The 59,237-nt window shown below is 39.8% G+C and overlaps 3 protein-coding genes and 1 pseudogene across 3 annotated transcripts; all 4 read right to left on the bottom strand.

The window, feature by feature from the left end:
* Nucleotides 1-3,056: 3,056 nt before the first annotated feature.
* LOC150016166 (keratin, type II cytoskeletal 8 pseudogene) lies at nt 3,057-4,515 on the bottom strand (annotated as a pseudogene).
* Nucleotides 4,516-26,044: 21,529 nt separating this feature from the next.
* Nucleotides 26,045-28,580, bottom strand: RNASE9 (ribonuclease A family member 9 (inactive)). The gene is made up of 2 exons (XM_090271915.1): nt 28,411-28,580; nt 26,045-27,015 (listed from the first exon to the last, which is right to left on the bottom strand). The coding sequence occupies exon 2, from the start codon at nt 27,007-27,009 to the stop codon at nt 26,440-26,442; it is 570 nt and encodes a 189-aa protein (XP_090128041.1). The 5' UTR covers nt 27,010-27,015; nt 28,411-28,580; the 3' UTR covers nt 26,045-26,439.
* A 13,690-nt stretch (nt 28,581-42,270) lies between these two features.
* Nucleotides 42,271-48,550, bottom strand: RNASE11 (ribonuclease A family member 11 (inactive)). Its single transcript, XM_090271913.1, has 2 exons — nt 48,492-48,550; nt 42,271-43,807 (listed from the first exon to the last, which is right to left on the bottom strand). Exons 1-2 carry the CDS (start codon nt 48,500-48,502, stop codon nt 43,195-43,197), a joined length of 624 nt encoding a protein of 207 aa, XP_090128039.1. The 5' UTR covers nt 48,503-48,550; the 3' UTR covers nt 42,271-43,194.
* Nucleotides 47,883-49,409, bottom strand: RNASE12 (ribonuclease A family member 12 (inactive)). Its single transcript, XM_090271914.1, has 2 exons — nt 49,319-49,409; nt 47,883-48,818 (listed from the first exon to the last, which is right to left on the bottom strand). Exons 1-2 carry the CDS (start codon nt 49,350-49,352, stop codon nt 48,343-48,345), a joined length of 510 nt encoding a protein of 169 aa, XP_090128040.1. The 5' UTR covers nt 49,353-49,409; the 3' UTR covers nt 47,883-48,342.
* Between the last annotated feature and the right edge of the window lie 9,828 nt (nt 49,410-59,237).

The following is a 59,237-nucleotide window of genomic DNA, read 5'->3' as shown; positions in this document are numbered from 1 at the left end:
CTCCTCCTTCTTCTTAATCATTTAACAAAGTTTCTAGAACTACTGGTGTTTCTAGGAAAGCATTGTTACTGGGCTCATTGCCCATAGAGCATAATAAACATCCTTCTGGAAGAACTGTGGTATAAGTGTAATACAGTTAGCATGGGGTTCAGTTTTAGGCACGTTGGGTAGTTTGTGGATATGTGAGGTTTCATAGAATTCCTCAAATTCCACCTGTTGAGGGACCACTAAAAGTATATACTTGAGGTCAGTGCAGTCTTCAGACGTCAGGGAACAGGGCCCCTGCCCTGAGCCTTTCACCTCAGGGGCCCTCTACACTTTGAACTGTTTTTCAAATAGAAACTTGCCCTCTGGAGTCTGGGACTGACTGGGACAAGCAGTGCCATTTGAGTCAGATACCCTGAGCTTGGACTGGCACCTGTGAGCCTGAGTCTCAGTTCTTTCAAACAGCTTCCCCCAGAGTTTTGAGATGTGTGCCTACAGGGTCATCCTAGGGCCTTGAAGCCATGTCCTGGTTATAGCAGGGTGGCCTGGTAAGTGGATGGCTCTTCCTGGCTGGTGTGGTATTTCACTTGTGGGATCACGTGGACAGTAGGTCACCAGAATGATGGTGGCATGTTGATTTTGGGTGACTTAAACATATCCTGTGCACAGGATAATTTAAGACTCAGGGTCCCCAGTGGTCACTGATGATCTCTGAACTTGAGCAAGTATGTTTCTACTGCTACTCCTGGTGTAGAGCACATGTTCCTTTTCCTATGAACCCCCAGTGCTGGCACCCAGGGTTGTTACAACACCCCTTTGCAGGCTCCACACCACATGGAAATGGGTGGTTGCTCCTGTCTCCTGTAAGGACTTGAGAGACCACTGTTCTGCAGTGTCAGTGGGGGGCTTCTGATCAATTTCCTTTCTTGCCTCTCTGAGGGGCAGGTGATAGTATACTCTCTTGGGTTGGTCTTAATCTGTGCAAGATAAAGGATAGTCATTACTTACATAAACAAAACTGCTCTTTCACTCTGCCCTTGGGCCCCTTGCCTGTCTTCCTGTCTGGTGGCAATGTGTGGAACCCAATGTGTGGTGTGGTCAGCTATGAAAGAGGTTACATCCTCGGAATGCAGCAGTTATGGCCTAAAGAGTTCAAGAGAAAATATGATTGGGAGATGTGTCATTTTATGTTGACACTAAAAAATTCCAAACAGAAAATTCCCCATGATCAGAAAATGAAATATTATTTCCATTTTTCTGCATACTCTGGGTGCTAAAATTCATGTAAAAATCCTAATGCCCAATGTGATGGTGTCAGAAAGTGGGGTCTTTGGGAGGGCATTAGGTCACGGAACCTTCATGAACGGGATTGGTGCTTGAATAGAAGAGATCCCCAAGAGCTCCCTCCCTAGCTTTTTCTGCCATCTGAGGATACTATGAGAAGTCTGCAACCCAGAAGAGGCCCTTACCTGACCACACTGACATTCTGCTCTTGGACTTCTAGCTTCCAAAACTGTGAGATATAAATTTCTATTGTTTATAAAATGCTCGGTCCGTCGTATTTTGTTCTAGCAGCCCAACTGGACTATGGTGTTAGGTAAGACTTGCATTTGCCGTCATTTTCAACAATGTATAATAACAAAGTAACCTTTTAAAAAAATTCTAATCAAAGTAACCCTTGAGAAAGTCATTGTACGTTGGTACTCACAGGCAGACACTGGATGATTTAGTGTCGTGAGTCATGAAATATACAGCACTGAATAAATGGCATTAGGAAACTGCAGGGGCAAGAAGATCTATGTTTCAATTCAGCAGGTTTTGGAGAGCCATGACCATGTGCTACCTTTTTCTTGCGGTGAAAGATGAAATTATGCAATAATGATACATGTGATAATAAAGAACATGAGGGGATATGGTTTCTAGATTTAACAGGAAGAGATAGTGCCTGGACATTGCAGAAAAGCTGCAGGTGCAGTGACTGGATAATAAACAAATACGTATCTCTTCTCTAATGATAATTCTAAATCTTCATTGATAAGTAATTATACTTCACTTGGGCCCACAAATTTTACAATATATTTAAAAAGTAAACTCTTTCTATAGATGGGGGCTCTATACCCTGCTTTGCCCCTCCCCAATTTGGCCACTCCCCAATTTGGCCAGGGCCATGCACAGCCCCGAGGCAGCTTTGCTTGTAGCCAAATCCAGGATAATGTCTCTAGTATCACGTCCTTGACAAGGATTCTCTGCAAATCCCTCCAGTGCTCAATCTTGGCAGGCAATGCAGACTGAGCTGGGCCCTCTTCATCCATTCTCCTTCCCAAGGTTGTAAAGCTGCAACACTGGGCAGAGAGTTACTCCTGGAGCAATGAAAAGGGACTCCAAGGGACAGAGTTGTTACTATTTTAAGCAATATTTTGCTTTAGCGTGTAATTTCCTGCTGTTCCTGCCTCTGTATCCTGTATGCTCCTCATAGGGTTGCCCTTTCCCCTTCACATTTGCAAAGTGGGCTTCAGTTAGTCTCCAGAAAGTGATTCAAACCACAGAGATGTTACCTCCTGCAGCAGCTGGGCTAGCTCTTTATTAGAATTGTCATTCAGAAACAGGTAAAAATTGGCTTTAGGGGAAGAATAAAGGGAAAGAGAAAAATGCTGCCTTTAAGGCTGAGCAGAAGGGACTATGAGGGAAATATGAGTACTCACATTGAGGCATAACAGCCTTACCTGTTTACACAGGATTTTAGGAGGCATTGGAATGCTCTTTTGTTTGAAAATGTCAGCTCTCCAAGCATTAGCATTAGGCTGATGTTTGGAATTATATCTTTACAAACTTTCTTTTTTTTCCACAGAGCCACTTGAGATTTTATTTTGGGGAAAAAACACACACACTTGATTTGGCTTCTAGTCAGGGGCATGAGTAAAAGGCGGTCCTCCAGGCAGTAAACTCCCCCATCCCAAGGGTAGGCTGAGGACTGGGTGGGGCTGAGCTTCAGGTGTGCCTCCTGTGCCCTCGCCCCCCCGCGCAGCTTCTAGCCCGTGGGCTCGGAGGATGGGAGGCACCGCAGTAGTCATTCACTTGGGCAGGACATCAGATGACTCAGACACCGGCTTCCCATCGCGGGTCTCAATCTTCTTCACAACGACCGCCTTGGAAGAGCTCGTGCCGGTGCGGTTGAAGGAGCCAGAGCTCCCGCCAGAGCCCAAGCTGGCCTGGAAGCCCATGCCATAGTTGAGGTTGCCCTAAGCTGGGCTCAGCCCACCTGAGTAACCGCTGGTGGTCTTGGTATGGATACTCATGTTCTGCATCCCAGACTCCAGCCGGTTCTCCTTGCCCTCCAGCCACTTGCGGTAGGTGGCGATCTCCCCGTCCAGGGCCAGCTTGAAGTTCACAAGCTCCTGGTATTCACGCAGCTGCCGGGCCATGTCCTGCTTGGCGGTCTTCAGAGCGGCTTCCAGCTCAGCTACCTTGGCCTGAGCATCCTTGACGGCCAGCTCACCACGCTGCTCGGCATCAGTGATGGAGGCTTCCAGGGCAGCCCTCTGGCCTTTGAGGCCATCGATCTCAGCCTGGATGCAACTCATGCTCCGGTTCAACTCAGAAATTTCCATCTTCGTGCAACGCAGGTCATCCCCGTGCTTCCCAGCCAATGTCTGCAGCTCTTCATACTTGATCTGGTACATGATCTTAGCCTCAGCCCAGCTGTGGTTGGTGATCTCCTCGTACTGGGCCTTGACCTCGGCAATGATGCTATGCAGGTCCAGGGAACAGTTGTTGTCCATGGACAGCACCATGGATGTGTTGGAGATCTGGGACTGCAGCTCACGAATCTCCTCTTCATACGGCTGCATGTAGAAGTTGATCTCATTGGTCAGTCCTTCCAGACGGGACTCCAGCTCTACCTTGTTTATGTAAGCTTCATCCACATCCTTCTTGATGAGGACAAATTCATTCTCATCTCTGTGCGCTTGTTGATCTTATCCTCGTACTTATTCTTCAAGTCCTTCACCATCCCCTGCATGTTGCCAAACTCCGCCTCCAGACTCAGTTTCTCCTGGGACAGTGTTTCCAGCTGCCGTGGAAGGTTGTTGATGTAGTTCTTAAAAATATTGTCCATATTACTGCGAGTCATCTTCTGCTGCTGCAGGAGATCCACTCGGTCTCCAGAATCTTATTCTGCTGCTCCAGGCTCTGCACCTTATTGATGAAGGAAGCAAACTTGTTGTCGAGGGTCTTGATCTGCTCCTTCTCCTGGTTGCACACGGCCTGGATGTTGGAGTCCACCTCCAGCTTCAGGGGGCTCAGCAGGCTCTGGTTCACTTGAACAGCTTTGATGGACCCTATACTCCCAGCTCCGGTGAAACCTCCAGCCAGATTCATGTTGGCACTCAGGCCAACCCAGTAGGCACTGCCCACCTGGGAAAAAGCCAAGGAACTGATGCTGGGCCCACTTGAGTATGAGTGGCTGCTGAAGGCCTGGGGGCCAGAGGTGGACAACTTGTAGGTTGTCTTCTGGGTCACCCTTGTGGACATGGTGGAGGCTGGAGTGAAGGCAAGAGGCCAAACCAGACAGGTTCAAGAAGGAGCCAAAAAGCTCATATCTTTACAAACTTATTGTGTATTCCTATACACAGGGAAATAAAATTTTTAACGTCAAAGAGTGAGAGGGATCTTCAGCACCTTCATAGGTGACACAAAAAGCAAAGAGCAAAACAATACTTATTCTGGGAATGCTTCTGCATGAGGCTGGCATTGTGGTGATTATTTGTTATGCATTCATTTAAAAACACACGCACACATACATCAAGAGCAATAACAACAACAACACTAGGCAAAACCTAAAACCAACCATTGTATTTGCCCTTAGAGTACAACTACAAGTGAGACCCATCATAATTACAATAGGAAGAGGGAAGGTGATATTAGATTCAGCATTCATCACTGCTCTGGAAAGCTGGCCTGGCTAAGTTAGGCCAACAAACAGCAAAGCAACTGCGTTAGGAGACTGGGGTTAGGAGAATGTATTTCCAAGGTGAAGGAAAGGATACCCAAAGGGTAAGCTGATAAACATCAATATCCTTTACCTGGGCGTGCTGAGAATTCACAGTGCACTCTTCTCTGGAGAAGCGCCTCCAGCACATGGGGGCTCCCTCATTGGCAATGACCAAGAGGTTATATCCTTCCTTCAAGGGTGGCCCACAGCCAATAACTACTGATACAGAGAAAAGAACCTGGACCTTTTGCCTTAATTTTAACTCAGTCATGTTCTAGAGCTTCCAGTGGGCTCAGGTTTGAAGCTAGAGTTGAAGCTAAAATCACATTAAAAAAAGAAAAGATTTTATTTACTTTCAGAGAGAGGAAGGGAGGGAGAAAAGGGGAGAGAAACATCTACGTGTGAGAGGAACATCTGTCAGTTGCCTCTTGCACACCACAAGTGGTGACCAGGCACACAACCCAGGCACGTGCTCTGAGAGAGAATCAAACCATCAACTTTTCAGTTTGCAGATTGGCAACCAATCCAGTGAGCCACACCAGCCAGGGCTAAAGTGACATCTTTGTTTAGCCTTTTCTTCTACTTTGTCCTGCTTCCCTTATTTCCTTACATGTTCTCCTGAGAGCACTCCCTCAATAAATCAGTAGTTCAAGAATCTCCAATTTAGGCTCTGATTTTAAGCCACCTCACCTAATACCTTTGCTAAAGGCAAGGCCTGATAAAAGCTGGTTCTTTAAGATGTGCGTATTCAAAGGAAGGGATGGAAAATTCATTTTACTTGAATATCTTCAAGGAACTGACAGTCACTTCAGGTAGGCAGGTAGGGTAGACTCTAGAATGCCCGTGTGCCATAATGGTTAAATACATGGAATCTGGAATTCACAGTCTACGTTCAGATCCTAGTTCTAAGATCTACTAGCTGATCTTGGGTGAGTAAACTCTTAGTTCTTGTTTATCAGTAAGTGGGAAATATCCTGAGCAGAACTAATAGGATGTCATGTACATTTTAGATACTTAATGTATATATATTGAATTTAACTTGTGTTTTCCCTGGCTCATTCTCAAACATTGACTAACATGCCCTGATCCTCCTTTTATTATATAGTCAATACCACTCATGAGAAAGAGTTAGATCTCCCGGCCTTTAAGTCAATAGTGTTTTCCTTCTACCACATTTCCACCTTTCTTGATCTGGGGACAGTTATCTCTCATCAATATCAGAAACTTACAAAAGTTGCTTAATAAGAGCTTTATGTTTTTTAGTTGTTGTGGTGGCTTTAATGTCCGCATATTCATTGATACTCTTCACTTCAAAAGGTGAGCTTAATTCCCCTCTCCTTGAGTGTGGGCTCAAATTAGTGATTCACTTCTAATGATTAGAATGTGATCACAGTGATGGCATGCTGCTTCTGAGATAGGTCAAAGCATTTGATTCCTTGCTCTTGCTCTTCCATCACTTGCTCCGGGGTAGGCTAGCCTCCATGTCATGAGGATGCCCAAGCAGCCCAAGGGAGAGTGCCATGTGGTGAGGAACTGAGGTCCTGCTAATACCAATAAGGAACTAAGGTCTCCTCCCAAAAGCCACATGACTGAGCTTTCTTGGAAATGGACCCTCCAGCCCATCACACCTTCAGATGGCTGTTACAGGCTGATATCTTGACTGCCGCTTCCTGAGAAACCCTGAACCAGAACCACCCAGCTAACCTGCTTCCAAACTCCCGACCCCTAGAAACTTTGACATAATAAATATTTGTTGCTTAGTTTAGGGGTAATTTGTTATACAGCAATATAGTTAGTTATGAAATGCAAGTTTTCTACCCTGGCTCTTATTTATTTATTTATTTTTAATTTTTCCATTCATGATAATTATTTTCTTTTCTTTATCTGGGACCCAAAGTTGATTACATTTCCCTCCCACTCCAGCTAATAATTGACCCACAAACTTAGTTAAAAACTATAGACTTATTTCCAGGACATTTATGGACTTTTGAAAATTTTTTTTTTTTTTTTAGATTTTTATAGCCTTTATTCTGTTATAATTACTCAGTTCTTTCTTATACATTTTGAAAATATTTCCTTCCTGGATACTGTCTTTTCATTTATAGTATCTTTTGGTCTTTAGAACTATTTTCATATGAAAGTTTAAACTTTCTATATATATTAATCTAACTTGTTTTTAAAGAAATTAGCCATATAAACATTAATTATTTTCCATTACATTAAATATTCCCTTATATTACCATTTCTTTTTTAAAATATGTTTTATTGATTATGCTGTGATAGTTGTCCCAATTTCTTTTCCCTTTGTTCCCCTCCACCCAGTGACCCCTCTCCCTCCAGTTGTCCCCCCTCTTAGTTAATGCCCATTGGTTGTGCATATAATTCTTCTCAACATCTTCCTGTCTACTCCACTCACTCTTACTATGCTTCTTAATTCTTGTACCATTTTCCTCCCTTTTCCCCCTCCCAGCTAACCTCCCCCCAATATGTTCCCCATACCTATAATTATTTTTCCACCCTTGTTGCCTACTTAGTTTGTCTTTGTTTCAATTCCCTAGCTTCTGTTGTTGGTTGTTGTGATACAGTTTTCATTTTAATGTTCATAGTTTTGATCCTCTTTCTCCTAAACAAGTCCCTTTAACATCTCACATAACAGTGGTTTGGATCTAATGAACTTCGGTTTTACTTTGTCCTGGAAGCACTTTCTCTGCCCTTCTATTCTGAATGACAGCTTCGCTGGATAGAGTAACCATGGTTGTAGGTTTTTGATTTTCATTACTTTGAATATTCCTTGCCAGTTCCTTCTTGTCTGCAGAGTCTCCTTTGAGAAATCAGCTGATAGTCTTATTGGGACCCCTTTGTACGTAATTCTCTTCTCTCTTGCTGCTTTTAAGACTCTCTCTTTACCCTTAATTTTTGACATTTTGATTATAATGTGTCTTGGTGTGGTTCTCCCTGGGTCCAGTTTTTTTGGAACTCTCTGTGCTTCCTGGACCTGTAATTCCATTTCCTTCCCCAAGTTAAGAAAGTTCTGCTTCATTATTTTTTCACATAACTTTTCAATTTCTAGTTCTTCACCTTCTGCCAACCCTATGATTTGGATGTTGGCTCGCTTAGAGCTGTCCCATAGGTTTCTGAGCCTCTTCTCATTTTCTTCACTTTTCGTTTCCTCCTTTTGCACTGGTTGACTGTTTGTTCCTTCCCTATGTTCTGATTTGTTGATTTGATCCCTGGTTTTCCTTCCCTCACCACTTGTCTCATATGTGTTTTCATTCATTTCAGCAGGACTAGCCTTCATTCCTTCCCCCTCTTGTTTAAGATCCGCTGTTAGGTCTGTAAGCTGTCTTATAAATATAGCTCTGAACTGAGCCTCAGAAAGATTATCTATCTGCTGGTCCAATAGATCATATATTTGCTATCTGGTAAACTGAGTGATGGGGATCTCTATCATAATCCCTGCCATGCTGACAGTTTTTGTTTACCTTTGCTTCCTGGGCGGGGCTGTCACACTTCCTACACTATAGGGGGCGGAGCCCTGTGCATTCATCACTACCAGGGACCCTTCTCACCAAACTGTGGTGTTTTGTGTGGGGGCAGGGGTCCAAGATGGATTCCTGCTGTTCACTCTCCACTGAGAGACCCAAGAGCCTCCTCCTCTGTCCCCATACCCTCCAGCCCTCACAGTCTGAGGCAATAGGGGTCTGCCTTCCCCAGCGTTGGAATCGCAAACTGAAGGATTTGGTCTGCAGCCAGGGGTGCTGCCCGGGTGCTTCTCTCCTCCCCTTAAACATGGGTGTCTGTGCTTACCGTAGTCCTGACACCCATTGCTGCAGCTGCCGCTACCAGCACAGCTTGACCTCTCAGCTCCGGCTTCGCCCCGCCTACCTGTCTGGACGAGCACCACTTGTTTATAACTTCATACGTTGGACTTCCTTGTAGCTTTATTTTCTGGCACTTCTGGTTATTTCTGATTTTGCGGTATTTGTAGTCCTTCTTAGTTGTGGAGGGAGATGGAGAGTGTCAGTCTAGGCCTCCATCTTGGCTGGAAGTCTTGAAATGTATTTGTTTGTCAACTTGTGTCCAGACATGTTAGATTACTACTTATTCTGATTATGTAAGATGCTCACAAAGAAAAACGATAATATTCCATGTTATGAGTTAGTATACCAGGATGTTAAGAATATAAACTTGGTTAGAGCATCGTCCTGATATGCCATGGTTGTGGGTTTGATACCCCATCTGGGCACATACAAGAATCAAACAATGAATGCATGAATAAGCAAAACAAAAAATCAGAGTTTATCTGTCTCACTCTCTCTCTCTCTTCTTTCCTCTCTCTAAAAATAATCAATAAATAAAAACTTTTAAAAAGAATATAAGCTGAAAGATAAATACTTCCTAGAGGATAATTTGGCAAAATACAGTAAAAGCTCCTAGTATATGTATTTTTCATATTCTTTGATCCAGGGATTTTACTTTTCACAATTTACCCTAAGAAGTTAGTTTGGCAAGTGCATAAAGCTGTATGAGCAAGAATGTTCACAGTGGCATGGTCTATAATAGTAAAAAGTTGGAAATCTTAAATGTCCAACAATAGGGATTATTTAAATAAATAATAGTAGTCTAACAGTGAAATACTATTCAGCCCTTTAAAGTCATAATAAAAATCTACACTGATTAACATGGAAGAATATAGGTGTGTTCATCTAAGAAAAGTTCATAGTGTGCTTGTTATAATTCCATTTTATGAAAACATACACATATATTGTAAGTAATTTTATTGATTATGTTGTTACAATAGTTCCCACTTTTTTTCTCCTTTGCTCCCCTCTGCCCAGTACCCCACTTCCTCCAGCAATCCCACCCCCCTTTGTGCATGTCCATGGGTTGTGCATATAAGTTCTTTGGCTTCACCCTTTCCTATATTATTCTTTTAAAAAAAAATTTCATTCATTCATTCATTTCTTATAATAATAAAAAATAACAATTCCCCCCTCTTAGACTTAAGACCCTTTATAATCTTATAAAGGACAGTAGGTGAAGGTTTTATGCTCCTTTAGCTACTTCAAGCTGGACATGTGATCGTCCTACCTACCCTTAGGTCCAGAAATCCCTAATAAGAGTGGGGGTGTGGAGGGGAGGGTGGCCTTCCCACATGGGGAAGGATCTTGCAGACTCCAGGTCAGTTGGCTGTCCCCGGACAACAGCATGCTTGGTTTAACAGGCTGGCATCCTTGTTGTATTCTAGGGGCTCCAGATTTGGTAACAGGGTTAAAAGACATCATTCAATCCATAACTACTAGATGACAAAAGACAGGGATTAATTTTTCAATGTCCCATATTAGAGAAAAAAAGGCTTCTTTGGAGGAAGGTGTGCAAGGCACGTAACACCTGCCCAAAACCCTTCTGCCCATTATTCTTAGTTTGGGCTGAGGGGAATATTTTAGGTTTCCCCCCTCTCAGACCTCTGGGCCCTTTCTGTCCAAGCCATTAGGATAGAAAAGAGAAACCAGTTTTAAAGTGAAGCCCACAGACCACCCCATATTTCACCAACCCAGCCACTTGGTTCAGCCAAACCACTGAGTCTCAGGAGGCAGTGATGCAGACAGGATTAAGTGAGGCCTATACGTACAGACAATCCTTCAGGTAATGAGATCATAGGCTTATGCCCTATGATAACAGAACACACATGTTAATTTATACAACATAACCCACAAATCAGTCTCTCAATTTGCAAGACTGTCTTATTGGAAAGACATCCCGTTGCAAGGCACTTGACATTCTTCTTGCCTGTAAATTAAGCATCTTTGATGATGTCATAGACTTAGTTTAAATAAATAATACTAATCTAACAGTGAAATACTATTCAGCCCTTTAAAGTTATAATAAAAATCTACATTGATTAACTTGGAAGAATATAGGTGTGTTCAGTGAAGAAAAGTTTATAGTGTGCTTGTTATAATTCCATTTTATAAAAACATGCACATATTTTTAAAAAATCTATACATGTATACTTTACTTTAAAAAATCTTGGGTGGATATATGCCAAAATGTCATCGGTAGTTAACTTTCAGTGATGAAATTTAATGTAACTGTAATTAATTTTTTACATGTATTCTCTAGTTTTTCTTCTAGTGATTTAATTAAGTAAGAAAAAAAGTAAAATTTGTTTCAGCAAATCAGAAAGATACAGAGGGTCATGGTCAAATACATTTACACTATTCAAAGTTAATCACTCTTGATATTTTGGTGCATATATTTTTAGACTTTTATATGCAAATACATATACAAACATGAATATCTTTAAAAGCAAAATTAGAATAAAATATTATTCGTAGTTTCGTATTACACTTTAAAAATATTTTAATGTCTGAAATAATACCAAAGTCACAGAAAAGTTGCAAGTACTGAACAAAGAACTTCTTTATCCCTGAATACTTTAATGTGTTTTTCTTACAAACAGGGATATTCACATACATAACCACAATGCATTAACATTAACATTATGATACCATTTAATGAAGACCTTATTCAACTTTACCACTTGTCCCAATAATATCCTTTATGGCAAAAGACCCAATTAAGAGTGATATGGTTTTTTTAGTTGTCATATTTCTTTATTCTCCTTGGGTTTGATATAGTTCATCAGGCTTGCTTTGATTCATGACTTTGACTTTTTTGAAGATTATAGGCCAGTTATGTTGTAGAATGTCCCTCAATGTGGGTTTGTCCTGATTAGATTTAGATTCTGCACCTTTGGCAGAGGTGTAACAGAAATGATACATATTCTTACCACTGCATTCTAGAAGTTCCCATTCAATTCCAATTTGATCCATTACCCATAATGTTTATTTTGCTCACGTGATTAAGGTGGACTTTGCCAGGATCCTCTATTGAAGCTACCATTATTTTTCTTTTGTAACCAATAAATAATTACATTACCAACAATGCTATTATTGAGAAGTCCAATGCCATTTTGAGTCTTTGTAAATGGTCTTTTTAAATTTGTGAACAAGCTCTTAGGATCTTTTCATGCCTGTGTTCTTGATTTTCACATTGATGTGCATATGTGTAGATCACTGTATCCTGCACTGGGGGTAGAAGTGGTTGTGGTGATGAGGCAGGATAGTGAGAAGCCAGGGAAATTCCTGGGCAACTAGAATGGGAAAACTGAGACAAAACAATTTAACAAGGCCAAGCAATTTAAACAACACAGAGACAGCTAGTAAATAGCAAGACCTTATCTCCCCTAACTAAGGACACTTGAGAACAAATGTTTTATACCTCTCCTCCCTAACCAGAGAATAAATAGCTTAAATCACCCTGGTCAGGGAGACAGAGAACAAGAACCCAATTAATGCTGTTTGTGCTGCCCAAACCAAGGACAGACAAATAACAAAAACCCAATTAATAGCCAGACAGACTCAATATAAAAGTCAAGCAGTGAAGCTGAATAACCCCAAACTCCCCTATAGACTGATTTTGATACATCAGCATATTAAAAATGCATCTGGAAAGCTGATGAATATTCTGCTAAACTTTCCTCTAGGATTCTTGCTCACAGAACAAAGATAAAAGCCCTCAAAAAACAGGTATCTAAGCTTCTGTTACTACTTTGTTCATTAGTTTAATGTGTCCACTAGACTCCACACGTAAATGAGATCATGCAGCACCTGTCCCTCACTGACTGGCCCAGCTAACCCAGCACAATACTCTCCAGGTCCATCCATGCTGCTGTAAAATGTAAAAGTTTCTTCTTTTATATTGCTGCATTGTATTCCATTGTGTAAATGTACCACAGATTTTTTTATCCACTCATCCAGTGATAGGCACTTTTGCTGTTTCCAGATCTTGGCCATTGTACATAGCGTTGCTATGAACATAGAAGTGCAGAAGCTTAGATACATGAAAGAGACCAACAGCTTCCAGAGGGGTGGGGGAGGGACAGATGAAAGATGGTGAATGGATTAACCAAAGAATATTAAGGAACAACCCATGGACAGGGACAACTATATAGGGATTGACCTAGGGAGTGGAGAGGGGCTAGGTAGAGGTGGGGAAAGTGAGAAAAAGTGGGAACAACTGTTACAGCATAAATAATATAAATAAATAAATATATTTTAAAACCCTCAAAACAGAGACCCAGAATGGGTTTGCTCTGGAGCACACCCATGCCCCTTCTCAGGCATGAACTTTCCACTTTCCTTCTTTTAAACTCTAAGGGTCTCCATGACCTACAACTAGGGGAGCAGTGAGCAGCAGTTGCTCATCCTGGGTTTACCCTTTTAACCTGTCTCTAAGACCCCCTTTTTCCCTGACTTCCCAGTGAGCTAACCGCAAACCTGCTTTGGCTCACTTCTTTCCTACAACATTTCTAGGGAGCCAAAGCAGCATCATCTAGTTTCTCTGTTGTTTCTTCTTTTATCCTAAGGCCTTCCTTTGTCTCACTGCCCCTAACTTCAATTAATGTACTCTCAAAATTACCTGGAACATATTGTGAAATCTTTCCTGTATGAAGCCAAGAACCCACAGACTACAGACCAGCCTTGTAGCAGAACCCATGGGCTGCTCCGATTTGAAACAGAGCCCACAGGCTGTTTAGTTAGGGGCCCGATAGCCCGCTGCCAGAATTATAACTCTCAATACCAGAATTTAGTGAAAAATAAAAGAACTGTTTATTTAACAGTTATATAGATTTAGATTATTTGCGGATTTCTGCCGTTAAGTCTTATGTTCTTTAAAACACCCACAGACACATAGTTCTGCCTCCCCCTACCAAACCAGGCTAGTTTTAGAAAAGTTAGAAATACTGCTTTCCTACTTCCTAGACAGAGTTCAGCTTTACCAGTAGCTGCCAATCATTCAATTCTGATTGGGGAGGTCTTTCTGTGTTGTGGTGCCCGCCAGCTTTCAATCCAAAACTGTGTGGATTCTCAGCCTCCTTCTCAAAACCGCTTGGCGAGAGCCCCTGCTAAAATGTCTGCAGCTGCTTTTTAAATCCCTGACTGCATCCTCTGACACAGTAGGTGTGGCAACCGGTTCTGACCATTCACAAAACCCTATGCAGGCTCTGTCCGCTCTTTCAGTACCATCCCACGGTCCAAACCCCTCCCATCTTCCTGGGCCTTGGAAGTTTCAAAGCCATTTGTGCAACAAAGTTACTAGCCACTAGCCCCAGGCATGCAAAAGCATCATAAAAGCTGCTTCCTTTTCCCCATCCCCCAGCCGCAAGTTCTGGGGTTCTTTGGGGGGCACCCCCATTCTGTAACAGCCTGAGGCAGACATGCTTTGGGTGGTCCTGGTTCCATGGCAGTGACGATAGAATTTCATTTGGACACTCAAATGTTCAGGTCTGGGAAATTTACTTCATTAAATTTTCAGTTTTTCTTTTCCTTTATTTTCTCTTTCTTGAACTCCTTGAGTCAAATATTGGATCTCTTGAATTATTCCTCTTTCTTTCTTCTTTCTTCTGTTTTTCTCATATTTTGGAACTAAATTTTTAGAAATTTCTTTGACTTTATCTTTTGACCCCACTGGTTTTTTTTTTGTTCTCCCTAACATTTATATATTTATTTTCCAAATGTTTATTCTTTTTTATTGTTATTTTTTCTTTTTTGCTAAATTCATCTTATTAGTTCTAACAGAGTTTTTGTATTTGTTCTTTAAAGTCTCTTTTAAGATGAGAAAACAGAGTCCCAGAGTGGTGAAGTGACTGCCACCAATGTGGCATGGTCTCTGATGTCCAGCTAGGTCTTCCAAATTATGACTCAGCATTTTACACAATGACGACTTAGCATATTTGCAAAATCATGACTCAAAAAATGTTTACAAAATCATGACTTAGCATTTTAACAAAATGATGGGTCAGCATTTTTACAAAATTGCATCAGTGTTGTTACATAGCGATGATTCAGCACTTTCCAAGCCGTGGCTCAGCGTTTTACCCAACCATGACAGCCTGTTTTCCAAATTATGAGTCAGCATTTTACACAATGATCCCTCAAGGTTTCTACTTAATATGACTCATCAATTTTACCAAATCATGACTCGGCATTTGTTACAAAATTATGACTCATCGTTTTCACCAAATCATGACTGAATTTTCATGAAATCGTGACTTGGCATTTCACCAAACCACAACACAGCGTTTTTAATAAATCATGACTCAACACATTTATGTGACCATGACTCAGCTTTTAAGGAAATAATGACTCAGCATCTTTACCAAATCATGGCTCGGTGTCTTTATGTAACGACGACTCAGCATTTTATGAAACCATTAGCTGCCATTTTTACAAAAGCATGACTCAGCATTTTAACATATCCTGACTTGGCATTTGTCACAAAAATCATAAGTCGTAATTTTCACCAAATCACAACTCAGAATTTTTACAAAATTATGACTCAGCAATTTAACAAAAGATGGCAGCAATTTAATCAAATCGTGACTCAGCATTTCCCCAAAATTGTGACTTGGCACGTTTTCAAGATCGTGACACGAAATTTTTTCAAAATCGTGACTTGACATTTTTACCAAATCATTATTCAGCTTTATGTAATGATGATTCAGTGTTTTTACTAAATCATGACTTGGCATTTTACGTAACAGTGAGCATGTTCGTGTCACGATGACTCAGCATTTTACCAAATCATGACTCAGCATTTTCCTGCATTGGTGGCTAGTCATCTTACCAAATCATGGCTCAGCATTTTTTTACATAACAGTGACTCAGCATTTTAGCAAGTCATGACTCGGCATTTTTACGTTAACGATTGCTTAATTGCAACCATGCACTGAAGAAACAGGGGTGTGTGTGTGTGTGTGTGTGTGTGTGTGTGTGAGAGAGAGAGAGAGAGAGAATGTAAGCAAGCCAGAGTTCAATCACTGAAAACTTTTTTTCTTCCTATCTTTTTAGATTGGCTGCTAAACCTCATTTTAAATAAATATAAAAAGTTCTTCTATACTGATGAAGACAATTATTCCCAATGCCTTTTAAAATTTGATTATTTCTCTACAAAACAAGGATGTTTTGAGAAAATATCTAGGGCGGATTTCATTTACAAAGGAGGCAGATGACAGCAGTCTAGGCCAATAAACCTGGATCGTTCCCTCTGTAATGCAACCTCCTTCTCTGGTTGTTTATAATCTTAACAATGGGTAGACCCATGATTTTTCTCTTGGAGACCTGTGAGCTGAGCTGGGGCTGAAGGTCCAGCACAAAATGTGAGTCTCCCTTTTCTAGTCCACAGCCTGTGTTGTTTCTAACACAGTCAGTTGATCTCTCAGGTATCTGTGGGGGATATATTCTAAGATCCCCAGTGGATGCCTCAGGGCATAAAATTGCTGCTGGGTGACAACCAGAATAATTTTGAGCACACAGCATTCTTTTTTCCAGATTCTCAAACACATTATTCCAAAGCACAGATTTTCTGAAAAGAGGCAGAAGACTTGACAGTGAGAAGCTAATGGGCCACACTTCATTTTGTTGCAAGGCTCAAAGTGGTACAAGAGGGCTGTGACCCACATCCCCAGGGCAGGCGCTGCCCATGACTGGATAACTTCTGATTAGGGCAATCTCCTCTTAAAAGGGTCCTCGTGCCCTCGTTGCTCATCCCAAATGACCTCTGAGCATTTCAGCCTATCTTGCTAACTGCCTCAAACCTCAGAGAACTGTCAATCGCCTCTGGTTGCCCTGGTAACAGTCAGTGGACCCCAAACACTGTTTCCATAACTCTTCCCTTTATTGTTAGTTTTTTCAGAGCATCTTGGTTTTTGTTTTATGAAAGCAATATCTCCTCAAATAACTGAGAATGTACTAATTTAAAGTCTTAAAAACCTCTAATTATTAAATATTAAGACATTGTCTTCTAGTATCTGCTTTGTGGTGTTTGCTTTCATTTTGTGTTTTGTAAGTGCAATCTTCAAAGTGATATGGAGGCAATTCTGCATGGAAAGAGAATGGACTTTGCATGCAAATAAAACTAATTTTGTAGCCTTGGGCAAATAAATTTCTCTTTGAAATAAAGATTATTCAATATTGTTAAAGTATATATACATGTGTATATACATACATGTGTGTATATAATATTAGGCAAATGGTAGGTGCTGAATTTATGGTAGTTCTGTTGTTTTTTTCCTTTATGTATTTACTTTTCAAAAATAATACTGTGCCCCATCTCCCACAAGCCTCAGCATTTACAATGTGTGTGAGGTGTGCCACCAGATGGAACCAGCGCACTAGTCTCATGATCAGAACTGTAAAATGGGTGCTTCACTTCCTCATGTCTCAAGGTTTCCTGATATAATACATTTGAGTGTTCCAGCACCTATTTTACTGAATAAAAAATAGAAGGTAACCTACTAATACTTTAATCATAATTTCCCTATATGATGGAATAGGATTAGGTTTTGAATAGGACTCTTAGTCTTCAACAATTAATACACATTATTCAAGTGATAAAAATAAAAATGATGTATCTCTGTGAAACAGTTTAATATCAACATCAGATGTTACTATTTGGCTCTTAACATTTGGGAAGAAAATAAGTTAACATATAGGTACAATTAGTGACTCACTAATTACTTTTCTGTCACAATTTAAAATTATTCCAAAGTTAATCTCATAAGCAAATTTATCAGAATGTTTCTTTTCATCTAATTCTCTTTAAAAAATTTAGACACTCCCCACTTCCCCATCTTCCATCTCCACATTTTAGAACTTTATAATTAGGCCTTTTTGATTTCTTTAAAAAAAATAATAATATAAATCAAACATATAGAAAAGAATAAGAATACTAATATAATACACCCAAACATTTCCATCAATATTTTTTCAATGTTAATGTTTTATTCATATCTGGTTAGATTTTTAAATTTATTATTTTTATTTAAAAAGAATAGGATGCAGATGCAGCTAATGTTACTCCCCCATTCTTTTCTCCTCATTCCCCAGAAGTAACTATTAAAAGGATGTTTTGATTATCTCCACTGTGGATGATGTCTTTATACTTTTATTAACTCTGCATATATCATAAACAATATAAGTACATATGGAGTAATATTTTGTGTTTTTAATGTACATAAATGATCTTATGTTATGCATATCTTTTTGCCACTCTCAATTGACAATCAACATTGCTATTGAGGTTATCAAGAGTAATATATGAATATCTTGTTTATTGATTTTTACTGTTGTATTCTATAAGTATAGTGGGTTATTTTTCCCTTTATAAATTGATATTAAGTTTCCAAATACTTGTTATACAAATAAGGTTTTAATGAACTTTCTTGTGCATCTTCCTTTAGCTATATGTGTATTTCTCTAGGGTATATAATTGGAAGAAGAATCCAAATTATAATGCATATGCAATTGTATATTATTGTCATAATAATTTGCATTCCCATATTATCAGTGAGATTGGACATCTTTTCAAGTGCTTAATGACCATTCACATTGTTTTTGCCATTTCTGAGAATTATTAGTTCTTATCAGACTTAGAGAAAATTTGTAAAATGTAGTAAAATACTTCTCTATACATTTAACACGGTTTTCCCAATTGTTAACATTTACCACATTTGTTTTTATAATTCTATCGATCATTTTTTAAGGAACCATTTGAAAACAAGTTTCAAACATAATGCCTATCACTAATTATTTCCATGAAATTCTAAAGACATTCACTTAAATATCTAAAATTATCAAAACCAGGAAATTAACATGCAGTAATAATATTGTCTAACATAAAGACCTTATTCATCATCATTCACCAACTGCCTCAATAATGTTATTTATTTATAATACCTTAAATGTCCTTACTGGCAATTAGTAATGCATTTGATTTTTTAATTGAAGTTCATAAGTTCATATAAAATGCTATTAACATTTAAGAGTTACAATTCAGTGGCATTTAGTACATTTGCAATGTTATGCAACTATCACCTCTATATAGGTCCCAAACATTTCACATCCAAAGAGAAAACCTTGTATCCATTAAGGATTCTGATTCTTCCCTCTCCTCACCCCTTGACAAACACCAATCTGCTTCTTGTCTCTATGGATTTACCTATTCTGGATACCTCACACAAATATTGACATTTTATGTCTGGCTTCTTTCACTTGAGAATGTGGAGAAACTGGAACCTGCCTACATCACAGGGCCCAACTGCTTCTTTCTGCTTTTAAGCCTATGAGTTAATTTTTATTCTGTGGTAGTTTTTAGTTCTTGTATTCCATTTATTATTTTGGCATTGTTTTTATTGCCTGCCAAAAATCTCAGTCTTGTTGTATTAGTTATTTTATTGCTGTATAACAAATCATCACAAGCTTAGTGGCTTAAAACAACACCTATTTCTTATCTCACAGCTCTGTAGGTCTGAATTTTAGCTCAGCTGGGTTTTCTGTCCAGTGTCTCACACTGCAGGAGTCAGCCAGGCTCAACTCTTAGGGGCCTTGGGGAAGAATTTACTTCCAAATTCATCCATGTGGTTGGCTGAACCCAATTTCTTATGGTTGTAGGACTGAGGTCCTTGTCTCCTGTTGGCCAGGAGACTACCTCTCAGCATCCAAAGGCCACCTGCCATGGTTTTCCCTCCATCTAAAAGCCAGCAGTGGAAAATCCCCTCATATCAACTCCCTCAGAAGCTTTGAGTCTCTATTTTTAGTCCACTTAATGAAATCAGGCTCACTGATGATAATCTCTCTTTCTTCAAGTCAACTGCTCCATAAACCATGATATGATAAAGTGACTATCCCATCATACTCAGAAGTCCTGCCACACTCAAGGGGAGGAGATAATGGGGGACATATACAACAAGAGGGGGCATATAATCTTGTAGTGCTAGAACTAGACTACCACACTGAATTTGGGTATGGACATATTTTTATGTATTTGGACATATTAGTAATATAAAATCCATGCCTAATAACTCTATTTTCTTAATTAGGTGCGTATTGTCTATTTTCTCAGTCTCCTTTATTCTTGGGCTTGCTATCATAACTTGCCTTCTTGTATATTGGTTATTTTTCATTGTATATTGAGTATGGTACATAAAAAATTGTAAAGATAATTTGAGGCTTTAGAAGATATTATTTTCCTCCACAAGAAAAAAAACTTTTTTGCAGTAAGTAAGACTTGAACCATTAGCAATCCTAGTTAAATTTATTCACCAGCTTTGAGGCTGGGATTTAGTCCATGTGAGGTTAAGTCTATTTCTGTTTCATTCTGTCTCCTCATTCTGGGGTCTTAAACTTTAATTTTTCTTTACTCAGGCTTGTGATTCTGAGTAAAGCTTATCCCAGCTTCCCATATGGCACTTTTGAAATTGACATTGCCTTAGTGGGGAGGACAGTGACCCCATATGCCAGGCCAGCTATTTCCTTTCCTGAAACTTGGCCCCACAATTAACCACTGACTTGGCACTCTCTGAAACCCTCGAAGAGAACTAAAATGTTTTCATTCAGCTCTTCCAATGATCTTAGCAAGGGGCTGGTGTGTGAAACCACCTACTCTACCATACTGGAGGCTGAGAGAGAGGAATTGCAATCCAGTAGAGACACATTGGACCATCCTTTGAAAGTCAGTGAAGTTGGATTTCTACCTTGCATCATCCACTAAAAAAGATCTCACATGAATTAAATATTTTAAATGTAGGACATTTAAACATCATATTAAAAGCACACAAGCTGAAAGTATAGGAAAATGTAGTTATAATGTTAAAGAATATGCAAACCATCAGTTGTAATTCAGTGCATAAATTTTAAGACCTCTGGGTGACAAAAGATATCATACACAGATTTTTAAAAATACAAATAAAAAACTAATTGCAGCATATACTAAAAGAAGGATTAATATTCATTATATAAAAGTGCTCTTAAATCAGTAAATAAACATAAACAACCCAGTGGAAAAATATGCAGAGGCTATGAATAGAAAATTCAGAAAAGACAAAAAAAATGGCCAGTAAACATTTGAGATGTTTAACCCCATTAATAACCAGACTTCAGAACTTTTTTATTAGACTGGAATATGATGTATTTGATGTTAATGTTAAAAGAATTTAGAGAAACTCTTTGTGTGAGTATGTATAGATATAGCTTTGGGGGGGAGATTTGTCAATGTACCTTGAGTTTTAAAATGAAATTTTGCTTTGATCCAGAAAAAATTTAAATGTATTAAAATTGAAGTATAGCCCCAACTGATGTGGCTCAGTTGGTTGGGCTTCCTCCTGCAGAGGCAAAGGTCATTGGTTTGATTCTGGGTCACAGCATCAGGTCCTCCCACTACAGGTGTGTGTGAGAGACAACCAGTCATGTTTCTCTCTCACATGGATGATTCTCACCCTCTCTTTCTCCTTCTCTTCACCCCCCCTCAAAACAAAACAAAACAAAAACTAAAGGAAATAAAATCTTTTTTAAAAATTGAAGTATAGCATAGTTATAGAAAAGCACACAAAACATAAATGTACATTTCAGTGACAAACACAAATGAAATATTCATATAATCCATGAAGTTTATTGGTAGGACTCTATCTTCTGAAAATATCCTCAAAGGCAAACAAAAAGGCTTACATAAGGATGTTAATCTCTGCATATTTTATTACAGCTTAAAATTATAATTCCAATTATCTTAAAATTTAATTTTAAAGACCTTTCTATCTAATTGTAGCTCTGATCTGGCTAATTAAAGGGAGAACAATGCATCCTGGGATCTAATAAAGGGGAAGCAGTGCTATCTTCCCTTATGCTGAGGCGATGTTGGAAGCAGCGTCAGCAGTGTGGAGATGGGCAGGTGATGTCTGCTAACAGGACAGTCAGTGGACATGACCCCTGAACAGAGAGAACAATGGGAAGGACATGCAGGACATGTGAGACTGTATAAAGCCAGCACTCCAAGTAGATTCAGAAGTTACTTAAGGACATTAAAGGGAGATTATATTCCTTATTGGGGACAAGGACACTTGAAGTCTCTAAAACATTTTTTTTTATTATTTATTTTTAGAGAGAGAGGAAGGGAGGAAGAAATGGAGGGAGAGAAACATCAATCTGTGAGAGAAATATCGATTGGTTGCCTCTCGTACACCCCCAACTGGGGAACTGGCCCGCAACCCAGACATGTGCTCTGACCAAGAATCAAACCAATGACTTTTTGGTTTGCAGGATGATGCTCAGTCCACTAAGCCACACCAGTCAGGGTTAGAATTTGTTTTTAATGTAAGTGTAGCCTTATTTTAGAAGCTACTGAAGCCTGGACATGTAACTTTCATGGTTTTTATCATTACTGTTTGAGATAAGAAGGAAATCAGTACCTGTTTCCATTCAGGGAACACAGTGGACCTTTGATATTTCCTGAATAATGAAGTCAACATGTGCATATACCACTCATATCAGAATGTTCCTTATTTCCTACATTATTTTTTTAATCTGTCAACTCTGTCTTCTGATTATGCCCAAGCACGATCATACCCTGAGGGTCTTGCAGTAAGGTTATCATTTCACTTAGCTCTCAGCCAGAAACAGAAGGCCCAGGGCAGGCTCCAGGCCATACACCGTCAGGATTTTTCTGCACACTAAGCACTGAGAAACGACCAAGAGCATGCTAATGGTATCAGGCTATTGAGAAGCAAAAGGTATGAAGGTTGATTCAGGTTTTTTGGTGCACTCAAAACAGTTTTTTCAGAATACCTATTGAGAAGTTTATCTTGGTTTGAATTATTTTGGTTAAAATAAAAAATACTAAAGCCCATAGCTCTTCCTTTGGCTTTTGAATTTAACTTGCAAACTTGATTATTAAATTCATTAGTTCTGTAGATACTTGAATACACTTTGGGTATCTCACAAAATTGTTTTGTGACCTGTGGTAGTAAATCATAAGGTGGATAGAAGGAGGCAGAACACTGGGGATCTCAGTTTGGGTCTTGGCTTGGGGCTTAGAAAGCCAAAAGATTGACCAAAGAGGCTCACCTCTGCCTGTAGTAGTCTTAAGATTAAAAAGAATCATCTGAGGCTAATGAAGCACAAAAATTTCTGTGGCCCTCTAGGCTTCTAAATAGGTCAGTGATGCATTCCAAACTGTAGAGTAGCCCCTCTCTATAACGCGGTTCACTTATTGCGGCCTCACTGTATCACGAGATTTTAAAAAGTATTATATTTAATTATTTATCGCAGATTTTTTTGCTATACAGTGGGATTTTGCGGTACTGTATACGTATGTTGTTAAAGTTACGTAGGTTTAAGAGTGTAGAATATTTTTAAGAACATAAGTAGTGTTTATAAAAGTGTGGAAAAGGTTAATAAGGGAGTGGGAAAGGTTAATAAGGGACTGGGAATGGTTTATAAGTATGCGGGAAGGGTTTATAAAGCCTTAAAATATATATAAATACTAAAATAAATGTAAGGTTCCTACTTCGCGGATTTTCACCTATCGTGGGGGCGTCTAGAACTTAATACCCATGATAAGTGAGGGAATACTGTAATTCCCAGCTAGGAGTTGTTTCTACTAATCCTGATACTTGACTTTTCTTTTGTTGTTCTCCTTTGCTGAAATATTTGAGGTAAAAAGTGGGGACAGGACAGTAGTTAGAAGAGGTTAGCCATTGGTCTGACAATGTCAGCTGTTGTGCTTCCGTTTTTATAATTATATCACTACATGTAATTCTTAAAATTTACACCAGGTATGCTTGGGCAACCTAAAACTCCTCAGAGATTATCGATCAGCTCATTTTCATAATAACAACCTACACTTCACACAATTTTGCTCCCTCTTCCCAGTTCCTGTATATATTAATTAGAATCAGTTGACAGTGACAGAAACTTCAAATAACAGTGGCTAAAACAAGATAGGTACTTGTTTCTCTCTCACTTTTCTTTCTCTAAAGTCCAGGGGTAGTTCAGGTCTGGTATGGTGCTCATGGGGTTACATATCCAGGCTCTTTCTATTCTGTTGTTCTGCCAAACTTAGCACATGGCTTCCATGTCAGGATCCAAGACAGATGCTCATTTCACTTATCTTCTATAGATATCCCATTGTCTAGAAATTAATCATATGGTCAATTTTAGTTGAAAACAAACAAACAAACAAACAAAACCCTGGGAAATATCTCTTATTTGGGGTGGCTATGTGCTCAGATAAAATTTCAGGTTCTTATTACAACCCCCAGATAGAGAAAGCAATTAGCATCTTCAGGGAAAATGGGTTGTGTCTGCACTACTATAACCCTCTAGATGCTTTAAAATCTCACCCACGTCACCCTAGCCCATGTGGCTCAGTTAGTTGGAGCATAATCCCAGGAGAGGTTGCCAGTTGATTCCCAGTCAGGGCACATACCTAGGTTCAGGTTTCCTCTTCCATCCCAGCACAGACGATTCCCTCTGTTCCATCCTCCTCCACCCAGCCCCCATCCAACTCCCAGTGCGTACGATCACTAACCCCTGGACCTAGCACGTGAGATCCCAGGTCCAGGTGCCTATGATCTACGATCCAGTCCAGTCAGTGCAGGAAGCAACCAATTGATGCTTCTCTCTTACATTGATGTTTCTCTCTCTCCCTTCCTCTTTCTAAAAAGCAACGAAAAAATGTCCTTAAGTGAGAATTAAAAAAAAAAAAAATGGAAATCTCACTCATGTCATATCTATCATATCTAGAATTCTCCAGAGGAAGATCTCAGGTAGTGTCTTTTTTTCTTATACTCCAGTCCTTCTTGGTGGTGTCCTATACCTTTGAAGACATTTGTGGGATCTCGTTGAATGTCATGGCTGCCAGTGCCTCCATGACACTTGGCTTCTGTACCAAGATGTGCTTTCTTCCAACAGTATCAAAGCCATGTTGTTGGAGGATTTATTGGTTTTGTGGTTTTCCTTTGGGATAGGGAGAGATTATGCCTTTATCATTCTGTGTTACTCTTCATCCCCTGAGCACCAAAACAGTATTGTTTGTTCCTCAGTCTTTCATCAAAACAGCTCTAACATAGTCTACTTAAAGCTTTTTTCTCCATGGTGTTCAAGCACTGGTCTAAAAGGCCAGCTGTGCGTTATGTGTATGTGGAGTATGGGATGGGGAGGTAGATGCAAGTGAAATACCAGCCTTGCTTCTCTGCTCCAGTTTTCATTTTCTTTTTTATCATGCAGAACCCCTTTTCTTCAGCAATTCTCCTCATGTAGCTACAATCCTTTCAAATATGGCCTCATCAGTTAACTATGTAGGTCTGATTTTGTTTGAATTCTAGTTTTAGGAACAACTAAACTTATAACCAGATACCCACATTTCACTTTGTGGACCCAAGAGTTGGCCAAGGACTGTCATGCACAGACATTCAATACTTATTGAATGAATGAATGAAACCTAGGCCCCTATTTATATCAATTGATTTATGAATTAGGACCTTTGGTCTGAGTTTGAAGATAAGAATAGGGAATGGTAGAAAGAGGAACAAATTGGATTGCAGAGAAATGTGCAGGAGAAATAGACACTCTCCTTACCATTCCTTATCACTACTCCTTATCCAATTTTCCCTATGTTAGTTATAGGGAATAATTATTAAAAGATATTAAGAAGTTTCACAGACAAAAGGAGAGAAATTATTATCTAAACTGAACAGATAGATTTCTTTTATCATACTGATTCCTCAGCCTTTTCGGAAAGCAGGATGTTCATGGATAAAGCCATACCTATGAAAAGTGAGGAAAGAACTTGTGAATAAATGTGACTATCCGAGTGATGAATTGTATGTAGTCTTGTGAATAAACTAGATCAAAGGTATGAGAATCCACAAAAGAAACATAAGTAAGTGAAAAATACTTTGGGAAGTTTGCTCTCCTGAACATTAGGTATTTATCCTGAGATGTCTCCTATTAGAACCTACACCTTCATTGTCCAATGCATATTGTGTTGTATGGAAAGAATGGAAGAAGCAACGTATCTACAAATACAAATCAGCACTACAGAGATGAATTACAATACACAGTTTCTCAAGGGGCTTCGAGATCTTTTTGTTACAAATTGTGTCACAGAGAAAGGTAATTCCCAACTTAGAAAACCCCATATGACCATACCAGAGACACTCCGCTAGGTCAATGCATTTTATTATTTTTACTGAACTAGAGATTTACATGAATACAACTTTGGAGCACATGTCAGGCAACCATTCTCTGCTCCTCTTGGTGGCGATCATCTTTTCACTACAGGCATTCATCCTCATAATACATTCAGAATATGCTCAGTTACATGACTACATGACCTGTTTGAAATCGCATCTCAGAGCACTGTCTCAGAACCTAGACCACATTGCCTGCACATGGTGTTAGGAGAAGAAGAGAGGGAGGTGGATGATTAGAATGAATGGATCGAAATTACCACTCTCAATTTTGATCTATAAGAATCAGCATGGAGAGGGGTATATCCTCACTAATCTCTCAAAAAGTACTCTTCTAGAATGGTGAAAAGAAGATATCTTCCTAGTGGTTGACAATTTAGTCCTTGTTAGATATTTCCAAAATATCATTTACATGCTCAGGAATAATTTCTCCAATATCATCTTCCCATCGACAAGCGATAAGGGCATATCCCCGCTTGTAAGAAGTTTCATAATCACAGTCTGACATCTTAATTCCATGTCTTAACTCACAGTACAATCCTTCTATTATTTTCTTGGTCTTGTGACATCTCCTAACTCCATTCTTACAGGGCACAAACTTGCTGCTACAGGCCTTTTGCAACTCCTCAAATCCTACTTCAAGGAAGAAATGTTCTTTCCTGCAGTACAACCTGTCATGAACATTTTTTTCCCTTACTCCAAAATTACAGTAGTTTTGATGATATGCTAGAACATCAGGAGGAATTATGACTTGCTTTTGGAAAACTTTTTTGGTAAGTGGTTTAGGAGGCCCTGTGCTATATAATTCACTCAAATAATCTTCAAATTCTTCTGCCAGATCATTTGGAAAGTCAGCATATCTACGTAGCATTAAAACCTGCAATGGAAGTGGCTGCAGCAGCAGGAGGAGCAGAGGCAGGGACTGCGTGGTGAGTAGAGTTTTCATATTTTCCTGTGGGGAATACAAGAGATATGGAGATATATTCTGCTGAGATCGGTGCCCATCCTGTGCATGCTCCATCTCCACCACCTACAGCTTTGTGAGCTCTAAGATTTTGGACAATTTTAAAATTGACAACTCAGAATATATGTACCTCTGAAATACTGACTAAACACTGACCTTGCTCAACTTATGTTCAGTCTAGAAGACTGTGGATAAGAGAGGGAGAGGTGAAGGAAGGAGGAAGAGAAAAGGAGAAAAGGAGAGAGAAAAAAGTAAGAAGGAAGAGAAGGAAACAAGAAAGGAATGAGGGAGAGAGCAAGGGAAAGACAAAGGGTGGCAGGAAGGAGAAAGTGGATGGAGACCACAGTGGGGAGAGAGGAAGAGAGGCAGAAAAGAGGCTCAGTGGTCCCTCCAGCTGGGACAAATCAGTTCCCTTTTTAGGAGTTAAAAACTTGCACTGAAAAGAGCCGTAAGTGATTCACCCTCCCCTCATTAACATGCTACTGTTCTGAGAAAAATTATTCATCCTGGGACTTTCTCCTCTTGCTTACCTCTGACCATAGATGCCCTTGGAGAAGACCAAGCAGGGTCCACAGGGTCAAATGACACTGTATGCTGAACTTCTTTGTGTGTCTGTTTTTACCACTACCTCATTGCCTGGAATGGCTCAGTCTATTTTGCAGCTTCTTCTGTCTCCTCTTAGCACTCAGAATTACTTTCCCACTAGGGTGCATCACTTACCTTGTGTTTCTTTTTTCTTTTAGATAGACTTCATGGTTTTTGCTATGGTCAGGTTTTTACATCACAACACTCTCTCCATTCTTGTGAGCCTGCTTGCAATTACGGTAACCTCACCATCAGAGATTTTGGTCATTACATTACTTTCCTCTCTGTGTTTTCATGTCTTTTCACCCCACAGTAGGCTGCACTAATATTTCCCCCATACTTTAAATATGTATGAGCAAGTGTCTTTGCTACACAAATGTGTAAAACTGGGTAGACAACTTACATTTCCTAAAATAAATTATATTATTTTAAAAAGAAATAAAAATATTTAATTTGGTATACAATGATGACGCACATTATTATTACGCTTCTTGGTAATTCTGTTAAATGTTAACATGAGTTTTAAAAAAACTTTCCTTAAAAGAGCCTGAGCAGAAGTAACATGGGTCCCCGGACTTGTGCCCAATTGCTAGACATCAGGGCACAGTCTACTTCTTAGTGGAAAGTGTCATCTTTCACAGAGGACTCCTGGGCCTAATAATCATTTTCCATTCCTATTCCAAATTTGACTGTTAATCATTAATTCTCCAAGGAGATTTTCTTCCCAGAGAAAGGCAAGTACCTCAGGTATACTGAAAAACAGGGTTCCAGGCCTATCTTTGCCCATGGCCTCCTTACCTCTTTCAGTCCTTGTGTTGTCTGTACTTCAGAGAATAGTAGTTCCAAGGGCTGGGCTGGGCTGGGCAGGGGAGAGCCTGACACTGGGGATATTGACCTTTCCTAAGAGTACAGGAGCTTGAAGTAGGAAGACAAAAGAACAAGTGTGAGCAGCTGAGATAAATGCATTCTTGAGGTCACCCTAAAATAAAAATAATAAACAACGATGGCAAGCATAATGAGCTCTCATCATCAACCAAACAACCTCATGATAAAGATCTTACTTTTAGTAATGTTTTTGTTTTCTAGTATAATTAGCATCTCTTTGTGAAGGGAGGTTGCTTAAAAATCTTAGGTTAGGTGTGGCAGAATCCTGGCTCAAGCCCAGGTCACAAGTCTGTCTGATTTCCACATTTCTGTTCTTAACTGCTATTCTCCATCCACCCAGTTTCCCTTCACGAGCTAGACTATATGTCCTTTTCTAGGCTCTCTTTGTAACTCTATGTGAAGAGACTAACAGAAGTAGAGAGACCACCAAAGCAGCGAGTGTTAGAGCTGTCTTTGAGCTGCTGGAGTGCTGTGATAAACTGGCCCACATTCCACATAGCATAGCTGTGCTGGTGCAGAAGGAGTTTCCTGGGTTTTCTTATTCCACTGTGCACTTGGTATAAGAGAAGTCCTCCCTCAAGGCAATCTGAGTGATTCTCCATTACTGGTAACCTGGAGTCCCCAACCTACATGGATTTGGAGATGGAGATGGAGAGACTCTGATTCCAGGTTAGATCCAAGTCTGTATACAAGTGAGTAGAAAAGCTTGGACAATGGTGAAGTTAAAGAAAAGAGGATGTCAGGAGCATACATCAGAAAGTGGGAAGAACAGGAAAATTGTAGATACAAGATCTGAGCCTGAGGATGGGACAGGAAAGAAAGAAATTGGTAAAAATTGGTAAAAAATGGTGATGTGAGAGTGGATGTTCTTAGTGTCTCCATGTTCCTCCCATCCCTGCCCTCACACTCTCCTTAGTCTCCTCCAGGGAATCTCTCCAGAAGAGTGACCCCATTGTGATAGTCCAGGGAGCTCAGTACACATTTCCAGTAAAGGGAGCCTGGAGCCTCTGTGACGTCTCGGGTTGGAGAGAACAGGACAGCAGGCTTCAGGCTCCTGTGGCCCTTGTAACCTACAGGGACATGCACCAGAGCCAGCCAGGACACCTGTTCATTTTGTATATCGTCAAACTTCTTAACCCTTTATGAGTTCAACTGTGGTTTCATGCTTCTTAGAATCCTTTCTCACCCGAAAAGTATATGCATTTTTACTTATACTCTATTTTATTACTTTTACAGATTTTTAAACTTAAGACTTTTGTCCATTTGATATTTATTTTGAAATATAGTGAGAGGTAGTTTTTTTCACATGGTTTATACATAATCCCAGTACCAATTATTCAGAGGAACACAATCGGTTTTCTCACTCTTAATTTAAAAATTACCTTACACATTAAATAATTCTGTTTTTGAATGACCTGTTGTATTTTGAGTATAGACTTATCTATTCAAGTACTGATAATATGCTTTTATATAAGATCATATTATAAAACATTGTGATATCTAATGAAGAAATTGCATTCATTTCTCTTGTTCAAAAGTTTAGCTGAGACAGAAGACAGAGGCAGAGTGTAGTAATGGGGATTAATTTAATAGATGAGAAAGAGAGAGAGCCAGGAAGAGAGACAGAGAATACAGAATAGATAGTGTTGAAACATGCTCATCCCATGTTTCTTAAGGTTTTGCTTCATAATCTCACACAGCAGAATCACCTGGCCTCCTTATTTTTTCCCACAGGCTTCATTAATCAAAGTCCCTTTAAATGGGCCTTTGAAATGTGCACTTTAAACAAATTCACAAGGTGACTCTTAGCCTTGAGAAGTTTGATAAGCACTTTCTTAGTATGCCAGGGTGTAGCAAAAGTAGGTTTATGGTTGTTCATATGGAAAATAATACAATAATTAATAAATAAGAATAAACTCTGTTTCATAGACTCACAACTATAAACTTACTTTTGCCCCACCCTGTACATAAAAAGTGTGCTTTATGATAAAGAAAACAACCAAAAACAGTGGGGGGAAAAACCTTTTCAGTAAATGATTTTGGAAAAAGATCGAGATGAATTGCTTTTGTGAATAATGCTGCTTTGAATATGAGTGCACAAGTATCTGCTCAAGATCTACTTTTTCTCTCTGCTTTTAAACTTGATTGCAAGGGCTAGAGCAGCTTAGACTTCACAGGCTGGGAAGGGCCTGAGGGAGGTGGTCTGTCCAGGGCCTCTCCTCCCAGGATGCAGGTCCTGAGCTTTCAGTTAGTACACTATATTTAACTGCAATTAAAAAAGAAAAGATTGAAATGAGTCATAGGCCCCTTAGGTAGATGAATATATATGTATTTCTCAGGGATTATTAAATGATATTTTAAAAGTAAATCACTTTTTAAAAAGAGAAAACAGGATTTTTAACAGATCTTAAAATGAGGTGTCAATGATCATATAATTATATAGCTTTAATCACAAAAAGAAAAAAACTAAAATTGTATTTTTCAAATTGACAATAATCAGAATACCTTACAAATCAAGTGCTGGCAATAGTAAAATGAGGTGGGCAATCATGCATTTCCGATTAGAATTAAAAATTTGGCAAAAATAATAAAGAGCTTTTAAAATCTGAAACTTCCATCCCCAGTTTTAATTGCTAGAATTCTAAGCATGCAAATATGGATAGCAAGTTTTATTTAATAGAGACAAAAATTTGAAATTTGAAAATATAAATATCTGAAAATTATGGGAAAGTTTAAATGGAATCTGATATGTTTCTAGAAATGAGAAGAACACTACAATGATAATAACCATTGCAGCCAGAACTAATATTTGAAATAGTATTCTATATTCATATAATTATATAGTCTTAAAATAGCTTATTTTCCAGAATTTACAAATATATTAATGAATTCAATTTTGGAGATATGAAATATTTAAAATATTTTAGCAGTAGGACAGTCTTGTTAAAAGTGACAGAAGGACCAAACAAATTCACTTAAACACAGGAGGAACTATTTGACTCACAGAAAACAGAAGTCCAAGAGGCATAGCAGGATGCAGAAATTAAATCCTTCTCAAGACTCCTGTTTTCTTTCTCTCTTATTCTTCTCTGCTTTCTCTACTAACTCATTCTCATGCAATGGCTCTCCATGTGATGGCAGAGAAAATCACTGTTACCTTTATAACTTATATGTAGGGTCACAGTAGGAAGTGCCATCCTCTCTCATTTTATCCAAGGAAAGTAACTTTTCTGATTGGTCTTGTTTTTTATCACATGGATAAATATAGGCATGTGGGAGCCTCTGATTGGCTGACCTGACTGAAACTCATGTTTTTCTTTGAGAAGTAAAGGCAAAACCAAACAATCAAAACTCAAGCAGAATTCCAGTTGCTGACAGAAAGGTTGTTCCCTACAATACAAAAAGGGAATGGAGACTAAATGCAAAAGGAACAAATATCCATTACTAATGACTACTGAAAAATCAACACTGAACCATATCTACAATATGATCCCAGTTAATGGAAGTATAGAAAACATAGTGGGGGAGGAGGGACCAAAACAAAGTCTTAATGAACTGTTATTTCTGAATGGTTAATTTTTAATTGTCATCTTTAAAGGTGCCTATTTTTCAAGTTTGAAATAAGTAACTCTAAGAAGTATTACGTAAAATGGATTTTTAAGATCTGCTTTGTATATATTCTTAAATATTAAGTGCCAGTTCCTCAGAATGTCACATTTTGATATCAACGAACTTCTACTTTTATTAGCATCAGGAAAAGTCAGTTCCTTAGCTGGAGTGGTCGAAAACAGACAAATTCAAAAGCTCAGTCTTTAGAATTAGGCTTGCCTTGTGTATAAATCTCAGAGTAGCTCTTAGTTAAATTGTAAAAGAAAAAGGTAGGCTTTAACCAGCTTCATGAATAGTTTACACAGATATTTTTAGGCAATATTTATGCTTCAGGTCTTCATACCCATAATCAAACTGAGAACTGTGTCAGGTTGAGAAAAATCTGGAAAAATATAGGATCCTGGCAGGTCATAAGAAGATTAATGAGTTCTCTGAAATTCACATCTTTTGCTCAGTTAAAGACATTTCTTCCCCTTAGGGCCACAGTACATACTTAAGTATCTAAGTTTACAGAGGCACACAGAATAGATATACACAGACTAAGTGTTACTCAATAATTGAAAACAAACCTTCAGAGCATAAATTTAGAGTAATTTTGACATCTTATTTTGCAAAAATGGAGTCAAGCCTGCCCTGGATGACAGAAATCTCTTCACAATTGATTGCAATTTTTTGCAAATTTATATTTATGTATGCCATTTAGCTTTTTTATTATATGATTCTACACAATTTTTAAAGGATTTGTTATATTGGTACCTGATTTTTTCCCGATAATGCCAGTGTGAGTATAGAAAGTATAGACCAAGAAACAGCTACTGGCTTGGTTTGAGTTCAGATTTAGTCTTTCTCAGAGATCAGGAATAGCAAGAAAATAGAAGTATGCAATATATTAGGATTGACTAGATCATAAATTTTGCTTTGGAAGAAGAGAATAAATTCAGTGAGACAATGGGCTTTAAATTAAGAAATACACAGTACAGATTCCAGTGTTCATAACACACACATACACACGCACAGTCCTCAATGTATGATCCACTAGAGATCAAAGTAATATTTTTAAAATATCATTAAGAATATTGATACAAATATATATACTAGAATATTTTTCATAATTTGGGCTTAGTAAGAGATGTTTTTACTAAACAAAACAAGAGCAGAGGCATAAAGAAAATCATTGAAAGACTTGATCACACACACACATAGACTGAATTATATACTCATTACACAAGTACACAGAAAGTGTCACCAAAAACAAATAACATAATGATCTCTAATGGCAAGAGACACCAAATAAATTACAAAAACCAACAACATCTTGAAAAAATACGTTCAAAACACGTGCAGTGTGAAATTGCTTCTCAAGCTCAGGTGCAACAAAAGTGTAAATTTCTTTTCTAAATCCAACATATCTGCCCTCAAATCACAAGGGTGGCAACAAAATTGCTTGTTATTTTAGGTGTCTTTCACCTTTCTGACACAACTAGAAAAATCAAAGTGTCTGAATTTCTCCTAGTAAAACAGGAAGTTCAGTTGTTTGTATATGGGTGCTGCCTGGCATCATCATAGTTTCTCTTTCTGTTATCAACTGTCTTAATATTGAACAGACTGTTGGTTTTTCCTCATATTTTAGATAGCTAAAAATGTTTAGATTTAACATAAAAACCATTAATATCTCTTTGAGATATCAAAACGCAAAGTATGACAACTTTTGTGTTATGGAAATAAAGAATTTTTGTCTTTCTTTTCCAATATTCTACAGCAATAAAAACAAATTTCCAGTTTGTGCTATAACAAAGTATTCTTATTTCCTATGAAATTTCCACTTGACCTCTGCATTCCTTAGCTCTTGTATCATTAACTACAGATGCTCATCATAAGTGTAATTCTACTGTGATATTTCTACTTTTCCACTAGAAAAGTAAGGAGAGGTCATTTAGCTCCAAAAATTTGTAGGAAGCCTGTTTAGATAGAAATCTTTTAGACTTGGTTTTAAAATGAGAAAGAAGGTACTAATATCACCTTCCAGTCAAGAATGAGTAACATGGACCTGATTTACTCTCCCACCTGAAACAATTTTTAAAAATGCCAACAAAATGCTAGAAAAATTATTTCCAAGACACAGAACATCAAGCAACAAAACACACTGATCCTTGAGAGGCAGGAAACAAAGAAGCTGAGCCCTACAATTTGGCCTACTTGCAATCTTGAGGCAGATTTCAGGCAAAAGTGAAGGAAGAGTGAATTTAGGAAAAGCCTGAAAACTACATGAATTGAGGAGATGACATTGAGGAAACAAGGGTGCCAAGGAAACTTGAGTCCATAGGAAAAAGTACCAGAAAGGAGAGAGTTGCCTCAAGACAGAAACTTGGAAAGGTTCCCCAAGTATTCAGCAGAGTACCATTTATCACATGTGCAGGAGAAAACCACCTGAGGCTGAGAAAGAAGCATCTAAAAAGATCAAGAGGAATAGTGCCTACTCCCTCTAGCCAGAATGAAAAAAGTGAAAATTCATGGGGTATTACTCAGGAAGGTCTTGCCTCAGTAGTGGGGAATAATTAGTTCTAGACTGTTTCTGCTCTGAATCTGCCTAAGGATCCATGTGGTTCCAGATAACTTATATCCCAGAAAAAAGTTCAAGAAGGTTTATAGGCATACAAAAAATATACATACAAGGTAAACCAACCAGGTAAGAGTCACAACTTTTGACATCTAATCAAAAATTACTAAACCTGAAAGGAAGTGGAAAAACACAAAGCATAATGAAGAGAATAATCAATTAGTTGAAACAGACCAGAAAAAATTGACCTAGAATAGACATGGAGTAAAGACAGTAATACTATTATTGTAACTATACTCTTTATGTGCAAAGAGTTAAGTAGATTGATGGAAAATAGAAAAAAAAACCAAAAATTAAAAAATAAAAACAATTATACAATGAGTGAGATAAAAAATACACTAGATGGGATTAATTACAAATAAGACATTGCAGAAGAAAGTTAGTGAATAGAAAGCAATAGGAATGAAGCATAGAAAAAGAAAACAAATGTGAAAAGAGCAACAGTAAAACTTTAGAATAAACCCAAATGACCTCAGATGGATAATTTGAGTACCTGAAGAAGAGAAGCAGGGGTATGGAAAGAAAACTGGAAGAAATAATGATCCAAAACTTTCAAAACTTGATGAAAAGTATAAATTCATGAACCCCAAAAAGCTCAACAAACTCTAAACACAAAAACATAAAGAAAACTATACCAAGGCACATCATGATCAAATTGAGAAGGGAAAAAATATAGCAATAAAGAGAAAACCATAGAAGCAGCTGTAACTGTGCAAAAACTTTTATTTTCTTTAACCTGTCCATTTATTTTGATTTTTCCCCCCTTTGATTGAAACTCGCTTCACCCAGTGTCCTGACTCACCCATCTCTCTCTCCCTTGCTTAATTACTAAGCCCTCAGGACAGTGAGGTTCTGGTCAGCATCTAGTAGTCTTAGAAACAAAGCCTTAGGTCTGTTGACCACAGAAACAAAGTTTCAGTCAAACTAGAGATAACATCTAGGCCTCAGTTGTGTTTTAGCTCCAGAACAACCCCATGGCTGACATCAGTACCAGATGCAATAATCAACTATCCCCAAAATTAGTATTGACTTATCAGTAGAGACATGAGCATAACTCTATTTGTTACCATGACTAGTGATATTTTTCCCTATATAACTCATCTCCTGGAAGTCATGTGGCAACCAGTCTTTGAGCATGAAGCTACCTGTGACTCTGGGCATGGTGCCATCACCCTAATAAATCCTTAACTTTCTTGGCTGCAAACTCCTGTTGGTGTCTTACTGAGCTTTGATGCATGTAGGCAAACACACCCCTTTATTCCAGTAGCACAGCCTCAGCAAAAAAGAAATGTTGTGGCCAGAGAAACAAGATATGGGTGACATTAGATTTCTCATCTGAAACAATATAAGTAAGAATAGAGTGGTTTGGAGGATATTAAAAAAAAAAAAAAAGAATAGAGTGGGAAAACTTTATTAAAGTACTCAACGTAAGAAAACTGTCAACATAGAAATTCTAAACCTGGCAAAAATACTTTTAAAACATTAAGGCAAAATAAAAACTTTTTCAGATTGAGACACTTGAAGAATTAATCACGAGTAAACCCACACTACAAGAAATGTTAAAAGAAACTCTAACAGGCAGGGAGAAAATTATACCAGCTGGAAATCTGAATCTACACCAGGGAATGAAGAACACTGTAAATGGTAACTACCTGGGCAAATAAATATTTTATTCTTACTATTTAATGGATTTAAAATATAAAAAGTAATGGCAATGTATAAGGTTCTTAAACAATAAATGAAATAGTACAGTGTCAGTTGATAGTATTCTATAAGTTAAAGGTACATACTAAAAAATCCCGATGCAACCACTGAATTAACAAAACAATGAGATATAAATTAAAATTCAACAAAGGAGATAAAAATAGAATTGTTAAAAATTTTTGTTAAGTCCAAGTGAAGGTCCCAAAAAATCAGAAAAAAGAAACAAAGACTAGAAGAAACAAGCATAAAAGAAAGACATTAGATTCAAACCATATAAATAATTTCATTAAATGTAAATGGTCTAAGTATACCAGTTAAGAATTAGTTAGTCATAGTCAGATTGGATTTACAAAAAAACAAGACTCAACTATACATGGTCTACAAGAAATGCAGTTTACATGAAGACATAAAGAGGTTAATTAACAGCAAAGGATGTGAAATTATACACCATCCTAATGCTACTCAAAAGAAAGCTGGAGAGGTTATAGCAATACCAACTGTATTTTCACTTACCCTTCCTATTCATGAGTTTCTTCCCATTCCTAATCCCCTTTTATTCTTCTATTCAAATTTTAGCTCTTGTAATGGCTCTTCTATCAAATTCAAGATCTTTTGTCCTTCTTTCATAGGTGCCTGCACTGATCACTTCAGGTAACAAAAGTATCTTCCCTCCTAAGATACTACACTATTGTCTTATACCCAATACCTTGTATAGTGAGGGCATATTTTTTAAATTTACACTTTTTCTTAAAAATCATTACAATGAGTATGATTTTTATAAAGATAGCTGAGCAATTCCAGAATTTTATTAAGGAAGACAAAGGGGAATTTAGTAGACTAGGGAGTTCAGCAGCAACCCCCTAACAGGGCTTGATGTGTACACAGGGTGAGTCCACCAAGTCGTGCCGTTCTTGTCCTTTTCCACCTGAGCGGTTCTGTGCCATGTGTTCCATTAGTGCTGGACGAACAGGTTGCCCCAAGGGACTGAAACCATGGTAGGTGGCATACTGGCCTTTGAGTTAAAATCACATGTGTGGCCTGGCTCCAGAAATCAGTCCAACTTGTTACTCTATCCCTGAAATGTGAGTTCGAATGCAAGAAACACAGAGAAGAACACATAAAATCAAGCGGTGCAAAGCCTGGAAGGAAATTAGAAAGCAGAAGCTATGAAAGGTGCAGAAGGGAGATGTGTGTTGAGGGCATGATCTGGTCAAGAGAAGAAATCATGGAAATTGGATGAAGAAGAGATAGCATAGGATAGAAAGGGACAAGTGTCACTTTGTGTGAGTATGCTTCAAGAGCCTATCCTCCCAAACTTGCTCCCCCTGCCAATTCTTCCTCTGACAGGCCCTGCCTCCTGTGCCCAGGAGAGCTCTCAGAAGGGGTATTTCATGTGACAGGTCCAAGAGCTCAGCCCACATTTCCGAAGTGGAGAACATGGAGTTCTCAGAACAGCCTGAGCTGTGGACAGCAAGGTAGGCACAGACAAGAAGCGGAGCCTGCAACTTGCACATGCCCCAGGCTCTGCCAGCTTCCTGATGCCCTACTCTCTGACCCCATGAAAAATAAGCCCCAGGACCTACTCAGGCCTTTCAGTGAGTCAGTCCCTTAACTCAGAGAGTCATCAGGGCTCGAACTGACAGAGTTGATGTTCTTACCTGAAGGATGAATGTATGAGAGGAGGGAAGATTGTCATTAATGCAGTAAAGAAATCAAATGTGCAGGGGTCTGAAAACTATAATGGGACTTAGTTCAAATTGTTCCCCAGAAAGAGGGCAAATTTACCAATTTTTTTTTCCCCAGGAGGAGTGTGTGAGAATGTCTACTTCCCTGTACCTATGCCAGCACTAGGTTATTTTTTAAAATCTTATTTCTGCTGATCAGAGAAGGAAAACTCTGACTCCAAAAAACCTCCGCTGCCTTGCGGCATACCTCTTCAGGGGAAAGGCTAAGGGAGTAAACCCCGACAGAAAATCCGGAGCCGGAGTCCCTAAGGCGGTTTGACGTTGTAGTCAACACCGGCAACTCCTGCGGCGCACCTGAAGCCAAGCTGTATTGACTCCGTCTTTCCCTTGGATCCTTCAGCTGCGAAGAGAGGGGGAGTCTGCTGCATGGGCAACAGCAGACCCTCCATATCACCCTGCCCAGGCTCTGTAGCTTCAGCTTCACTGGAGAGGACACTCCAGCGTCATCACAAGATGTCGATTCAACACGGGAGGAGACAGATACCGTGTCACTCCTGAGTTGGACTGCACAGTCATTCTCGGCGGTGCAGATAGACTCTTAAGAAGCTACACCATCGTCTCTCGAGACGGACGGCTGCCTACGGATTTCTGCTGATAGGGCAAGTGAAAAATGGTATTACATTGTTTTTATTTATATTATCTTTATTTAGGAAGGAAACAATTCCCAATGTTTAATGACTATTTATTGCTTTCTTTTGTTAATTTTCTGTTTGTGTTCCTTGCTTATTTTCCTTAGGTATGTTCATTTTTATTTTATTAAATTGACAGACCTTTCTATATATCAAAGATATAAACCTTTTGTCAGCCATATACAATGCAAATGTTTTTCATCAGTTGTGTGTTTAATATAGAGTGCCCTGATCTAATCATAATAGAAATAATAACAATGGCTATCATTCAATCTTCAAACAATCCTGTGAGACGGGTTTATTCAGGATTGCTCCACCATTACCTTTCTGTATAGTTATGGGCAAGTTTGCTTTTTCCTATCAAATAAAGGTGAATGTGAAAAGCATGGGCTATGGAATCAGAGTGTACTTGTTTCTTCCTGTTGTACCATTTGTGTGACTTCGTACATTACCTAAAGTCTCCATGCTTCAGTTTCATTATTACTAAAGTAGAGATAATAATTATCCACCCCATGAAGGTTGTTCTGAGAATACACATATGTATTTAGACCAGTGTATAGCACATCATAGAAGCTCAATTGTTGTTATTAATTATTGTTATTACCTATTAATCATTCTTGTGGTAATTATATGTGATCTTGACAGAGTTTTACATACTTTAAAAACATGAAGATTTAGGGATGTTAAACAGTTATCCCAAACCTGCCCGTTCCGTAATTGTTGAAGTACAAAGGATGCATTTCATGTGTGTGACACCTCTGCCAACATCTTGGCCACTGTTTTAAAAGGAAACCTTACTCCTGCTCACAGTTGCTCCCAGATGTGTCTATGGCAAGGGAGTTTGGGGCTACCCTGCCTTGCTAGTTCTGGGACACTGTTTAGGGGATGGATGCTCTCTGACTAAATTGACTTGATCTAGTGAGATACTTGAAAGCCCTGAACACATAGGCAGCAACCTTTTTTTCCCTAACTGGGACTAGAATCAGAATGTTCTCTAATTAGAAAGAAAGCTTTCAGTTCATCTAACCAAGTGGTGTTCAAACTTTGGTGCACATCAGCACACCAAACACTCTTCTAAAACATCCTATATGCTACTGTGTTTTCTCTTTTCTATAGAACCAAAGTTTTCTGGATTAAGGCCCAGGAATTTGTATTTAATAACAGCTGCCAAGGTTATTAAATTTGTTAGGGTAAGGCTAAACCTATGGAACTAAATCTCAAAGCATATTGGATTTAAAAACATACATATTTATTTTTCTCTCATATAACAGTCCCAAGATGAGTAGTCCAGGTTGGCAAAGTAACTCTGCTTCACACAGTTATTTAGGCATGTGGTGTTCCTCCCTTCTGCTGTTCAGGTCATTCCTAGGATAGTATCATCATCTACATGATGAAGGTTGAGTCACACTCAAGCCCATTTTGGGGATCTAGCTATTGGGAAGAAAAAAAAAATCACTGGGGAAGCTACTTCAATGTCATAAGACCTGGACCTAGAAGTAGCACATACCACTTCTGCTCAGAGATCCTGGGAAAGGACATCTGGCTGGGCAGCCCTGGGCCTCACAGTCCCTCTTTGTATTGAGAGCGAGGAAGGTGGTTTGGAGTGGGCGCCCCGAGAGCTTCCCCACAGTGACCCTGATGCATAACCAAGTCTGAGAACCCACATCTAATTCAACCTTCACATTGTGTACATATGGAAATTGATACCCAGTGGTATGAAATGACTGGTTTGGGTGGGACATATTGAGTCAATAAAACATGAAGATTTACCTATGGTGTTGCAAAGGCTCTCGCCTTACTTCAGCACCATGCTGGACACTTGAGACCAGGGACTTGTTTCACTTCAGAATTGTTGATTAAAGAATTTGAGTGCACTTTATATTGAGAAAATAGAGAGTAGTTAGAGACAGGAAGGGTACTTCCCTTATGCTAAATAACCCCTCTCAATATCCCTTTCTCAAACCTCTGGAACATTCCATTCCCAACTTTCTTCCTCAACCTGACTCTCCTTTCCATCTTCCTTATGATTAGATCAGTCTCCTTTATCACCTCATTTGTTTTCCTCTAATGTTTCCTTTCAGCTACAGGGATATGACACATATCTACTTCTCGGTTATTTTTCTAACAAGGACAATTGGGCTATTTCTAGTCAAGTGGAGCTTGTGAGATTGAATGGGCTGAGATGATAGAATGAGAAAGGGAAGAAAGAGGGCATCAAGCTCAGCCCATCAAAGGGGTGAAGACGAGGACACAAGTCCTGCGGACTGCGAAGAAGGCAGCCTCAAAGCAACAGAGACCGGAAGGTGCTGGAGACAGGCTGGGTAGGGGGAGAATGGAGCACTAGCGGCCTTGAAAGCCAGCCAGAAAGTTTACCTGTGAAGTTACAAAAAAAAAAAAAAAAAAAAAAAAAAAAAAAGGAGCCCTCTGCAGTGTGCCAACAGGAAAAAAAAGGAAGAGTGTTTTAAAATCAGAAATCCCCTGCCTTTGTCATTATGTGGGATCTTAGGATGCACACTATGTCAAAGGTGTGGTGGGCTTCAACAGTGGAAAGTGCTAGCACCAGGAGCCCTGCCTCTCTATGGCACCTCTGCATTTGACATCTTTCAGACTTCATGGCATGATGATTAGATAGATCCTGGGAGGTCAGGGTACCAAAGGCTTGGAGTAGGTTACCAGAGTTCCTGATTCCTTCAGAGGAGTGGAAAAGTTTGGTCTTTAGAGGATACTCCTGATGTAAAAAGAGATATTTATTCTGGGTCTTTGCTCTTCTCTCCTGGTGAAGGAAGAAATCTGTACTAAGATTTGAACTAAGGCTGGATTTGCTTTTTCTTACATATTACCAAAAACATTCCTAGAACTTGAATAGTTTTTGTCTCTGGGGCTGTCATGCCCATCACCCAGAGCTGGACTGTACAGCAGGATTCGATTATGGGAAAGAAGTTACTCAAATTTGAACCAAGAGGAGACCCGTTGGATTGCTGTTTTGTGGATAAAACCGACCCCATGGCTGACAAATGGGTGGTGGCAGCAGCCTTGCCGCATGGAACTGTCCCTGCAATGGAACCCAATGACTGTATCTTCCTTCCAGGGCCCTGGGTTTTCCTCTTACAGAGAAGAGAACTTTGTGCCCCAGGCATTTCCCTCTATCACTTTCTCCCCTGACTGCCAAGTATAAGTTGAATGCTAATTACATACTTATTTGGCCAAGCCTAGGTAATTGTTTATTTTAACAGCCACCACACTGACAAGGAAAATCCAGCTAAAAGATACAAGAATATCTGCCCTCATGCTACATGTGGGTTGATTGTCAGTTTTGCAGTTTTGATATAATAAGAATTCTGCACCAAATGTGAAAAACATTAGGAAAATTGATATATAAAGAGTGATGTATAACAAATATTTCAATGATGTAACATTCATTCACATGCATTTATTTAAAATTAGAACATTAAAAAAGAGTGGTCTCAGGATGAAGGGAGGATGTAAGATGAGAAAACAAGAGTCATAGGCACCCATTAATGAACCAGATAACTGTCCATATTTTATCAAGAGTGTTGAACCATAAAGACTTACAAATAAATAATTGGTGATAAAAAGAAATTCACTACAACACCAGAAAACAAGATTGAAGATAAATTCTGCCTGACCCTTGACATAGACTTTCTATTTCTCATCTTTTTGCTTCCTCTACTCCTTCATGGCTTGCCATTCTCTGCCCGAGGGAATCAAGAGTATACTCAAGTAAAAATTCCAAGAAGCACATTATTTCTTCCCTCTGTAGCAACCTGTGAAGTATATAAGGATGAGGAAGGAGGAACAAAGATTGTGTAGGGCTGGAGCTGTTGACTGAGGGCAGCAGCTAAGACAAAGGATCTTTTTCCTCTGGCATCTTCTGGAGGACAGGCAGACCTCTGGCTGCACAGACAGATGCTCGCATTTGTGCGCGTGCATTAGTGCACACATTTCTTTGAAGATAAACAGTGATAATGTGTCCCCTAAGCTCATTCACCATTCTTCTGAATAATCTTAGTGGCAGTACAATTAATTTTTAATTATCTATATTGGTTTGGGATCTTCTTTCCTTAATTCTGTCCAGTTGGGTGAACTCTACTTCTTGGCTTTACAGCTGAGTTAGAATGGAATTCAGTTTAGTTGAGAGAAAGTTTTGTGTGTGTGTGTGTGAAAAAGAAAGTATCTGCACTCCAAGATCAGTTACAAAATTTAATCAAGTTATCCACATAACTTTGGATTTTTCATTCCTTCAGTTAGTATAAATAGTCAGGAGTTTATTATAGTGCTAAAAGTGTAGATGCAGATAACAGAAGGCAATAAAAAATAATGATAATATGTATGTTCTTGTTTAGATAGACTATTGTCTCACAACTCTGTCTATTTACAATTTAGAGCCAGTAACTAACCAGCTCATCAGATAATTACCTGTTAGCACTGCCAATATTTTCTTTAATGAGCTAATACTGTGGTATTGGCACCTGGGGGATTTTTTGCCTATAGTGAGCTGGCCCATAGTGGTCTCCAGTTCTGGGCTCTCAAAGCAACTTATGCCAAGATTCTTTCCACACTTGCAGCTGGAGGCCTTGGGGACCCTGCCAGTCACTTCCATGGAGTCAAGAATAATGTTATTGCTCAACTTGCATGACAAATTAGCTTGTGAAACGTTTCTCCAGATCACCATGTCATTGTAATACTCTTTGTCATTACCTGGACTATTTCTCTTGGAGAAGCTATAATGAAATCTTCTGAATGTCAATAATGAAGAAAAAACATCCTTGGATGTGCTAATGCTGGGATTTTTAGATAACAGAGTTGAGTTCATTAATACCTCAATGGTCTGTTTCTCTCGGTCACTTGCCAAATCATATTGCATCTCTTCCTCTGAGAATTCTTCTTTAATTGTCTCCATTTTGTTTCCTGAAGATCCTACAAGAATCAATCCCAGGCTTAGTAGCAGCAGGGAGGTCTCCATCTCAGATCTAGGGTAATCTCTTCTGCAGTAAAAGTAAAAAGCAAAAAATAAAAATAAGGAGGATATTAAAGAGATAGCTTCTTTTTCCTTGTGACAGTTATTCCCAAGATTGACCCCTCCATGTAAGGTAAGAGTTTTACAGCTGTTAATGGAAGCACAAATATGTGAAAAGACAATCAGTGGTGGGGTCTGCACGCAGCTTCAGATCCCCGCTTATTTAGTAACAAACAATTTATCTCATGTAACTAACCTCAGTTTCCCCATATGAAAAAAAGAGAGAGAATGTGAGAAGTGCATAAGATAATATGTTTAAAGTCCTCAGAACCAAGTAGTTATTTCTCTCCCTTTTCTCCATGTCTGTAATCTCATTGGCAGGGTCTGTCATCTTCAAAATGGGTCACAGAATCTCATTCAACACATTCCTCACTATGGCTACATCTCCTACAGCCTCACATGGTACCTGCCATGTGGTAGCCACTTGAAAAAAAACTATAATATTATTTTCCCTCTCTCCCATTTCTTTTCCCACCAATTCTCAGTCACAGGATATCTGTCTTTACCAGTGCCTTTGGCAAAGTTGATCCTCTGGAGAAAGCTTCTAGCTTGTTGCATGGCAAGAAGCAAAATTGTATTTGTTTCTTGGGAACTTCCACTATTGCATCTAACTGAGAGAAGCAGGGGCTAAAAGGCGGTTAGAGCTGTATGAGATCAAAGGAGGGAGCAACATGGAACCAAAGATGCTCAGAAGACTGAACAAACTGTCCATCTGGCTGTCAGAGTCCCAGCGACCTGGGCAGCACCACTGCTTCCTCTTCTGCGACATCTTCCCTGTCCATTTATTTATATTTTAACCCAAAGTATTTTTTTCTCTTCATTGAAACCCTACAGCATAGATTATATTACACTTCATTTTATATGGTCCTTTTTAATTTTCAAGTTGCTTGATACATGTTAGGCTTTTCTCCCTCTTACTCAGGCTAAAAATTCCTTGACCCTGAAACATAATTCCTGCTTCTTTTTATTCTGTACACAACCAAACACTGAACTGTGCGTGCACTAATTTCTCAGCAATGTTTGTTAACAACATAACATGGAAGACTAGTGTGGAACATTCTGTACTTAAGGTCAATGCTGGGAAATTTGTATTGAGAATCCCAGAAAGAGTGATTATTTAGGGTGATAATTCATTCTCTTGCTTTAGAAAGATCTCATTGTTTTCTTTTTTTCTTTCATATTTAGGACCCTCCTTCCCTTACACTTGTAGTCCCTGCATTATCACACTCACTTACATCCTAATTACTCCTTGCCCTTCCAATTCCTTTAATATTCCTCATTGCCTACAGGAGGTGATGGAATCCCCTGAGGCCACTTAGTCAAGGTTCTACTTGATCTCATCCCAACCTGTTTCTCAAGGCTCATCTCCCATTATGTTGGTATGTAAACTGGTTCTCATCAAATCAGTGTGACCCACTCTCTTAAAGTACACTGTATTCCATCTCTCCATTTTTGCTTCTTTTTTGAATGCCTACTTGTAATGCAGGACCTCCAAGTCAGGGAGCCGTTTAAGTGTTCATGATATTCCAAAACAACCACCTGGAGGACCAACAGATGTGGACATGCTGTTTATTAGTCACATTACAGGGGAGTGCATGGATGGCAGTGGATCAGTGGAGAGAAACCACACCCGCCTGCAGTCTTGGTGCTACTTACCATGTTAAGGAAAGGAGCGGTGGCAGCGGGGACAGACCGTGGTAGCATGTGAAAATGCTACAAGGTTGAGATAAACACCAAGGTCTTGAGGCTCGACTGCAGATACAGCCTGTTTTGCTCACTCCTTATGGCTGCTGGCCAGGTAGCCACCTGTTCTCTGAGGTGGAGGGGCCATATCTTGAGCTACCCACACTACTCTTTCCTTGAAATCCTTCAAAGCCCAATTCAGATCCCATTTTTTTTAAACATATTTTCTCAATACTTAAGTTTACCAAATTCATGTCTCACACCTCTGAACTTTACTCACTTCTTATACCACTCAATTGACAATAGTACATGTGGACTTGCATTTTTAATTATATTTAAGTTTAAAATGTCCTGTGTGTAAAACAAGGGCAAAGATCCAGTACTAAAAATATATAAGCCTCAATAATTGGGTTGATTGTGTATTAATAAATTATTAATAATTAAGTGGATGTGTTCGTGCTTGTGCTTTGAGCATAGACTTGGTGCAGGTTGAAGGGAGGAAGGAAGAAGGATTTAGGTTGCTTCCTAAACATCAGCGACCATTGACATCAACAGTGAGGTGATAATAGGAATACAGAATATAATAAGGAGAAAAATAAGAGGAAGAACAGCATAGAGACTCCCAGTTTTCCTGAAACATGTATTTCAAGTGGACAGAATTAGCAGCTATCTGGATTTGATTTGGGCTGCGAGGTGCCCATTAAAACAAACAAACAAACAAACAAAACACCCCAAACTACAAGTGTCTAAAACATCATGATTCATTTGAATTGGGCTTTGATCCCCACTGAATAAAAATACTCTGAGGATAATTTCCAGTGAACAGTCTCAGTTACATTCTGATGTTTCAATGGGGATGCATGGTTTTGTTTTTAATTAGTAGAGGGAGGTTGGTTAGGCAAGGAAAGAAAGAAAAATCATTGGGAAGGAAAGGACAATAATGCCTAGGGAAAGGAATAGAAAAAGGAATCAGAATTCAGAACATAGAAACAGGGTCTTTAGTGGACACATTTTAGTTATTTAAAGCTTTGTCCAGGTAACGGTGCTGCTACCAAGACTCAACAAGTCATGTCCTAGAGACCACCTGTCCCTGATCAACATCTTCAGATGCTGAGCGCTCTGCTCCTCGGGTGGCATCCAAACTTCCATGAAGACAATAGTGACAATGGGGTCCCCACAGAGAAATGGGCCATGAAACTCAACTGTGAAAGGGTCATCCCAGATGGGTGAGCCTTGCCCACTTACAAGGTTGCAAAGTGTCCTTTACTTACCTTAGTCACCCCCTTCCCTCCAAAATCTCATCGATCATTTAGAATTTGGTGCTTACAAAAGAGTCAACAACCAGCATAGTGTGCCTCCTTTTTTGATCTGACCTTGAATTAAGTACAAATAAATAACGCAGTACTTGAAGTCTCTCAACTGAGAAGATCAGATCAGGACAGAATGAACCTGTGAAGCTCATGCATTGCTAGTTCCTGCTCTGAGTTTCTGGCTCTCACATACAGGATTGAAATGTCATAGTTCAGAATTAGTTTTCTCACATCTGGCACTTACTTATCAAATACCCCTTATTTCTTATTACTCCCCAATACTAACACTCCCCTCCAACAAGGCTAGTTTCTATACTCTAAGAAATAGAATTGTGGCCTGATAGGCCTGGGAAGAACCTCAAAGATTATCTACTTGAAGCCCTCTCACTTTACAGATGAGAAAACTAAGGCCCAGAGGGGAATAGGACTTCATTAAATCCCCAGAATTAGAAACCTCTGTTTTTCCTTCCTTCTCTTCCTTGAGCAACTCTAAAGATGCCCTGTCCATAATTGAATGTGAACTGAATAACCAGTTCAGGTTCAAGAGCTAAAAAAAGAAAAGAGTAGTCTGAGTCAAAGTCCTTTCTGTTTCCTCTGGGGATGAGAAGAGGTGATACTCTGAGCTCTGAGAGAGTCAATTTCTCCCTGGGAAATCTTTGCCCATTCCTCTCCAGTCTTCCAGGGAAATGGTTTCTGGCCAGTCAGGCTCCTTCTGATGTCTTTTATGCTTTCTTTCAAGGTACAGAGGAAGCTACTGAACAGGAGCCGATGCAGCTTGAGTTATATATGCCATCTTTACAGAAAATCCTAAGAGATGACCCCAATTGCCTCTACACTTAGGACCATGTCTGGGATTAGGGTGAAATAAATGAGGTGCTTGCTGAAGGTACAAAAGTTAAGAGGGTTAAAAAAATAAGAAGCTCAGTAATCAAGATAATATTTTAATGTAATATTTAAAAATAAATTTAATTCAAAACAATCCCTGATGAACAAATATCAAAAATTTAAATAACAGACTCTGACCCTGCACAGGCACAACCCAGGTAACCTGCCTCACCCTAAATCCATCCCTGTCAGAATGGGTCTTGATTTAAAATTTAAGTATTTTGTTCATCATGGATTTTTGCATTGATTTTGATTTTTAAAAAAAATATTTATCTAAGTTATTTGGGGGAGGGTTCCCCTTAAAATTTGCATGTAAAGTGAGTGCCTCACTCACCTTATCCTAATCCCGGTCCTGAATAGAATTCACTATTGGTTCTCATCAGGTGACCCAGAGAAAAGGGACAAGAAATTGAAACGCATGCATAGTTTGAGTTTAATTCAGTAGAGTTTTATAGTTGAATCAGAATAAGAAGATTTCAGCTCAGCAATACTGGAAGGATTGGCTACCCATTTCATTCAAGGCTTTACCCCACGTCCACAGTTCAGGTGTGCATCAGAGAGAACCAGCCCTAGTGCCCCTGACAGAGGACAGGAGAGGATCTCAGATCCAGGTGCTGGTCTCAAGTTATTCAACATATCTCTGGAAATTAACTAGCCCCATATTATTGCAAGTAACCAAAATAAACGCCTCCGTGGGGGAAATGTGGTACCTGCAGGCAGGGTACCTGATACCTTCAATGAGCTTACAGACTGTCATTTTGAACCTTGACTCACTCTGGAAGCATAAAATTCTGGAATGGTTTTGGCAAGCCATCTTCTTGGGAGAAGTGCAAACACTACTGATTTTTCGAGGCCTCTCATGGATGAAGACATGCTCCTTCTTGCAGGTGCTGTCAGGTTCCTTGATGATTCGTTGTAAGATCATGTGGTTGCAGTATCTTACAGGAATGTTACTCTGGGGATAGTCCACATGCAAGTGCTCTATGGGTGACACCGCTACTTCCTCATACAGCTCATTTTCCCAGAATAGAATCAGCAGGAAAATTATCACCATTAGAATCATCAGGGGTAAGAGTCCTTTTACATCTTTTGCTCTGACTTCTACAGAACAAGAGGAGAAAGAAAGTAGCAGAGGGTAATCAGATTTTTCCGGCCCCATCCCCTGACTTTACTCCCCCACCCTTAGTATATTTGATTTCTTTCGCTCTGCTAATGAAAATCATGCTTACCCTGCAAGACCAAGCTGGAGGCACAGCTCTCCAAGAAAGCCCTTTCTGACCATTTCAGCTCTCAGAGTTTGGCATTGAACCATTCTCTAATTAGAACCATTTGTTTTACTTCTATCAGCTCTTTGATAGCAGGGATCTGATCTTCTACTTCTCCTGAATCCGTCAGGAGTACTTACCACAGAGCTGAACAGACAGAGGTGCTCAGAAGTTCCCATGCCTGATTGTTTTATTCCTACTGCTGAATGACTTCCTTCCCATAATTGTCTCAGCTCTTATTCTGTCCAATTCCACATGCTTTTAATACTGTCTTCTACTCTCTTCTTCCCAGTTCTCCTCCTGTCAACCCCAATTGGCTGTGTTAGCTCTTCTTACCGTTCCTTTTTGCTGTAGGTTTCACAAGTACCATGTCTTCGTGATCATGGATCTGAGAAAGTCCCTTGTGTCTCTCTGTTCTCTGACAACAGTTGAGTGTGGGGAGGGCCAGAGTGAAAAGAGCAGAAAGGGGCGGGGCCTCTAAGGGAGTGTGCTTGCGTGCCATTGGGAAGGAAGAGAAAGAAGCTACCTTCAGAGAGAGAGTTGGGTCAGGCAGGTCCTGAAAGTGTCCTCATTAAACAAATGTAGATTTTCAAAACATTTAGTAAAGTCCTGATGTGTGCCAGACAGAGTACTATCTATTTTCCAAAATTTCAACCAGTCCTTAAACTTATGAAGTAATTACTACCTCCATTCCATTAATGAAGAAATGAATTGAAGAACAGTTCAGGAGGAGATGGGATATGATAAAACTAACAAGGATCCTACCTTCCTGATACTTGAACTTCAGTTTCAGCAAGTTCTAATCCCACATCATGTTCAGAACAGGACAGAACAATCCTCTGATATTAACATTAGTCTTGATAAAGCCCTGGAAAATATGGCCATGGTTCCCAAACTTTGCTGAATATTGGAATCCCCTGGCCACTTTTCAATGTCAACTTGAAACAGTCTGCTTTAATTGGTATTGGGGGGTGATCTGGGTTTTGGATTATTAAAAGCTCTTCCAGTGATTCTAATATGCAGCAAAATTTGAGAACTACTGAACTATGGTATACATTGGAAACTATGTGGAAAGTTAGTGGAGGAGGGCTTGGTGAAAGATCAAGGTATTAAGACAATATAGTTCTTTTTGTTGCCTTCACCTTCTGGTCATTTGATATAGGAATGGGAAAACAGACTTAATTTTATGACTTCTTGCCCTGAAATGATTTATCTTTCAGAGAGACATTTATATAGTCTCCTCTATATGTGAGGTCTGTCCAGAAAAATTTCAACCATTGTTACTATAATGAGAACAGTTTGCACAACGTTAATGTAACAGGGCAGTGAAGGAGAGTGGACTGTAATGCTCATGTGTGAACAATGATGACTTCATTGTACTACTCAGTGGAGGCGGTAAATGCCATTGAGTGAGCATATGTACTATGTGGTCATGGCATTCAAAATGACTGAACAAGGATAGCAACGAATCTACATCAAATTTTGCATTAGGCTTGAAAATTCGTCTGTGGAAACTATTGGGATGATTCAGAAGACTGCAGCTATGGGCAACTGGTGATTGGCAGCTTCATCGCAACTATGCACTTGCTCATGCATCATGTCTCATGTGGAGTTTTTCGGTGAAACATCAAATTACCCAGGTGACTCAGCCTCCCCACACCCCAGATTTGGTGCCCTATGACTTCTGGCTTTTCCCAAAACTAAAATCACCTTTGAAAGGGAGGAGGTTTCAGACTGTGGAGGAGATTTAGGAAAATATGATGGGTCAGCTGATGGTAATTGGGAGAACTGTATGAGGTCCCAAGGTGCCTACTTTGAAGGGAACTGAGGTGTCATTGTCCTATGTATGTTTCTTGTATCTTGTATCTTCTTCAATAAATGTCTCTATTTTTCATATTACATGACTGGATACCATCTGGAAAGACCTCATATACCAATTATTGATAAGAAGAAAAATATTTTTGGTGGAAAATGGTCTAGGAAGGACAGAGAGTCCTGGAAAAGTCTTCAAAAATGTGCCTCTTTCTGTACAAAAACCATAATTGCAAACCATGAACATAAACAACCAAGATGTTGTAACTTACTTTCTACAATTTTTCATTCTGGGTGCCCTTTCAGAATTCCAACCACCCTGATTTGGATACATCTTGCACAGTGCCACAAAGATGTAAGTACACAATTAATTGTTGATGAATTCTCCAATTAATAAATTTCAATTTGCATACCATCTTGCAGAAACATTTTCATTGTATAAAGAGAAATCTATCTAAAGAGATTAGTGTTACACATTTCCCAAATGGCTGCTTGACAACAGAAAACTTAAAGTAACAATAGTCTAAAGAAGAAGGAACTTTTTATTTCTCCTGAAGAAGAAAATCTTGGGTAGCTAGTTCAGATTCAGCTTCAAGGTTCTGACTTCCATCTCAAAGTATAGTTTTCATGTCACAGTCCAGATGACTGCTCTAGCCCCAGCCATCACATCTGCATTCCAGCCAGCTGGGAGAAGACAGGCACAAAAAGGGCATGGCAGTGCCTTCTAAGGACACATCCCAAAGTTTCATACATCATTTCTGCTTACATCTCACTTGCATTTGTTTGGTCACATAGTCACATCTAACTGCAAGGGACACTGGGAAATGTAGGGTTTATTCTGGGGGGTGGGAGGCATGTGCCTAGCTAAAATTCTCGTTTCCAGTTACAAACATAAAAGGGGAGAATAAACACTGGAGGACAAGTAAGAGCATTTTTCCTACTTGTCTTCAGGTGAACAATGTTCTGGAAAACATTAATGAGTGTGATGCAAGAGAAAATTTTCATGATCAAAAGTTTGAGAGACATTGTTAATTATATTTTTTCCCTTGGAGAATCACAAGACCCACAAAGCACAACATTCTGAGAAACCCAGCTTGACTGATTTCACTTAACTAAGGATTTTACAATTGATTTGAGCATGGAACTTTGCTAAATTGGTGCCGCTATGGAACAAGGTCCTCTGGAATATCAGCTTGGGACATGCTGCAAGGGACGAGGAGCTGTAGATGGTAACCAGGCATCCGGGCGAGAGCAAAAAAAACAATAAGCGAAAGGGAATGGAACCTCAATATCCCCAGGATTTTAGATTTGGAGGACTACCCTCCCTTTAAAATCTGTGTGAAAATTCAAGCCCCATCCTTCATTACTACTAGAATTCTAGTTCTTTTCCCAGACTGTTTTAGAAGCTCTCTGTGAAATTCTTTTCTCTCTCATCCACAATGAATCCTCAAGGCTTTCTCTCCATCTGTCCGTCCTGGTGTGGCAGCATCTCTGGCCTGCTTCACGCTCCTCCCAAAGCCTGGATACTCTCCTCCATTCTGAATACAGGCTATGGGGTATAACAGACTTTCTGAATAATTTTTACTACAAAAGAAAAAATATTAATGCTCATTCACATATTTACCACTCCTAGCAACTATCAGCATACCCTTCACAAGGACTGCCTTTCACATTGCCCTTTTCCTTGGCCATTTTCATGTGGGGTGTGCTTATTCTCCTTATCATCTGCTTTATATCTTCTCTTCCTCAAGTCCTGGGCCCCATGAGACAGTGATCATGTTGCAGGAGGGGGTTAGGGGTGCTCTTCCTGAAGGTGCACTTTCTAAGTGCTTTACCCCCAATCCAGGAAACATGAATTGCCCTTATCAAAAAATGGGAATGGCAGGAGGTTGCAGAGCATATTGTGGAAGACTAATCACCTCAGTGCCAGCCCTTAGCTACTCCTTAGTCTGCCACTGCCTGGCTCCCACAGACTATTTATTTTTTAATGTTTTCTAAGTGAAATTCATCAGTCTATGGCTATTAATTTAAAAAATACAGAAACCTGGGCCTTACCCCAGACCTATTGAATCGAAGACTCTGGGCGCGAGGCCCTGGATTCTGCCTCTGTAATCAGTAGCCCACCTCTGCTGATTATAATACACACTGAAGTTTAGGGATCACCACAATAGATGAGCCCTGAATTGGTAAATAGCATGGTAATTTATAAAGAGTTGCACTGACCCCATGATGAAACTGACTTTTGCATTATTATGTGGAATACTCAACACCCCGAGTGAAGTCCTACATGTGAATGACCATCTGGGTTCAGAGCTTCCACAGATGAAGGGTAGGCACTTGCCCCATGTGACTGAAGCAGGTCCTCAGGGTATGCCCCCAACACATGTGAGAAAGACCTTCCTCCCAAACACAGTTCTTAATTACCTGTGTTCTTTCAGCACTTGTAGAAACCAGTTCATAGGGAATCGTGGAGATGAGCAGAGTAATGTGGGTTCCACCAGGGACAGAGTTTCCATGGCCAGGTAGCGGGGAAGGAGAAGTGACTATGTCTGTGGTCTGAGATCAGGGGCCAAGGCCAGGGCGACTGGCAGTTGAGGAAGCTGGGAACACCTTAGATCCAGGAAGGTGCTTTAAAGCAGAATGTGCTCTCCTCCCTCCATTATTCTCTAGCCCTTTCTTCCCACTTCTGTATCACCCAGATGCCAACTTCTAGCACCTGTCTTAAGACCAAAAGGTTGGAAGTACTTCTGAGTTGTGATATGTTTTTTATTTCCTTCCCTATTTATTTTCCCTAAGGAACCCTCCCAAACTATTTTTACCTACTATGCTGGTATGGAGAACAGTCAGATGATTTCGAGTTCTTTCTAACCTTGGAAGTGGGCCTTGTCCATGACGAAATCTCTCCTGGTTCCCACAAATTCTCAGACACCCAATGTAAGCTCAGATGTCAAGAAATACATCTAAGTGTAGGACAAAGAGCATGAGACTTTATCAACTCCTCCGGGAACCTTTCTTTAAATTAACCACCTTCATCTCCTTTAGAAATTCCATAAGAAGACCTCCTCCATGCTCCCTGTACATGACTTAGTCTTAACAGTTACTATGTGGGGCAGCGAAAGATTTGGTCTTCTCTCATGCGTGCTGTGTGCTCTGGAGAGCAAAAACACGTACTTGTTTGCTCTAGCGCACTGCCTGGTACTTCACAGGAGAACAAAAAGTGTGCATGGAGTGGATGAAAGGATAAAAAACCAGATCTTACTCTTGTGCCACTAACTAGTATGATCTTCCAAAACCATGTCGCTTCTGAGTCCCAGTTTCTTCATCTCTAAAATGGAGGTGGCAGAAAAGAGTAAAGGAAGAAGTTCCCTTTCTGCTGTCACACACTAAAGTTATGAGCTAAAAAAAGCAACCCCAATGGATATTTCCTTAAGATGACACTTCTCTGACTACCACTTTTATTCTCCCTCTCAACACACACACACACACTGGAGCTTAGGGCCATGCCCTTGACCTCCCAGCCTGGAGTCACGGTGAGCTGTGGGGAAATGGATCCTGGGCAACCAGGCCAGAAGCAAGAGCTGGAGCCCTGATTCGGGAGTACAGCATGTAGCCCTGTGAAAGAACCCAGGGAATTGGCATTCTGGTCAAAGAGACACCTCCCTAAATCAAGAATACTTACCACTGGGGAAAAAAAGGGCATGAAACACCCCTACTCTGGAAGAATTTGTTGGCTACCTTCACAAGCCTCTGGGCATCCTTCCAACTATCCTCGTATGATGTCACCTGTCTCTCTGTCCAGGTGAGGTGAACATGTGTCCAAGAACAAGATGCTCCTGATTTGGGCAGAATGTGTTCAGAATCAGATCAGAGGTTATCAATCTCAACAGTGCAGTTACAGCCCCAGGCTAAGAAGTCGGGAGGTCCTGTTCTTCTTGGGGGCAAACCAAGCTATTTCCTTTTTTGCGAGGTTACTTGTATCTTTGAAATGACTGCCACCAAGTAATAGCCCAGGGGAGGCCAAGATGATGAGAGGAGGTTGCCCTAAGCATGTCTTTCTGATAGCTACTTAGGAGGCCCCCTCTCTTCAGTTTTCCACTTCTGAGAATGCTTTGATCATAGCATACTTGATTTCTCATGTATGTCCCCAGGCTGGGCCCTCCACTGTTTCCACTCCTCATTTAAAAGTACCATTAACCCAGCCTTCCGTTCCAGCACCTCCAAAGCCCTCCAAGGCTCTGTTCTCCTCTCTGGGCCAGTTCCATCTTCCCTGAAAATCAGATAAGATCTCTTGGAAGAAAGTAATGATTGTTCCCAACCCCGAGTAATCACAGAGGCCCTAAAGGACCCAGATCCATTAAAAACAAAACAAAACCTTGCCTTTTCTCAGAAGCACCCAGCTAGAGTAGAAGAAACAGTGGCCTTGTAGTTGGGGAAGCCTGTCTTGAACTGATTCAGCCACTAACTAGCTCTGTGACCCTGACCTTAATTCCATGGGCCTCACCGACCTCCTTTCCCAGTGGCTGGGAGCTGGCAGAGTCAGGGGAATGCATGAGATGAAAACAAGTAACAATTGAGAGCTGAAAGAGCACACCCAGCTGCAACATTCCATTCTGCAGGTCTCTTGGTTGCTTATTAGAAAGTTGGAACGGTGCTCCCTGTGGCTTTTGGTCAACCATACGATAGCATGGTAATCCTAAAACACACTAGTTCTGTGCCTGTGCTGTCCACCCCCTTCTCCACCTAAAACGTGTCAATGGCTTTTCATAAGTCATAACATAATGACCACAATCTGTACCTCTACCTGCCAGGCCTTGCATGGAGAGTTTCACCTCAAAGCACTCTCCTTCTCTCCCACCATACACAGGGTGAGGCAAAAGTAGGTTAGCCGTTTGGAGTAGGTGAAACACAGAATTAATAAAGTTGTTGTAATAATCATAACCTCCATGTCGTCTTCCATATGAACACCTATAAGCTTATGTTTGCCCCAACCTGTGCACTCCCCTTTTCAGCTCCCTGAAGTCATCAGGTTTCCTTCCAACTCAAAGTTTTTAACATTGAGTTCTCTCATTATGGAATGTTTCTTACTCCCTTCACACCTCCTCATTCTGCCTGATTAAGTTCTGTGGGTTCCTCCTTTCCTTAGACAAGCCTTTTCCTTTGTGGCCCTTATCACTAGCATAATAAATTTATTGTATTTCTTGGTTTTAAAAATCATCCGATTGTTTCATGATGACAGAAACCACATCTGTCTGGTTTCTCGCAGTAATCTCTGTCCCACACACATTGCCTGGAATATAATAGATGTTCAACAAATGTTTGCTCAACAACTATTCAGTAAATGTTGGTTGAATGGAATAACACATAAGTGAATGACCTAAAAGAACTATATTTTGCTCTTTAACCATAGTCTCAATGAGCTACTCTTTATAAAATTCAAAAATCTTTTCTGAGGGTTACTTTGATGGGACCCTGTCAGACCATATAGACATAAGATCAGAAGGATCAATGAAAGTGTTGATTTACCTCTAATTACTACTCAAGGCCTTAAATCTATGATTGCACCTCTGATCTCCTCACTTTTTAGCTGGTAAAAACCAACTCATAAGTTTTGCTAATGTGTATTACCTTTGTTTTCTGCTTCCTATCCACACCATGGGATGCCATCTAACTTAATAAGCAGTTCAGCCTAATCCCGTGAACACCATCTCCCAGGAAAACCACACAGATATGTCCTCTGTAATTTCCACAGCCATATCATGTACACAGAAGGATCAGCAAAAAGTAGTGAGGTCCTTAGAAATTAATTTTTAATCTTCAATCCCTCTGTAAAACCTTGAAAATAAGGCCCATGACGGTACCTAATTTGACCACAAGGGGGCAGATTCCGCCCAGAGTTTCCGGGAGCAGAGCCGCTCCCTACTCGTGCACGTTTGCGACCAGCAGAGGTTCTCACCCCTGTTCCGTTTCATCCTCAAGGCATCCTTTCCACATGCTAGCAATGTTTCCTTGGGGCTCATAGGACAGGGATCCCTCATCACAAAACCTGGCCAAACGAGTTTGATGAAGTCCTGTTGGTCCTTCCTTAAACTTAGTTTCCCTTGTCCTCTCTTGTTTCCCTATTGCAGACTTTGGTTCATCAGCTTATTAAATCAAGTATTTCACAGACTCTTACAGGATGGCTGTTATGTGCAACCCTACAGTGTGGCCCCCAAACACCATCGGTTCAGAATTTGCTCAAAATCATAAAAGCCTGAAGCAGCTCAAACTTAAGCAAGTTTGCAAAGCAGCCAATGGCACTGATGCCCCATTTAAAGCTCCTGAGAGTTTACTTGGTGCCTTGCTTTATGTCTAGTTCGAAGAACCTTTCAATGCTTCCTTGAAGCATTTACAGGGCCATACTATGGCCCAAAGAGAGAGAACTGCCACAGAATATTTTTCAGGCATGGCCCCCCTCATCCTTCCCCAGAGGATGGCACATTCCCCACAGGGCAAAAGCCCTCTATTCAGGCCCCTGATACCTTCGTGCTCCTTATCTCCCCCAAGCATCACAGGATCAGGTATTCCTAAAAAGCCTGTATAACTTTTTTGATTTAAAACAATTCACACAATTCATTAACCAAATATTTATTTGGTAACTATTAGGTGCTAAGAACTGTTCCAGCCTCTGAGTCTTCAGCAGTAAAAATACACTCTGTTCTCACAGTGCTTCTATCCTAGTGGAGGGGGAGGCGGAATTAATAACAACAGCAGCAGCAAAGGTTAGGTGGTGGTATGCACAAAGAAGACAATTAAAGTACAGAAGGAGAATAGAGAGCAAAGGGGGTGAGCGCTATTTTGTACAGAGTGGTCAGAGAAGTCCCCTTAGATAGGATACATCTATCTAATCAGAGCTCTTAAAAGTAGCGAGAGACTGAGCCATGCAGGTGTGAGATAAGACAGAAGCACAGAGGAGAGCAGGGAGGAAAGCACTGGGGTGGGGGTTTCTGAGGAGCATTAGAGGCTAATGTAGTTGGAATGCAGCCAGCAAAGGGAGAGAGTGGTAGGAGATGAGATCAGGGAAGTGCAGGGAATCCAGGAAGTGGCAAAATCACGTATTTTTAGTCATGGCAAGGAGTTTTGATTTTATGCTGAATGAAATGAAAATGCACAGAGGGTTTTAAGCAGAGCAATGACCAGCTCTGACCTAGGTTTTGACAGGCCTGTTCTATCTTGTCTGTTGAGGACAGATTGACGGGGACAAATGCCAACCCGGGAGAATCGCTAAGAAGCTACTGCGGTGGTCGTGGCTCAGACTACAGCGGTAATAGAGGTGAAGGTGGTGAGAAGTGTTTGGATTCTGGAAATATTCTTAAGGTGCAGTTAACATCATTTGTTAAAGGATTGAATGTGGGTTGTAGGAGATAGGACTGAAGGATGATTCTAAGCTTATTTGTTTCGCAGGTTTTCCAAGAATCTGAAGAGGTCCTAGAAGTTTGATACTCAGCAGCGTAGTAAAGAGTGAGGTGAAAAATACCTGTGGTTTCTAGCTCTTCTTCTTCAGGAGAGTCAGGGCACATCTGACTGAAATAGCAAGATGTGAGTGAGCACTGGATACCTTCAACGCTTAGGAAAGGAGGAAGGGTGAAGAGTGTGACCCCAGAGCCTATCCCTATGTAGTGCATGAAAGCACCCCTCCCCATGTATATATCCACACACACACCCCAGATAAAGCAGGTTGAATCACTGGGCTGTCTCTTTTCTTTCGGAGTTTCCTGCTCGTGGCACAGACTGTTTCTGTGGCTTGGGGGAGGATCACTGGGAGAAACAGAGTTTAGCACATCGTTGGACCCAGAACTAAACTTAACTATGGAAGATGAAGTAGCAGCTGAAAGGCGGTGATTCTGAAGATACAAGCTGCCTAGAGTTACCGGTCTCCAGTGGGCCTGTAGAGCAACTGCGTAGCATCTGTAGCTCCCAGGCCAAACCTAATTACACCTGGGACGCTTTAAAAAAATAACCATGCCATTCTTCATCTTCAAAGAATCCAATTTAATTGGTCTGGGGTTGAACCCCACAGTGAATGATTATAAAGTGTCAAAACCGAATCTCAGTTGCAGGCATCCCTGTTAAGTTCATTCGCAAATTGCTACACCACTCGAGACTCCCTCCACCATCCTTACCCACCACATGCTAGAACTCTGGAATGTTAGGCTTGAGTGAGGGTGGGAGTCCAGGCTTTGTGTGACAAGACACCGGCTGCATTTGCTGACTAGCGCACGTCCCGGCACACAAAGCTTCCTCCCTTCCCAAACCCCATGCTTACAGTGGAGGAAAATTGACGGTTTTGTGAAACTATTGATATAAAATACGCCTCCCTAAGTCCTGAATAAACAATTCCTGGATAATAAAAAATGCAAAAGATAAATAATGATTGATTTTAGAAATAATGATTTTGTAGAAGAAT

This window comes from Furipterus horrens, unplaced genomic scaffold (assembly GCF_987537825.1).
Source record: "Furipterus horrens unplaced genomic scaffold, mFurHor1.1.pri manual_scaffold_3, whole genome shotgun sequence".
In the NCBI taxonomy this organism is placed as follows: domain Eukaryota; kingdom Metazoa; phylum Chordata; class Mammalia; order Chiroptera; family Furipteridae; genus Furipterus; species Furipterus horrens.
Note: the sequence above shows the minus strand (reverse complement) of the source record. Positions and strands in the feature narration are given on the sequence as shown.

Coding starts and splice junctions, on each gene's coding strand:
- RNASE9 (XM_090271915.1), bottom strand. CDS start 27,009: ATGAAAACTCTACTCACCACGCAGTCCCTGCCTCTGCTCCTCCTGCTG.
- RNASE12 (XM_090271914.1), bottom strand. CDS start 49,352: ATGGTACTTGTGAAACCTACAGCAAAAAGGAACG. Junction 48,819..49,318: donor ACCTACAGCAAAAAGGAACG/GTAAGAAGAGCT, acceptor CTTGTTCTGTAG/AAGTCAGAGCAAAAGATGTA.